The sequence below is a fragment of the Camelina sativa genome, chromosome 3 (genome assembly GCF_000633955.1).
Source record: "Camelina sativa cultivar DH55 chromosome 3, Cs, whole genome shotgun sequence".
NCBI lineage: Eukaryota > Viridiplantae > Streptophyta > Magnoliopsida > Brassicales > Brassicaceae > Camelina > Camelina sativa.
Window position 1 is genome coordinate 18,489,700 of NC_025687.1, and position 68,050 is coordinate 18,557,749.

A 68,050-nucleotide genomic window follows, 5' to 3' on the forward strand; every position below is an offset into this window, starting at 1 on the left:
TCTTCTTATTCTTAAGACATATAAGCATTTTGCTAGACTTCTCTTTTCTTTCTTTCTTTTCTTTAACTAGAACCATCTTTAAACAACCTTATTCTTCCCATTCTTTCACTAGACTTTAAATTTTCTTAAACACATTCCCCTCCTAAAGACTCTAACCTTTTCTTTCTCTTTTTCCTCTTTTCTTTTCATAACAGCCAAGTCCCAAACCCAACAAGTGAACCACCTAGTCCTATCTAGTTTGAAAAATGCAAACTAGAACTACACAAGGTCTTACTCTTGTCAGTTCAAACCTAACACTTTCTACCAAGCTCAATCCCAAAAATAGGCCTCACACACACAAGAATAAACATGGCTTGAAAGAAGGTTTGGTTTAGGGGTAGGGGAACTGATTCTTAATGAGGAAATCAGCTACTTGGATCAACAAGAGTGGTAAAAAGGAAAAAGATGATCCAAATATGTATATGGTATCCATGAGTTTAAAGCAATGCACACATTGATAATTAAAAGTCAATATTAGGTTCTTATAAGTAGGAAATGGTTTCAAATCACAACATGCTTCAATTTAGACCAAATGCAATGTAGGAATTCAAGGCTTGGTTCAATCTTATGCTTCTAACCACTCAACTAGCATCAAAGTACTATTAACTTGGGCATTGATCCTAGTCTAGTGAATTAAACAAGCTAACAAGGCAAAACTCATCATAGATCCCTAATGCAAATATTATACAATCCTACATGAAACATGCTAAACACGATCCTAATATGCAATGCAAACTACATGAACACTTTTTTTTTTTTATAAAGATTTTTGCAAAAAATTTCAAATTTTTAGGGTTTTTCTATGCCTTAGATGCTATGCAAATACTAACATGATGATGCTAAAAATTTGAAATAAGAACACAAAACACAATATCAAATGCTATCTCAAACCCTCCCCCAAACTTAAATCACACAGTCCTCTGTGTGAAAGAAATTTGTAAGAGGATTCAAGATCAAAAACAAAACACAATATGAAATGCAATGGTATTTACAAGGGAAGGTGATAGTGGTACCTCAAGTATTGGAGAAGAAACTGTCCACATCCTCTTGCATGCTGTCAAAAGTGTAGTTGGGGTCTTGTTGATTTGGAGGAGGAGACTGGGGCAACTCGACTATGGCCATCGACTGGTACTCGGTCGAGTGCCTGGTCGAGTGGGGGGGTCGAGCTGGCTGCCGAGTCTTCTTTTCCTCTTCTATCTGGTCTCCCTTGCTTCCCTGATCATGAAAATACCAAAACAAAAATCAAAATACCAAAAACCTTAAACAATATGTACATGGATACCTTAGGGACTTCCTCCCTAGTGAGCTTGTTTAGAGTCACTAAGCTTGACTTTTGATGCCTGTTCAGGCTTGGTTTGGATTCCAAGGAGGTGATGAAATCCCCCCTGGTTCTATTTGATAACCTTGGTGCTGTTTCTTGATCACTACCTCCTTAACATTTGAGCTTTGCTTCTTCTTAAACTTGAGTCTTGGTCTTGCCTTCTTCAAAGACCTCTTGTTGAGCTGAACTTGAAGATCCTTCACCAGATCAGTCAGCTCTTGAACTGAACCCTTAAGATGTTGAACTGATTCCTCATGAGATGTGACCTTAGCTGTTGAAGTCTCTTCTTCTCTCAAAACCCCAAAATCAGCCTTATCTTCAATCTTAAATGGTTGACCTCCAATGGTTGGTAGGTTAGATGGATTTCTAATATCAAAGTCCATAGTCAAACCTTCAGATGTGTTCAACCTTATCAGCCCCTCCTTAACATCAATGATTGCTCCTGCTGTGGCAAGGAATGGTCTCCCAAGCAAGATTGGATCCTCTACCTCCTTATCCATCTTTATTATGATGAAATCAGTGGGAATTCTTGCCTTGCCTATCTTGACTAGGAGGCTCTCCAATTTACCAACTACATCTTTGTGTGAACCATCAGCTAGACTTATGTAGAGATTGCTTGGCTTGAATTCAGTGTGTCCAAGCTTTTCTGCTATAGAGTAGGGCATGACACTAACAGATGCTCCAAGATCACACAAGCATTTGTTGAAGTGAAGGTAGCTGATGGAGCAAGGTAGATTGAATGGACCTGGATCTTCAAGTTTTGTTGGTACAATAGCTGTCCCAATCTCTTCTTGATCTCTCCTGTTTTGATTCTGAGCTTTCTGCTTGGATATGTCAAGTGACATGCCTTTGTAGAGAGAAAATGGGGCATATTGTTCCAAAGCTGGTCCTCTCTCTGCTTCCTTCTCTTCAATGACAACCTCCTGTTGAATGGCCCTCACTTCCTTCTTTTCAATCACAACCTCTTCCTTCAAAGCCATGACTTCTTCCTTCTCAATGACTTCCCCTTGTTGTAAAGCTAACTCCTTCTCTTGTTGCAAAGCCAACTGTTCCCTTTTCTCAATAATTTCTCTGAGTTCTTTCAGCTTTTGTGCTTTGAAACGTCCTGGGAATGGTAGTGGAGGCTTGTAAGCAGGAGGAATGTACTTAACAGGTTTGACAGCTTCGGAGTCTCCAGCTCGAACGACCACTCGAGCTTGCACGCGGTCGAGTGGCTGTTCGAGTTCCTGGTCGAGTGCAATGTCGACCTCCTTTTGCTTTGCACAAATGTCACTTGGGGCTTTAGTAACTGATGAATTCCCCCAAACTTGGACTTCACTGTCCTCAGTGACAACTGCCTCATTGAGATGAATGGCCTTAGCAGTGCATTCCCTTGGGTGTTGAAGTTGGTTTGGTGTAGGAGAGGAAGTAGAAGCCATGCAACTCTCCATGTTCGTGATTGTAGAGCTCAGTCTCTCCAACTGGTTATTCAATCCAGTAGAATAAGAATTCAACGTTTGGTGCAGCTCGGCAAACTGCCTTGCTTCCTCAATCTGCTTAGTAGCTTGCCCAAGCAACAGTTGTTGCATCATAGCTCTTAAGTCAGGTTCTTGATCTTGTGAGGTCTGGAACCATGGAGAGGGATACAATTCAGTCTGTTAGACTGGTTGATGTTGCATGGGTATGTAATTGAACATACTGTTGTGGTACATCATTACTGACTCGGACAGGTACTCGGTCGAGCGTAGGCTCGAGTGGGTGGTCGAGTCGACTAGGAAGTAATGGCTATTTGGATCCGGCTTCTGGCTTGATCAAGTGCTCGATCACAGCTCGGTCGAGTGGGTGGTCGAGTGGGTACCTGAAACTCAAGACAGCCAAGCAAAGGAAGATTCGAGTTCAGTAACTTCACAAGTGTTTAAACGAACTTAATCTTAGACTAATAATGATCCTAAATGTCACAAAACACACTCAAATGGGCAACGGCGCCAAATTTGAAACTGACTTTCTTTGTGGTGTGGTGAATGAATGATGTATGGAATGATGATGTATGGAATGAATAGAAGTCAGGGTGTTTCAATTCCCCTTATGCAGTTGCAGTATAAGAGGTGTCAATCCTATCTGAGTGATTGTGAACAATTAAGATGTGCATATGAGTCTAAGTCAAGCCAATTGTAAAGATTGTTTGTCACTAACAATCCTAAAATGAGATATGAAATGCAGAAAGTAAAAACAACTAGAACAAGATACTAAATGCAAACAGAACAGACAAATTAAAGCTATAATGAAACTAGAACAGAGATAGAAACTATGCTAATGAACTAATGCAAGACAAGTAATGAACAGGAAACTACGTGAATGCAATGGAAATGAAACAGGAATGAAACAAGACAATCACAAATCAAAAACACAAGTTCTGGGGATGAACTCGAGCAGCACTCGACCGAGTGTAGGTCGAGTACGTGGTCGAGCTAGACTTAAACGTGAAAACAGAGCAACACAAGAAAAATAGAGCAATGCTAAAACTAATCAAACAACAAGCAAGCAATGATATTTAGACTAAGATTTCAATAAACAAAGAAGGCCTTGAGGAGGGATTCATGGGCTGAGCTAATCATTGTGGTTATCTAACTTGGTCAACAAATCTCAAGCAAACTTTGAGCTGATCTCTAGACATACTATTCTAAGACATGTTTAATCCACTCTCATGGCAAGAAACAATCAAACCTATGCATTTCTAGACTTGTTCTCACAAAGTAAAGAATCTACACAAGCAGGCATTAAGCAATACATCTCAAACCAAACAAGACTTCTAATCTCTTAGCAAGCCTAATGGTAAGCTCTAGATCTAGCCTTATCTATGCTCCTTAGACATTGGTGTGATGCTAAGATGCTTGAAATCAAACCCTACCTTCTCAGATATAGGATCAGCATTAAGATCATCTATCCTAGAAGAGATCTACAACAATCAAGCTTGACCAAATCAAATAAACCACAAGATCAACCCAGCCTAACCCATCCTCAAGGTCCTAAGCAAACTACTCACAAGAACACATGGTGAAATATGTCAAAAACCCAGAAAATATTGAAACTTGCATCATTAGAAAGATGAAACAGAGATCTACAATATTGATGAAGAAATAAAACTCGAAATCTTAATATTTTGAAAGTTATGAAACAAACAAAATACAAGAATCTAGTCTTTCTTTCTTAAACAAGTACAAAATCTAAAATAAAAGAAAGTGCAAAAGGAATAAAATCTAAAAAAGGTAAAAACTAGGTTTTAGACTCTCTAAAAAGCTGGACTCTTTGGTGGCTGCAGGTACAAGGGCCTTATATAGGAGATGAGGTGGAAGCCCTAAAAATACAAAAAGTCAAAGCAGTCAACGGCTCGGTCAACTCGACCAGTGCTCGGTCGAGTGGCTGGTCGAGCTGGCTTCTCTCGTGCATTCTCCACTCGGTCGAGTCCTCCTCAGCACACGGTCGAGTGGTGGTCGAGTGGTGCGGTCGAGTTGGACTCCGGACCTTGATTCTTCAACCTTAACTCTCTTGTTTTCTCCTCAGGATTGCTTCACTTCTCCTCAGCATTGCTTCCATGCTCCTTAAGCTCCAAAATCACCTGTTTATGCATGAAAAGATGCAAATGCAATGCAACTATACTCTAATGCATGATTACTCCTAAAGCTACACAATAATGGCCTAAATGGATAGCAAAAGATGCAAAAGTTGTGAATAAACTAAGGGAAAACAAGGTAAAATATATGAACATCAAAACACAAAAAAACAACATAGAACAAACCAAACAAAGGACATCTTAGGTTTAGATCAGCCATGTTCAAGCACCCACCTCTTTTGCAGGAAGATCTGGCTCAAAAATGATGGAATCAACACCTTAAGAAGATTCTCCTTCGTTCCTAGCAACATCACTCTTTTCCATAGCAACAGATCTCACCAAATACCACCAAGAACAAGCCTAAAACCTCTCCACTCACAAACTCTCTCTTTTCTCTCTGTTTCTTCTGCAAGTGGCAAAAAAAACACCAAAAACCCTCGACTTGGGTCGCTTCTCCGCTTATATACGTGGTTTGGGCAACCCAATTAAATCAAACCAACTTGAAAGCGCGAATTAAAACAATCTGGTCGAATCAGAGATTGCTGGTGTCGATCGACACTCCCCCTAGTGTCGATCGACACCCACCCCAAAAACGCACATCTTCGTTTGCGGATGTTACACTGGTCCATCAAAACTTGTCCACCAGGGGGTGCATCATATAAACAACAGAGCTCCAAACGACATCGTTTCTCAAATGGCCTAGAAGAATTCAAGTCCAGCTCAAGCCCATCAGTTTTCAATAGTGTTCAGGCTCTCCTCACGGTTCTACTAAAACAGAGTTACCAATCTGTCAGATCTGCAGTAAATGAAAACACAATGCTCTGGACTGTTGGTATCGTTTTGATGTAGAGTATCAAAAACTAGAAGTTGCAGCTGCAGCCTTCTCTACTCTACATATAACTGATGTCACCGAAGACAGTGGTTGGTATCCAGGTTCAGTGCAACAACTGACATTACCAATAACACTCAACGTCTACAGAAAGCTCACCCTTACACTGGTAATGATACAGTCATGGTAGCCGATGGTAACTTCCTTTCCATTACACACATTGGTTCAGCAAATCTACCTTCTATATCAGGTAATCTCCCTTTAAAAGATGTTGTGGTTTGTCCTCAAATAGTGAAATCTCCGTTGTCATTTTCAAAGGTGACTAAGGATTACCCCTTTGCTGTTACGTTTGATTATAATGATATTATTATTAAAGACAAGCAAACAAGCAAAGTTTTGACAAGGGGAAAGGAAAATGATGGTCTCTACAAACTGTAGGATCCAAAGACTAAGACGTTCTACTCTACTAGACAAATCAAAACCTCTGATGAAGTTTGGCATTGAAGATTGGGACATCCTAATGCTCAAGTCCTCCAGCTTCTTTCTGCAAATAAGGCAATTCAAGTTAATAAAAGTACCAGCAACATGTGTGAATGATAGTTGGGTTTTCACCAAGGGTATCAATTCCCTATGCAGTTGTAGTACAAATGGTTGTTTATTGCTAGCAGGAAGGATATGATCAGGACAATACAAGTCAAGCCAAGTAGATAGGGTTTTTGTTCTAATAGTCCTAAAATAAATAAAAGAAAGGAATATAAACAAAGAAACCACACGACCTAAGCACTCGATGCAAGCAGTCGAGTACAGGATCGAGTGGGGTGATCGAGTAAGCAAATGAGATATGAACAGCTCGAGGTATTACTCGATGCAAGTTATCGTGTAACTGATCGGGTAAGTGGTCGAGTAAGTAAAGAAAATGTAAACAAATAAAATACGAAAGCCCCTAAGGATGGGGTAATCGAATCCTAAGTATTCTAGACCAGTTAACTGTCTTACAAGCCTCAAGCAATTATTTCCTAGACAATGAATCTCTAAAACCTTGTCACCACACTCTCGCACTAGCAACAATCAACCTTGATCACTTACCACACTCTCGCACTAGCAATATGAACAAGCAGGCATTAAGAACGATTCATTATTGTCAGTAAACTCAAACTCATCTAATCCCTTACTCAGAGTCAAGTAAACCTCTAGCATTGGCTAATTCACGCATCTCATCTACACCTCTCGGTCGCTGAAACGCCCTAGATCTAATCGCAACCTCTCGATCTGTTGACAGCATTAAGAACACCAACCTAGAAGGAAATCTATCAATCATTTACAATCAAACTAAGACATCCTAACCGATCAAGAACACAAAATCATCTATCCCATCCCTAGACACTTTACTACACTACTCAGACATGATAACAAGGAACAAAATAACGAAAATTAATGAAACTTGCATTGTATTAAAAGATAGAGTAGAGTAGAAAGAGTACAAGATAGAAATCTAAGAAAACTATAAAAACTATGAAAAAAAAATGCAAAACGAAAAGGAAAATGTTTGAGTCGCTCAGTTCTCTCACAGAAGCTCTCGCTCTCTGGTTTGAGGGTCTGCGGCGTGCTCCCTTGCGAGCTAGGAGAGGAGGGGATTTATATATGGAAACCCTTTGACCTAGCTTCCCAGACCTGCCCGATGGTCTACTCGATGGAGTACACGAGGTGAAGTCGGGTTACTCCTCAGGTGGATCTTTGGGTTGTTCTTCATGCTCTCGGATCCTCCTCGATCGTGTTGGGGTTCGGACTTGTTCTTGCAGCTTGATGGCTCCTTCGGGTACATGCTCGGATTGTCCTTGTTTTCCCCATTTTTGGCTCTTTAGTACCTGTTTTTATCCAAAATATGCAAATGCATAAATGCAACACCCTAAATGGTCTAAAAGTGAATTCCTACAGTTAATGACCTAAAAATGCTAAGTTAGAGGTATGAGCAATGCAAAATATAGACAAAAAATGATGCTAAGAACATATAAATTAGAGAGTTATCAGTGAATCATGTTGGCTAGGGAAGAGTTCGAAATTGCCATTTGTTTCTTTTGATTTTCATGCTTCTAGACCCTTAGAGAGAGTTCATTGTGATCTATGGGGTCCTTCTTCTGTTTCTTCCATCAAGGATTCAGGTTTGATGTAGTCTTTATTGAAAACTTTTCACGATATTGATGGTTTTATCCTCTTAAGAAAAAGTCAGCTTTTTGCTCCATATTCATCAAGTAACAGCTCCTTGTTGAAAATCTTCTATAAAAAAAAATTAGAATTTTTCAGACTAATAGTGGAGGTGAATTCATAAGTCAAATATTTTTGACTCATTTGCAGGAGTCTGGTATACAACACTACATTTCTTCTCCACACACACCACAACAAAATGGGTTGGCGGAAAGAAAACATAGACAATTTACAGAAAAGGGTCTTACTCTTATGTTTCAGAGCAAGACACCTCAAAGCTATTGGGTAGAGGCTTTCTTCACTGCAAATTTTCTCTGTAGTCTCTTACCGACCACCTCTCTTGACAGTGATCGCAGCCCCTTTGAAGTTTTGCATGGTAAAGCTCAAGAATACTAAGCTCTACGCACCTTTGGATGTGCTTGTTATCCCACACTTCGACCATATGCTCAAAATAAGTTTGATCCACAGTCTCTCAAGTGCATTTATCTTGGTTACACAGAAAAGTACAAGGGATATCGCTGCTATCACCCTCTAACTGGTCGTGTATACTTTAGTCGACATGTTCTATTTGATACGATCATTCCCGTTTGTAGACACAAGGATCATAAGGAACAAAGTGTTGTAGAGAGGCATATGTTATAAAAACAGAATATGGTACGTCACAACTGATGAAATGATTTTAAGAAAACATACTTTTCGCTGAGGCAATGGACGCATCAACTATGAGGAGCCATGCTCGACGCCAAGGACAATCAAGGCACATAAGCGCAAGAACTCCTATCAGTGCGGTTACATACGTTGAAGCAGTACTATAATAGAACACCACCATGTCAAAAGCAGCTTCATCGTCTTCATCTTCTCTTCCATTGCCTTCTTCCTCTGAGCTCTTCTTAGCATCACAAGTGGTCCACAAAGAAAAGGATTGTCTAAGTAGCTTCTCTCGTCGAAAGTGTCAAAATGCCTTCCTTGGGGAATGATCCCTGATAAATTGTTGTAAGATACATCCAAGACACCAAGGAAATCAAGGCTGGTAAGTTGTTGAGGAATGCTTCCTTGTAACATGTTATGAGAAAGATCAAGGCTCTCAATATCTTTCAGTTTGGAGAAGCTTGAAGGTATAGAACTCGACAAGAAATTGTGAGATAGGTTCAACGCATGTAGTTCTGAGAGATCTCCAAGTTCTGTTGGGATAACACCACTTAATTTGTTGCTTGAAAAATCCATCCCATTCAAATAATCAAGTATTTCTTTAGCGAACCCAGAACCGCCAAAATAAGAATCATACCTTTGCTTCATAGCAAATTTGAATGGGATGGATTTGTCAAGCAACGAATTAAGTGGTCCACAAAGAAAAGGATTGCCTAAGTAGCTGCTCTCGTCGAAAGTGTCAAAATGCCTTCCTTGGGGAATCATCCAATGATCACAACGATCATTCCCGTTTGTTCCCACACCTCTGTACACAGCATGGCTTAAGAGCTCGTCTAGTGGTTCTCCTCCTTCTCAGGATTCTGAAAATATCTCTTCAAGTCCAGCGCCAATATCTGTCGACTCTGAAAATATTTCTTCAAATCCAGATCAAGTATTTGTAGACTCCACACATTTCTTACCAGATTCAATGTCACCTCCTACAACATCGATGGCTCTTGTTGATCCTCCTGTACCTGATGAAATATTACCTTATCGCACAGCTGAAAGTGATGAGGAATGTACTGAGTGTTCGGCAAGCCATTATCATGTTCCTATATATGCAACAGCGTTCTCGCATCACCACCTCAGCTGGCTATATCCGGTGCTACAAATCCACCTGAAACGACAATAGGGGAGCTCTAACTGACATCAAATCATCCAATGATCACAAGATTAAAATCAGGTATTAGTAAGTCAAATCAGAGGTATGCTCTTCTCGCCCACAAAGTGTCTCATCCAATGCCTAAAACGGTAGCTGAGGCCTTATAGTATGAACGATGGACTGCTGCTATGGGTGAAGAAATGGGCAATTCTAAAGCAACAATAACATGGTCCATTGCTCCTCCCTCACCAGATATGCATGTGCTCGGTTCCATATGGGTCTTTCTAGTTAAACTTCATACAGATAGATCCTTAGACAAATACAAAGCCAGACTAGTAACTCAAGTTTTTAAACAAGAATAAGGAATGGACTATCTTGAAACGTATAGTCCGGTTGTTCGCACTCCTACAGTTCGACCAGTTCTTCATATTGCTACTCTCCTAAACTGGGAACTCAAACAAATGGATGTACGAAATGCTTTCCTCCATAGGGATCTTACAGAAACTGTTACATGAAGCAACCTACAGGTTTTGTGGATGAAGAGCATCCTGATCATGTATGCTTATTGCACAAATCAATATATGGGCTTAAACAAGCTCTAAGAGCCTGGTTTGATGAGTTCAGCAAATTTTGCTTGAATTTGGCTTCTTTTGCAGCATTCCAGTCCCTTCTCTCTTCATTTGTGCTAAAAATGGTGATGTTATCTTCTTGCTGCTTTACGTTGATGACATGGTGATTTTTGGAAACTCCTCTAGCCTCCTCAACAGTCTACTTGAAGAGCTCAACAAACGTTTTTGAATGAAGGATCTGGGTCAAATGCACCATTTTCTGGGGATTCAGGCTCAATTTCATCTTGTTGGCTTGTTTCTCTCTCAATAAAGTATGCCGAGAACCTTCTCATTGTTGCAGCTATGTCGAATTGCTCTACAATTGCTATACCACTACCACAACAGCTCAACAAAGCTCCAAACCAGAATAAAATCTTTGAGAATCCTAAATACTTCAGAAGTCTAGCTGGAAAACTGCAATATCTGACTCTTACATGACCAGATATTCAATTCTTTGTCAACTATGTGTGTCAGAAAATGCATGCTCCTACTGTTTCTGATTTCCAGCTACTCAAACGTGTACTCAGATATATAAAAAGAACTACTACGATGGGGATCTCTTTTAGCAACACCACAAATTGTAAACTTAGAGTTTTTAGTGACAGCGACTACAGTGGCTGGAATACTACCAGTCATTCCACCGGTGGTTTCTGCACCTTCCTAGGAGATAACATTATTTCCTCGTCTTCCCAAAAGCAACCAACGCTTTCCAAAAGCTCTATAGAAGCAGAGTATCGAGCCATGTCCGAAGACACTTATAAGATAACTTGGCTTGTGGACTTACTTTGTAGCCTTGGTGTTCTTCAATTTGAAAAACTAGAGTTGTTCTGTGACAATCTCTCTCTTGTGTACCTAACTGCAAATCCATGCTCGCAATAAGCACTTCGTTATTCACTACCATTATGCTCGCAATAAGCACTTCGATATCTGTTGCCTTTGGAAACCTTATTGTAAAGCACATCTCAGCAGATTATCATATTGCAGATATCTTCACCAAATCGCTTCCGCAAAGTGCCTTTGAATCTCTAAGACTCAAACTTGGTGTCATTGTTCCACCTACTCCAAGTTTGCGAGGGAGTATAAGCAACAGATCTCCAAACGGCATCGTTTCTCAATAAGGCCAAGAAGAATTCAAGTCCAGCTCAAGCCCATCAGCCCCTGAATCCAATCCACACCAACGACTACCTGTGACAACAGAAAAAAAAAAAAGGATTAGCAGAAGCTGTAGGTGGTACGAAAATGATATTGCATAACAGGTTTGAGCTTCTGGGATCATGTGATAACAATGACACTATGTGCCAAATCCTCACTGCTGGCCAAGAGTAAAAGGATCTAGACTCTAGGGTTAAATATTGTGTAGCACTATAAAAGCACATTGTCTTTGTAACATAAAACTAAAGTTGAAGAAATAAGAAAACAATAGATACTTCTATTTCTATCTTCTTCACATCACACAACCTCAACATAAGAATGTGCAGAACAGATCTATACCTCTTTGCCAGACCAGGCGGGGGTGTGTCGCTTTGGACGATCACCATCACCATCATTGGAATAGTCTCTTTCGTACCTAGGCATCGAACCAAGTCTTATTTAGTAATCTCATCTCATTGTCTATATCCCATTTGCAATCTTCCTCTTTCCCGAAGTTTTTGTTTTCGGTGAATTTTTACGGATGGGGTCAGATCTGAATGATGTACTACCGCGATAATGTTGAGATTGCATCTCTTCAATGCCGCCGCCGTTGGTTTTGCGATTCACTCTAAGGAGACAAAAAAGGGTAAATATTAAAGGTTGTCAAAACCATGAAAAACATGCAGCAATTGAAGATGAAGTGGGTTAAACGTACAAGGAGAAGAGATGAAGAGGTTTTCTGTGTTAGGAGAGATGAAGAGATAGTTAATTTAAAAAAAAAAGACTTTGTTTCATCGTTTAATTTGAAATAGGAGAGAGTACATGAAAAGACAGCACAATAAATAATACATGAAAACAAAAAAATAAACGGAATAAGAATTACTCATTCTATTTATGTTTTTAAAAAAGAAACAACTTTGCTAAGAAATAAATAAAGAAACAATTATGAGCAGGGTTACATTTGTTTTTCTACTCATTGTTTTTCTACTCATTGCTTGAAAGGAGTAAACAGAAGTGGTAGAAGACACAAGATAGGTTTTGGAATGTGGTAATTTTGTTAAAAAAAACTCAGTTAAAAACAATAACGATTACTATTTTCAAATATATTTTTTTACTAAAACCATTATTTAACTGTGGCCCTATGATATTTCATAAATTCAAAAATTCTCAATGATTATTTTCTGAAATTTGCAAATATTAACATTATTTAACTAAAAATGTTTAGAATTAATCTTTATGAAACAATAAAATATCAAAGAAAATCAATTCTTTTAAGAACATAAAGAAATAGTACTTTGTCGTACATCCAGACGTAAATCGCACCAAACTTGGTGCTTTAGGCAATATATATATATATTGGTTCTGATTTGTAATCACGTTTACACCAAACGGTTAGAATATTATGAGCGGTTGTAGAGAATGCCAAAGACAGTGGTTAAAGATAGCAAAAGGAAAAGATGGTGTGGTTTAAAAGAGCGGTTGAGTAATTAGTTTGATTGGTAACATTGTAGCGGTTGAATATTATAAATTATAACAATTATTAAAAAATTAAATTAGTTTCGTTGAATAAAAAACAATTAGAGTAATAAACTATTATTTAATTCATAATATGAAATATAAACATAATTAAATAAAAAAATGTTAAAATGCTAAATATTAGTTTTGTCATTATGATAATAGATTATAATATGAAAATATCATAAATTATTTTAAAACATTGTAATAAATTAGAAAAATGTAACTTATACTTTAAATTCTAAAAACTATAAATTAAAATCATTATCTAATTCATAATAAGAGATATTAATATAGTTAAATGAGAATTTTTATAATAGAAAAAACTACTTTTATCATTAGCGCTGAAATTTACATATTTATCTCCGATTAGTCCATAACATATCAGCAATTTGTAAGAAGCACACATATATAAGATAAATAGAGAAAAATTTTGTTGATGTTTCTTCTCAATAATGTTTTTTTATTAAATAAAAAAGATTAAAAAAATCCTGAAAAGTATGAGTAAAATCAGATTATATTCACTATTTTTTTTTTCAAATAAAAAGAATCCAACGCCAAAAACAAAAAATAAAATACCAAAATAAAACTTTTGTAACTTTTAAACCCTACCAAAAGTTAGTTTTATCGAGTGACTTAAGTTAGTGTTTGCAATCACTAAAAATAAGGTTTAACCACCTTTTTCAACCAAGATGTCTAATCACTATATCCATACGATCTGTTCATTGGTGATCACAGGGACAGTTCGTTTGCAAACTACCTTAATTAGATTAAGTGATACCAATCAGACCCTTTAAGTTTAAGGGGCATCAAAACTTAGAAAAGTCTTATGGACCTGTGTTATGGCTCATTTATAAGTTAGAGGGAGGTGAGTTTGAATCTTACCTGAATTTTTAACGATATATATACACAATTGGGCAACCAAATTTTTCTTTTGGGCTTTCGACATCCAAATACTTTGGACCGGCTATATACATGCGTTACGAAGACACATATGAGTTGGCAATTCTTTTTTGAGTTATTTGTATTTTTAGTACGTTTTGGAAACTAAATTAAAGAAATAGTACGTTTACTTTTTGAAATTATAGAAATAGGTGTATGTTCCATTTGTGAGATAGAGTTTATGAGGGAGGGATGTGAGAGAGGAAGTGGGGTATAGATATGGTGTATGAGAGAGAAAGTGGGGGTATGGTATATTATTTTTTTATAAAGAAACTTATTTATAATCATATTTCTTTAGTTATAATGCTCTGAATCCAATTTTTGGATGGATATCGATCAACACAATGATAATAACGACCGACACCATTATTTTGGGTGGTTATCGATTTGGTTTAGATTATTGGTTTAGTTCAGTTTGGTTTTGGGAAAAAACCATGTCTTTTTAAAAGCTCGACACAACCTCTTTCCTTGCCTTAGGTGTGTGATTTTCGTTCCTTGGTAAAGGAGAAAGAGAGAGTTGGTTCTTATCGTTCCAGAGGACAAAGGAGAGGCTTGTGTGAGACTTGAGGTGCAAGAGAGCGGATTTTTGGTGCTTTCAAGGGGAGGAGAAAGAGATCAATAGCGTGGGTGTGAGAAGGAGCCACTATTTTCGTGGGATTGCTTGTTCTTGTCCAGAGATCAATCTAAATCAAGGTGAGTGCATGACCATGGCTTATCTGAACAATTAGGGTTTTGTGTGATTTGATTTGGTGATTATGTGGTTGATTCCTTGTTGTTTGTGTACTTTTAAGGTGTTTGTGTGACCTTGTCTGGCTGTTCTTGGATGTGTGGTCGTGAGAGATATTATGGTTGAGATTCAAGGTTGATTAATGGAGGAGATCGTCAACGGAGGTGTTGCAGAGTTGTGGTGTCGATCGAAACCATCTTAAGTTGCGAAGGGAGATCGCGTTAGTGGTTGTGGCGACCGACACTAGGTGTTTGTAGATGCAGTTTTGTCCTGATTGTCGATTTTGGTTGTTTTGTGATGTTTCTTGTGTATGATCTTAATTGCTTTTGTGTATAGCCTAATAGATGGAAGGATTGTATCACTAAGTATTTGTGATAATACTTACGCATCTCAATTGTTTTTTGTAGTTGTAACATCCGTTAGGGGATGCATCGGTCGATGCAAAATGTGCATCGGTCGATGCAAGGTTGGTTCTTGCGGACGAGTTTAAGTTAAATGTTGCGTTTTGGGGTTAGAAAAACCTTGGAACCGCTTATAAAATCAGAAACTCGGGGGTTTAGCCAAGTTTGGCCGTTTCTGGGAAAAAGAAAAGAGAGAAAGTGTTCTTGAGCGTTTTTGGTGAGATTTTTGGAGTTTGAGGCTGTTCCTGTAGAGATCTGTAGCTGGGATTATTGTAGGAGCTTCCTATGAGAGTAGATCTTCCTGTTTGCGGTTCAGAATCTTCTTGGCAAAGGTGAGTGCATGACCATAGCTTATCTAAGACCATCTCAAATGGTTTTCCCTATTATTTTCTCTATAATAGAGGATCTCTATAATAGAGGTGAGTTTTACTCTAATTCATCTCTATTCTCACCTCTAAAATAGAGATTGCTATTTTTTCCTCTATTTATAGAGGAGCCTTTGTAGAAAAAAATAAAGTACCTCTATTAATAGGGGAAAAAAATAGCAAACTCTATTTTAGAGGTGAGAATATAGATGATTTCGAGTAAAACTCACCTTTATTATAAAGTTTCTCTATTATAGAGAAAAAAATAGAGATGGATTGGAGATCCCCTAAGCTTGAGATTTCTCTGATCTGCTTGTTTATGTGTTATATGACTTGTTTAGAACGTTGTTGAGTCGTATGAGACTTTGGAAAGCTTTTTGTGGCATTGGTTTTGTGTTCTTGGTGGTTTAGGGACGGAGTTCTGGCGAGCAGCTTCGGGGAAAAACGACGCTCGACATGTGTATCGGTCAATGCACTTTGTGCATCGGTCGATGCAATGCGAGGACAGCGCGGTTGCCCTAGTAGCATCGGTCGATGCCATGTGGAGGCATTGGTTGACACAATTAGGGATTTTGTGTAATATCGAGCATGCGTTGGTTGATGCATGGTGAGTGTCGGTCGATGCAAAAAGAGAGTTCTTGAGTTTTTGAGAGAGATTGGTGAGATTTATTGGCTGTTCTTGAGAGATTTAGAGCTAGAAAGGATCTAGAGGCTTGCTAGGAGGGTTGGATTCGTTGCTCTTGGTCTGAATCTTCCAGCAAAGAGGTGACTGCATGACCATGGCTAATCTAAGCCCTTGATTTCCTTGTACTTGCTTGTTTGTTGTTGTTTTGTGTGTTTTCTTGCTGGGGATTGGATTATACAGGTTCCTAATGATGTTTCCGGCATGGGTTTTGAGTATTGGACGATTTGGAAGAGGTTGAAAAGCGAGATCTGACTCTCGGCTTGCAGCGGATCGTAGTTGCATGTGGAGTGTCGATTGACACTACTTGGTGTCGGTCGACACCAGCAAGACGACATCGATCGACATTGTGGGGTAGTGTCAGTCGACACCAATGCTAGTGTCGGTCGACACTAGGCTGGTGTCGGTCAACACCTCCCGTCCAGCGAGACGATGTTCGTTTTCCTTGTTTGTGTGTTTTGTTTGTTGGTTGTTTTGGAACATTGAATCATTGTTGCTTGTGTGTATAGCCCAGTAGATGGGAGGATTGCCTCACTGAGTATTTATCAAATACTCAAGCATCTCAATTTGTGTTTGTGGTGCAGGTAAAGGCAAAGTGTGATCGTGGAATCAAGGCAATGAAGAGGAAGATGTTCTAGGAACTCGATTGATTGTTGTCTAGCGTTGCTAGGTTGCTAGAGTTGGGTCTTTAGAACTTGCTAGGTTGCCGGTTTCTTGTTTCCTGTTGTATTGACATTCGAATGGTTAGGGTTGGTTATTGGTTATTCTACTATGGATTATTATTGGATATTGGTTTGTTGGTTATTTAATTGGTATTTGTTATTCCGCTGTTTTTTGCGATTGTGGTTAGGTGGCTAGTGGGTATGGGACCACTAGTCGTAATTTATTTATTATTATTATTATTACATTATTATTATTTATTATTTAAAAAAAATAAAAACGGGTCAGGTCGTTTCAGTTTGGTATAAGAGCCCTTACGGTTCTAGGTTTGGGTTCACTAGGTTTTTGTTGTTATGTTTGGGATTGCATGTCTTGATTGATTATGTGAATTAGTCAATTGTGTGTGGCATGGAGTCCTAGAACATCTTCTTCGAGCCTACAGTGAGTTTATGTTTCTGGGTTATGATAATTGTGTGCTTAGCCTTCTGTTCATGGTAGTGCAGATGGTTAGAGAGGATGCTGTTGCTGGTCATGGTCGTGGACGCGGACGTGGTCGTGGTAGGGGCAGAGTCCCAGTGGTTAGTGAGACTGCGGACTAGAGTGTGACAGCAGAGGGTGTGGGCGAGTCGCAGGGTGTCCAGGAGGATTCCATGAGTGTGGCCGGAGGGGGCAGTGTTGATGCTCCAGTAGCCGGTGATGTTAGGGCCCCGGGTGTGGGTGGAGTCCCGGGTGTCGACCTTGCGGGTTTGCTGGCACAGTTGTTGGAGCGGTTGCCACCAGTGGCACCGGCTCAGGCTCAGGTAGTTTCACCAGTGGTGGCGGAGGAGCGGCAGCCAGTGGCTGCGGATGTGGGGGTCCATTCTTGTTATATCAGCATGCTGACTGAGATGGGCCGTATTGGTACCAAGCGGTTTCCGGGAGGTACAGATCCTACCGCTGCGGATGCGAAAGGACGAGTGTGGAACGTAACTTCCATACTCTGAGGTGTCTTGAGGGGTTTTGGGTGGACATTGGGGTCCACTATTTGACTGGTGATGCTCAATTGTGGTGGAGTTCTGTGGCAGCGAGGAGAGTGCAGAGGGAGATGTCTTGGGCTGACTTCGTCTTGGAGTTCAACCGCAAGTATTTCCCTAGGGAGGCACTGGATAGGTTGGAAGTGCAGTTCCTTCAGCTAGCTCAGGGGACTCGGTCAGTGCGGGAGCTTGACTTGGAGTTCAACCGACTTCTGAGGTATGGGGGTCGGGATATGGAGTCTGAGGAGGCTCTGATCAGGAGGTTTTTGAGAGCCCTATGTGATGACTTGAGGGTTCACTGTAGGGGCGGAGTTATGCTTCGCGTGCAGAGCTGGTTGAGACTGCAGCAGGGATTGAGGAGGATATCCGGGCATAGTCAGTGGCGGCTAACCCAGTAGTTCAGCCTAGTAAGGCTCAACACCAGGGAGGTTCTAGCAAGGGTGGCAATCCTGTGCAGGGAATCAAGAGGAGGTGGGAGGCTAGGCTGACATGAGTGGTGCGGGTTGCTTCAAGTGTGGGAGCAAGGATCACAAGTTTGCTAGCTGTCCCAAGAGGAGTGCCCCGTCGACAGCAGATCGTGTATGCTACTATTGCTGGGAACCAGGGCACATCAAGCCCTATTGTCCCAAGTTGCAGCCGGTAGCAGTGGCAGCGTAGCAGCAGGTGCAGCCGGGAGGGCAGCATGTGGTGCGGATTGAGCAGGCGTAACGGGTTTACACGACTGCAGAGACTGGTGGGACCAGCGTCGGGGCGATCACAGGTATAATTTCTGGTACTGTATCATTGTGAATTCTTAGTAAGTTCAGATTTTATGTTGTCCTGTGATAAAGTGTTAGGTTCTCAACACATGAGGTTTGTGTAGTGACCTTGTTGGTGGGAGGGTTTAAGTCCCATGTTATGTTTGATTCTGGAGCTACTCATAGCTTCATTACGCCGGAGTGTGCAGAGAGTGCGGGTATCGTGGGAGATCCCGGAGAGCGTACAGGAGTTGTCAGAGTTGCTGGAGGCAAGTTCCTGAGGGTCATTGGTCGAGCGAGGGGTATCGATATTCAGATCGCGGGAGAGTCTTGGCATGCGGATTTGCTTATCAGCCCAGTGGAGTTGTATGACGTTATCTTGGGGATGGACTTGTTGCATCGGCATATGGTCCATCTAGATTGTCATCGGGGTAGAGTGGAGGTTGAGCGTTCAGGAGGGAAGTTGGTTTATTAGGGGATTAGACCGACTTCGGGGAGTCTCGTGATCTCGGCCATTCAGGCTGGGAAGATGACCGAGAAGGGCCGTGGGGCTTATTTGGTTATTATATCTATGCCAGAGTCAGTGGGGAAGTCTACGGTTAGCGGTATTCAGGTTGTAGAGGAGTTTGAGGACGTGTTCCAGTCATTGCAGGGGTTACCACCTTCTCGGTCTGATCCTTTTACGTTTGAACTGGAACCAGGGACGACACCGTTATCCAAGGCTCCTTACAGGATGGCTCCAACAGAGATGGCAGAGCTGAAGAAGCAGCTTGAGGATTTGTTGAGCAAGGGTTTCATCCGTCCTAGTGTATCACCGTGGGGAGCGCCGGGGTTATTCGTTAAGAAGAAGGATGGGAGTTTCCGCTTGTGTATCGAGTACAGGGGTCTCAACCGGGTCACTGTGAAGCACAAGTAACCTCTGCCGAGGATCGATGAGTTGTTGGATCAGTTGAGTGGTGCTACTTGGTTCTCCAAGATAGATCTGGCGTCGTGTTATCATCAGATCCTGATAGATGAGGCGGATATGAGGAAGACTATTTTCAGGACGAGGTATGGGCATTACGAGTTTGTGGTGATGCCGTTTGGGTTGACTAACACACCAGCTGCGTTTATGAGATTGATGAACAACGTGTTTCAGGAGTTTCTGGACGTGTCTGTCATCATTTTCATCGACGACATCCTGATTTATTCTAAGAGTCCTGAAGAGCATGCAGTGCATTTGAGGGCAGTCCTGGAGAAGCTGCGGGAGCAGAAGTTGTTTGCTAAGCTGAGCAAGTGTAGTTTCTGGCAGCGTGAGATTGGTTTTCTTGGTCACATTGTGTCTGCGGATGGGGTTTATGTAGATTCAGAGAAGATTCAGGCTATCAGGGATAGGCCTAGACCGCAGAATGCCACGGAGATCAGGAGTTTTCTCGGGTTGGCAGGGTATTACAGGAGATTTGTGTAGGGGTTTGCGAGCAGAAGACGTCCTATGACTAAATTGACGAGGAAGGAGTGTCACGTTCCTTTTGTCTGGTCACAGGAGTGTGAGGAGGGCTTTGCAAGCCTGAAGAAGATGTTGACTACTGCTCCGATGTTGGCTTTGCCTGAGCAGGGAGAACCTTATATGGTTTATACAGATGCATCTAGAGTGGGTTTGGGATGTGTGTTGATGCAGCATGGGAAGGTGATTGCCTATGCTTCGCGGCAATTGCGGAAGCATGAGGACGACTATCCTACTCATGACTTGGAGATGGGTGTTGTGGTTTTTGTCCTGAAAATTTGGAGATTTTATCTTTATGGTGCAAAAGTACAGGTGTTTACAGATCATAAGAGCCTGAAGTATATATTGACTCAGTCCGAGCTGAACTTGAGGCAGAGGCGGTGGATGGAGCTGGTGGCGGATTATGATCTGGAGATAGCCTACCACCCTGGTAAGACTAACTTGGTTGCAGATGCATTGAGTCGGAAGCGGGCGGCTTTGGCTCAGGAGCAGGATATGGATTCTCTGGTAGGAGAGATCAATGCGTTGAGTTTGTGTGGGGTTTCTCAGGAGCCGTTGGGTTTGGTTGCAGCTGATAGAGCCGATCTGTTGAGCTGAGTGCGGTTGGCTCAGGAGTCGGATTTGGGGCTGGTGAATGCCTCAAAGAATGTTGACTCAGAGTATCAGGTTTCGGCTAATGGTACTATTCTGGTGCATGGGCGGATCTGTGTGCCTAAGGATGAGGAGTTGAGGCAGGAGATTCTTAGAGAAGCTCATGCTAGCATGTTCTCTATTCATCCAAGAGCGACTAAGATGTTCCGAGATCTCAAGAGGTACTATCACGTGGTCGGGATGAAGAAGGATGTTGCTAGTTAGGTTGCGAGGTGCGATGTGTGTCAGCTAGTGAAGGCTGAGCATCAAGTACCAGGTGGCTTGCTGAAGAGTCGTCTCATTCCGGAGTGGAAGTGGAATATGATTACTATGGACTTCGTGGTAGGTGTGCCATTGTCCATGACGTTTGATGCTATTTGGGTCATTCTGGATCGGTTGACTAAGTCGGCACATTTTCTGGCCATTAAGAAGACTGATGGAGCAGCGGTCTTGGCTAAGAAGTATGTGAAGGAGATAGTCAGGTTGCATGGGGTGCCAGCGAGCATAGTGTTTGATAGGGATTCCAAGTTCACTTCGGTGTTCTGGAAAGCATTTCAGGCAGAGATGGGCACTAAGGTGCATATGAGTACAGCTTATCATCCCCAGACAGATGGACAGTCAGAGAGGACGATCTAGACGTTGGAGGATTTGTTGAGGATGTGTGTGTTGGATTGGGGTGGCCATTGGGCAGATCACCTGAACCTGGTAGAGTTTGCTTACAACAACAGTTATCAGGCGAGTATTAAGATGGCTCCTTATGAGGCTTTGTATGGGAGACCATGTCGTACACCATTATGCTGGACTCAGGTGGGGGAGAGGAGCATGTTTGGTGCTAGTTTTGTTCAGGAGACCTCAGAGAAGATTCGGGTTCTCAAGCTGAACATGAAGGAGGCTCAGGATAGGCAGAGGAGTTATGCTGATAAGAGGAGGAGAGATCTTGAGTTTCAGGTAGGAGACAGAGTGTACCTCAAGATGGCCATGTTGCGGGGTCCGAATAGGTCATTGACTGAGACTAAGTTGAGTCCGAGGTATCTGGGTCCGTTCAGAGTGATTGAGCGAGTTGGACCAGTGGCATATAGACTGGAGTTACCTGAGGTTATGCGAGCATTCCATACGGTTTTCCATGTGTCTATGTTGCGGAAGTGTCTCCGTGAGGATAATCAGTTGTTGCTAAGATTCCTGAGGATCTTCAGTCTAACATGACTTTGGAGGAGAGACCAGTGAGGTTCTCGAGAGGAGGATCAAGGAACTTCGGAAGAAGAAGATTCCTTTGATGATAGTCCTTTGGGATTGTGATGGTGTGGAGGAGCAGACTTGGGAGCTTGAGGCGGGGATGAAGGCAAGGTTTAAGAAGTGGTATGAGAAGTAAACCACGACTTGAGCATGCCTAGCCTGGTTCCATCTGTAGTCCGTGGCTGGAGCGGGAATGGAGTATTCCAGCCCATCTCTCTTGTTTACTTGGTCGCTAGGGATGGTTGGTTATGCGACTAAGTAACAAGATGAGGTGGTGTTTGGGGTACAAAATTTCCGCAAGGCAGTGTTTTAGAGGAAAGTTTCCCGAATTAGAAGTCTCTATAAATAGAAAGTTTCGGAAGTGGAAGGTCTAAAAATGGAAGGTTTTATGTGAGTTAGAATTCATCCATTTTTAGCGGTGGAGAGCCTTGGAGGGGCTTGTGTGGCCTTTGTGACGGGCTGTTTAGCCATTGTGTGGCCTTTGTGGCGGGCTGTTTAACCATTTTGTGGCCTTTGTGGCGGGATGTTTAGCCATTGTGTGGCCTTTGTGGCGCACTGTTTAGCCATTGTGTGGCCTTCATGGCGGGCTGTTTAGCCATTGTGTGGCCTTCGTGGCGGGCTGTTTAGCCATTGTGTGGCTTTTGTGGTGGGTTGTTTAGCCAGAGTGCCTGCTGAGGCGGTCCTTCGGGACAGATGGTCTTCGTGACGGTCCTTCGGGACGAGTGGCATTGGTGGCGGTCATGTTTAGGACATTTGTTTGGCTTTTGTGGCGATCCTGTTTAGGAAATTTGTTTGGCTTTTGTGGCGGTCTTGTTTAGGACATTTGTTTGGCCTTGGTGGCGGTCCTGTTTAGGACATTTTTTTGGCCTTGGTGGCAGTCCTGTTTAGGACATTTGTTTGGCCTTTGTGGCGGCCCGTGGGGCAGTGAGATGATCCTTGTGTGGTCATGAGGTATCCCAGTGAGGGGATATGTGGTTGGTAGGACATTGTGTTGTCTTACGCGAGCCACGGGAAGGAAACCTGGGTAGGGATAGGACTCAGACGTGTTCAGAATTGTTTGCTCGCGACTCTTGGGGGACTTCGGTTCTCCTAGTACCGCCATATTCTAAGACTTTGTGGCTTGGGAGTGTGGTTGGTATATCGACTTCGGATGACTATCCGAAGGCGCGTTGTAGGGTGATGACCTGAGAGACAAATATTGGATTTCTCCTTATACATTATGGCATGCGGGTTTAGGCCCGATGAGGAGCCAACATTATGGCATGCAGACTTAGGTCTGATGAAGAGCCAATAAAAACTCAAGGTTTAGGCCTATGAGTAAAGGAAATTCCAAAAGTTGATAGCAAATAACGCCTGGAGCGCGAGTCTATCACCTAGAGTGCGGGCCGTGGAGTCGGTAGCACATGAGTCCTTGGCTGAGTGTTGATCAAGATTCGAGAACAAATCTATTTTGGTGGAGGAGAATTGTAACGTCCGCAAACCAAAACTCTGCGTTTTGGGGGTGGGTGTCGATCGACAACCATGTTGGTGTCGGTCGACACCACTTATTCTGGTTCGACCAGATTGATTTAATTATCGATTTGAACCGGTTTTGTTTAGAAAAAACCATTGGACCAGGTTATATAAGTGAATTGTCGACCAGAAGGCTTTTGGAGGTTTATTTTGTTTGCCGCATTGTGGTTTTTGAGAGAAAAGGGAGAAAAGAGAGTTCTTGAGAGATTTGGAGCTAGGAAGGATCTACAGGCTTGCTAGGAGGGTTGGATTTGTTGCTCTTGGTCTGAATCTTCCTGCAAAGAGGTGAGTGCATGACCATGGCTAATCTAAGCCCTTGATTTCCTTGTTCTTGCTTGTTTGTTGTTGTTTTGTGTGTTTTCTTGCTGGGAATTGGATTATACAGGTTCCTAATGCCAGTGTTTTAAGTTTTGAGTATTGGACGATTTGGAAGAGGTTGAGAAACGAGATCCGACTCTCGGCTTCGAACGGATCGCAGTTGCAAGTGGAGTGTCGATTGACACCACTTGGTGTCGATCGACACCACTTGGTGTCGGTTGACACCAACAAGACGGCATCGATTGACACTGTGGGGTAGTGTCGGTCGACACTAATGCCAGTGTCGGTCGACACTATGCTGGTGTCGGTCGACACCTCCCTTCCAGTGAGACGATGTTCGTTTTCCTGGTTTGTGTGTTTTGTGTGTTGGTTGTTTTGGAACATTGGATCATTGTTGATTGTGTGTATAGCCCAGTAGATGGGAGGATTGCCTCACTGAGTATTTATCAAATACTCATGCATCTTAATTTGTGTTTGTGATGCACGTAAAGGCAAAGTGTGATCGTGGAATCATGGTAATGAAGAGGAAGATGTTCTAGGGACTCGATTGATTGTTTTCTGGCGTTGCTAGGTTGCTAGTGTTGGGTCTTTAGAACTTGCTAGGTTGCCGGTTTCTTGTTTCATGTCGTATTGACATTGGAATGGTTAGGGTTGGTTATTGGTTATTCTACTATGGATTATTATTGGATATTGGTTTGTTGGTTATTTAATTGGTATTTGTTGTTCAGCTGTTTTTTGCGATTGTGGTTAGGTGGCTAGTGGGTATGAGACCACTAGTCGTAGTTTATTTATTATTATTATTATTATATTATTATTATTATTTCTTATTTAAAAAAAACGGGTCAGATCGTTTCAATTATTCATATTGGTTTATTATTTATTAGTTATTGGTATCGTTTTATGTTATCCGCAGTTATGTGTTTGTGGTTAGGTGGCTAGTGGGTATGCGACTACTAACTTAGATTATTATTATTATTATTATTTTATTATTACAAAAGCGGGTCGGATTGTTTCAGTAGTATAGATAATAAGCGATGTGGAATCATGCAATGAGGAGGAGGATGATCAATGGTCTCGGTTATATATTTTGCTCTTTTTATATTTATAATATTGAAACCTTATATAGAAGTATATTAGGTTGCTGGATAGAATGGTTCGGAATGTTATTGTGTCGATAAATATATTGGAGATGGTTAAGTTGTATATGCTTCCATTGTGCATGTTGTTTGCTCGCTGTTGGTTTATTGTCAGTTGGATTATACTGTTTGGTATATTTGTTAATTAAATATTATGTGATGTTTGAATTTATATATTATTAAAAAATAAAATAAAAGTCGGTAGATTGTTTCAAGTTTATAAAACAAATTACTATATTCTAAGGTTACATAATGGTTTGTTTGGTTTTATAAATATACGTTAAATAAATATTTTTAACATATTTTAAAGTTAAAAAAAATGATATTGTTTACATAGATGTTTAGATGGCAGAATAAAAAAGAGAAAAACTAATTTTATAAAATAGATACCAGTCGGAGCGGATCACCAATCTGTCGTCTTCCTTATCGACTGCTCCGACTTAGTGAAGATGTTGTCTTTGCCTTCCGAGTGGCCAGCTTTTACGCCTTATCTGGAGGACATAATGGCGGATAGAGAGGAGTTTGCTTCTTTTTCATTGTTTCACATCCCTCGCTCTTAGAATGGTAAAGCGGATAATTTGGCGCGACATGTTCACACTGTTCTACACTTAGTTACATATGTAAACAATGTTCCTTCCTATTAGCTTGTTTGAGTCAATCTTGTCCTTTATTATCAAAAAAAATAGATTCCAATATATATATTTAATATAAAAAATATGCCGTGAGTTTAAAATAGAAAATAGAAACAGTTCTTTTCTTTATTCAAAAGTTTTTGTTCGTATAAAAAATATTATTAGGTAATTATATGTTCTGTACCAAATCTGAAATAAAAAAATTAGACACAATCGACGAAAGCTCCGATGTGGGAGGAGGAGGGGACCGTTTTCGAGACTGACACGTGTATATTCTTTCTAAGTGATCTCCAAAGACACAACTTTGGAACGTCTGATTAGTTCCACTAATCTCCATATAACAAAGGATTAAGAATCCCAACCACACTTGAGTTTATTGGAATCAACTCCAAACCATTTTAAAAGAAAGATATTATACACATATGACACATGAATTATTTCGTATAAGTCTCAATTTTATTGGTTGGTGATTCAACTATCACTAGTTAATTATGCAACTTATGTTTAATGTCCATAGCTTCGAGGTCGTGGAGCTTACTAGATATCGATATGTCCAATTTATACTTTCTAGATTAAATGTAAACTATTCGGCTTGTTAGCACTTAGCACCAAAATCATGAACTATATATTCAAAATATATATTATAGACGAGTGTTAAACACAATATAACCATATAATAAAATGATATTTTGGAAACAAACAACATCTAAATACGTAGTTTGGATGTTGCATGTCGATGTGGCATTTGAATGCTGAATCTTGATGCATCATCTAAATACATAATCGACGAGAGTTAAGCATCACAAAACATATCTATAAATTTGTTACATGAATTTTCATAAATCTTTCAATAAAATCTTAAGTATTATAACTTTACTTACGTGTTAACTCGTGGCGTTATGCAAATGATAAGTGCACCAGCAAGTTAATTATTAATGATTAAAATCAGAAGAAACTATGCAGTCATATGTATAATGATTCCTGAGAACCTAGCTAATGTTTAATGTTAGCATTTAGAATGTGAGGCCAAGAAACAACATGAAATAATCTCGAAATGGCTAATAGATTTGGGAAAGATCATGAAAATAAGAATAAATCTACTTAACTTTTCCAATATATTTATTGTTAGATTACGATCCTTTGATTAGTGTAGGTACTTTAATAAGATGCTGGTAACTTGGATACATGTTTCTCGAATGAATGATTTGTGAAATTAGTGCATAGCCTTAGGAATTAGAATCAACTTTTTCGTACATGTGATTAATTGATGGACCACCAATATAATATAACAAAGCAGACTTAGGACCATCATCCAATCAAGATCAACTAAACTGTAAGTACATATCAACAACAATATCTATATTTATGTGTGTATTTGCAACTACTCAATAACATGTGCATTCCTAGAGAACCTATATATGTTTTATATATATATAGTGTCAAGGCAGATTTTTGTAGGGTTTAGTGAGAGAATGGAACAAAGTGAACACATGAAATGACTTGGAAAGGTAAAGATAGTGAAGAAAATAGTGATTAGCGTGGGAAAGAGTTGTATGATTGTGTAGGTACCCCCGTGAACTTCTTCGAAAACTCGTGCCAAAAGTCTATATCTTCAATCAATAATTGGAGTTTATGGCACATAGTTTATTTCAAGTAAAGAAATCAACTATGTGGGTTTCAAAGTGGTTGCAGTTTCTTCTTCTTCTTCTTCTTTTTTGGTGTTATCTTTACACATGTGGTAAAAGTATCTTAACCTTTTGTTATGTATAAATTCCTTTTTTTTTTTTTTCTTGTCTCTATGCATTATAAAACCTCTTGGGTACCCTTCTTTTAGTTTGTTTATCCACTAACTTTAGGAAGTGGATTTCGCCTCCTCATCAATCACAATTTTTAGTTAATTTTTGATCTCTCACATAAAATTAGGGTTTTATAAAAAAATTACGACTTGATGATAACAGAATTTGATAAAAACTTATATATCCGTAAAAATATTATTACGAAAATAGATGAATGACGATAACTGAAACAACGAAATGTAAGTAGTTCCCTTTGAGAAAATTAAGTGGGGCTCTCACATTAGCTACAGAGAGTGAAACAGATTGAGAGGGAAAAGTGACAAGGAGAAAAATTTACTCAACTATAAAGTGGTCAATCATATTGAACTGTATAGGAAATATTATAGAAAAAGTACAGATGAGCTCACATGGTCTCTACTCTACTTGTAATTTTCTTACATTCAAATGGGAGCATCCCCAAATCCCAACTGTTCAAATTTCGATAGCTTCACTATCTTTTGTTTTTGTTATCATCATTCCAAATTGTCAAATTTTCTTGAGACCTCCATACATTTGAATAGATATTGCCTTGTACTTTCATGGCTTTACATAGGGATTTTCATCACACATTGGCTACCTAATTCAATAGTTTAGATAATTAGAGATCGAGTTATATATGGCTTATAACTCTTTATTTGTTTTCTCTATTAAATTCCACTTGTTGATGCATGCCACCTGAAGCAAAGCATACCATTTGATCTCACTATAATAATTCCAGTGATAATATATGTATATATATATATATATATATTTATCTAAAGAGAGAGGTAATTCAAGTTTAAAAAGTTGGTGACATGGATGCTTGCAAGCTAAGGCTTGGGCAAGAGTCCAAGCTTTTTTGACAAAGACCCTATTTTTCACGGCCTGCAAAATTCATTTTTAAAAAGTATGTGTCAGTTTTATATCAAAAAGCAATTTAGATACAATGCAAGTTGTTTTATCTTATTCATTTGCCATGTTGGTTGAAATAAAATATTTCTTAAGAAAGCTGCGTTCCTTTAGTTTCGAAAGTGTACCTCCACATGATAATGTGTATTTGGTAGGGTACATTTTCATCAATTTTCAGTAGGACTATTTTAGTGTTGTCAAGTCCAAATTCGAATAAAATGTTAGTTCAAGTATAGATGATTTACTTTATGATGAATTACCATTGAATTGTTGACATAGAAGGAAGAATCACCTTTGAATTAATCTGGATAACCAATTATTATTTATTTTTTTCTAATGATAATAAATTTGCTAACGTACATCCACGATACTAAAATTACAAAGTAACAATAGGAGAAATCATTAGTATACATTTATTTTGGTTATCCGTTATCTATTTAAAGTAAACAATAAACTATATACGTCATTCAATATTTGATCTAGTTGAGAAAAATATATCACGATTATTTTGCTTTTCGAATAGATAATATATGTATATGTATAGTTCGAATGGATACATCATAGAATAGAACAATTATGGAAAACATTTTTTTTTACATAGGGGATTCTTGTCAATGTGATGGAGAGAAGCATCGTGTAGTTTTACGTCATTTTTTTTTTGTTTTCTCGTTTATTTCAAATATATTATTGATGATGGTGTTGTATTGTGATTGCTTCATGTATTTTCTACGTACTCTTGGTTTTAAAATTAATAAAGATAGACGGTTAAAAAGAGAATGATGGAAATAATATAGCAAACTTACACTTTTTTTTTTTGGGTTAAGAAAGTTCCTATAAACTTACAGTTCTTCATAAAGCGTAAAATCATGAAAACATACATAAAATGAAAAAACAAAAAAAAAGGAACAAAAAAACATCGATCCTACAACAATTTTTGTTGCAGGTGAAAGCTAATTAATTTATTATAGTCAGGAAACTGGCTATCTTCCTCTTAGTGACATTTGTTTCCATTCCACGAGTCGTCTCAAAAATTCTCCTACCTATTCAGAAAACATTATTTAAAAGAATAAAAGTTGTTATTCCTCAGGAAAAAATAAGAGAATAATGTAAATTAAAACTCATAGAACAAATAACTAATATTATACCTCGGAAGGTTCTTGTAGAGAATACGTAGCAGTCGTTTCCTTAGGAACTTTGGAAACAAGTATACCAAAGCCTTCTCCTCTCTTTCTCAGTACCTGAACCAAACAAATATTTTAATTAATTTATCTGTAAAATTAAGAAAATATTTTAAATAGTGTCGAAGATTGGTAAATATATATTACCTGAAAAGCATCCTCGTCCGTACGATCATCGCCGATGTAGATGGGCAAAACATTCTTAGAGTTGGCAAATCCTAAAGATTCGAGCAAGAACTCGAGAGCTTTGCCTTTATCCCATTTGATGGTTGGTCGAATCTCTAAAACTTTTCTTCCTTGGGTTAACCTCAGTTTTGGATACTCACTCAATATCGACGTCACGTGTTCCGCTACTAATCCCCAATCCTTTTGATCGACACAACGGTAATGTACGGATACGCAGAACTTGTTGTTCTCGACGCTTGCTCCTTCTACGTCTCTCATTTTCTCAACTAGACACTTTGAGACCTGTTCAAACAGAGTTTGTAAATTATTTTCTTAGTTAGGACTTAGAAGAGACCAAATATGTCGTTATATTAAGTAGCTTAAATTTGACGGATATATAAAATAGAAAAACTAGGAAAAAGGTAGTAGACCTGGTCAATCATAGGCAAGAACTCATTCGCCGCTTGGAAAAGAACACCTTTGTTGTTCTGTATTGTTCCAAAAAACATCAAGCCCTTGTTAGTCTCTTTATCAATCTACATATATGTTACATATATAATATACGAGTGTTTATGTAAAGTACCTTGTTATGTTTGGTTTTCTTGGAAGGTCCTTTGATGTCCATTCCATGGCTACCGGCATAGTAAAGTCCAGGAAGTTTCACAAATCTACGAACCTACCAAATATAGAAACGAAGAAACGCGTGAGTTAATTTTTTTTCTAAAATAACCAAAGGACCCTAAACCAAAACTACACTAATCAAAACATGTTAACTTTTTTCCTATGCTAGTTTGAGAAACAAATTTTAAAACGTACGTACCTTATCACGGCATCTTCCAGTGACGATTGCGGTCGGGAAATATTTAGCCACGCCTTTTACCGCATTTCTCATCTGAGAATCAAAAGTTGTTAAGAAATATGGTAAAAACTTTAAAAGCAGAGGAATAACAAGTAAAAAGAGGGCAAACCTCGTCAGACATGTAAGCTCGTTCCGGGTCTTCTACAATGGGAGATAATGTACCGTCATAATCAAGAAACATGATAATTTGTTTCCCTTTCGAAGCTTCAGCGATTTCTTCAAACATGCTTAAAGCTGACGGGTGTTGAGCCATCCAAGAAGAGTGTTCATCCTCCTTGGACTCCGGTAGGGAAGATATGTTCCCTGGTCGGGTCCTGGTAGGGGAAGAAGCCCTCATGGCTTCGATCCAAGTATTGATCCTTGTTTGACTTGGGTCGGCCTCAAGTTTTTGCACAAGTTTCTTACGGGGAATGCTGATGTAACGGCCACCGCCGGGAGAAAAGAGAGATTGGTTTGGAACTCTAACCGCTACACCGATGCTGGCTTTTGCATCGGGAATTAAGGCATTATGGTTAGTCATTAGGGGCTTAGGGAGAAGAGAAAACACAGAAGAAGTTAAAAAACAGAGGAGAGGGGGTTTGGTGTGAGAAAGACAAGTTGTCAATGTCTTAATACATGTAATGAGAATAGACTTAATGTGTGGTCAATTTATAAACTTTCTCTCAAAGAGTGAAAGAGCTTCCTTCTTGTACTTCTCCTGCCACATCATTCCTATATGCTAGTTATTATTATTATTTTATTCCTTAGGAAAAAAAAAACTATATCCCTATTTTTTTTCTTTGTCGCATATTCCTAGTTTTTACGTTGATGTTGATACAAATTTGATAAAATAGGAGCTAATACCTAATTATTTTTGGAATTTATTTCATGACTAGAAAATTAGAGGATTTTGGTCCACAAGTTTGGATCATTTTGCAAACAACATATTGTATTTAAATTCAAATTCGACAGCACTTAAAACATCGTTTTAGCATATAATATCTCAAAATGTTACATATAATATCAATAATTCATCACTTGTTTATAGTTATATACAGAGAAATTTTATGAAAATAGATTTCAAGGTAATGAAAAATATCATTTTAGTCTAACAAATTATGGGTGTCCCTAAACCGGTAGTTTTTGTGTTCTTTAGTTTTTTTTGTTGTTGTTTGTGTAATATATTAATGTGTTGTTTTGAGGTTTCGACGTAAATGAGGAGTTATATATATAAAATAAATGAGTGTTACTAAAGTGGTAGCTTTTGGTGCAAGTTGCGTTCTCTTTGTATTCTCTCCTTTTCTTTGCTAAAGTATTTTTTCAATTGTTATGGTTAGAAGAACTTAAAGAGAATAATACTTTAAAACCCCGAGCTTGGTCCGATATAGTGCATAAAAAATTACTAAACCAAATACAATACAGTAATACACATGAAAGTGGAGGTTTTCTAGATCTCTGTATTTATCTTTAATTAAAGAAATCTCATTATACGTATGCCACAACGTTGGTAGTTATAAGTCGAACCTTAATCTTGGATAGTAAGTTGAAAATTAGATTTAGAATCCCAAAGATACATATGCCACAACATTTCTCCTGAACCAATGTATGGCAGGCTACGTCTTCTCCAGTTAGCCATATATCCATTATCCATACATTGTTGCGTTCATTAATTTATGAAAATTAGGTCGGTTGATCTGGTTAATTATTCAGAAATAAGATATTTGATCAACCGTTATACCATGTTAAAAAATATCAAAGAAGCGAAGAACACTCAAGACTGTGAGTAATATTTATGCTATATTCTTCACAAACTTGATACAATGTTATATATAATCAAAGAGATACAACAACCTTTTTATAAACGAGGGGATCACAAAAAGATATTGACAAAGTACGGAGGAAATATCAATGTTGAAAGATTTGTTTGTTGTTAGAACAGTAAGTTATGAATTGTAACATACCAACAAGAACAAAAATATACGACTAATTGTCAAAAATGAGTTGGTCTATTTTAACGTATTAAGTGTAACTAAAAGCTGAAAAGAAGTATACTCTCTAGCGTTGAAGTAAAAAAGTACTCTAGCTAAAGCGTTCAGTTCCAACGAAACGAAACTGTTGGAATCACCTACGCGGCTACGCCTATGATTTTATAGATTATAACGTCTCTTGGAACTGTATTAGTGCTGTCATATCGTTATGCAACTGTTTTTATACAGTATTGTTCTGCGGCGATCTATATGCACTAAATCAAATTTTCTCTTTTCGTATCCACAAAGGGCACTACAAGTTATAAACAGCTTATACTTTATTTAAACTTTCTTTAGTTTGTGGACCATCTAGTTATTGGTTTATAACTCTCTTTTTTTTTTGTCATTATTTATAACTTTTTGTATGAGAAATTAAAGAGGAAACTAAGTGTAAATGAGTCAGCACGTTTTGGCTTACTATGAAATATCACGAAAACTATTCAAGAAAATTAAGATCTCCGTCCACGAAAAGGACATACGAATGCGACATGATAATTCGTTTATCAATCACATTTTAAAACTATATAATAAATTTTTATTTATTTCTCTTTCGGCCAAACATTAAATTTTCTTTCTGATAGAAAGCACACGGTTACAGTTTGTCGTCAACGAAATATTTAAGGATATTAATTTAAATGCAATACATTTCTTGTATGCTTATTTATAATAATTTTTTTTGTTAAAGTGCTTATTTTTAATAATGTTTTCGTGGAAACTTCGACTTGCTTTTTAATTATCATTGAAATAGTAAAATCTAGGTTGAATGTAAAAACATTGACATATAAGGTAAAAGAAGAATAACAAAAAGGTGTCACGCACGCGGCACGCGTTAGTGTGAAAGTGAAACAACAAAAAGACTCATAGTCAAACTATGAGGCTTGCGTGTACATATACGCATATGGTGAGATAGATCAAGTCTTTAGTCTATACGCATATGATATATCAAATCCGGGTTCTATGTACAATTTTGTCAAAAGCGTGAGAAAGGCGTTAGGCAAAGATTTTATATAAAGTAACTATTTCGTTATTAAGAGGCATTGTTGCCGTATGTATTTGTATATACATATATGTACATGTGCACAAATGTAGTTTCCTAGTAACTTCATAAAAGAAGACTTTTGAGTTTTGACGTCGGTCACGGTACACGAATTTTAGTTTCTCTTATTGGTCGCATTAGTTTCGTAAACGGTCAAAATATTCTTAGAACTTACGGTCTAAGATTCTTTTCTTAGACAAGGGAATAATGTTCGTACAATAATCATGGGAAAAACTGTCGTCTAAATACAAAGAATGGGAAGAAATGCCTCCGTGAAAGTATATATATTTGTTACGTCATATCGTATTGCGTGCATGGAGCCACGTTAGCATCGCCTTGATTTGAATTTGTATGACAAATGAACTGATTCTAACTATGTACATATACCTAAACTATTTAGAAAACTAAAATAGGAATCAACCTAAAAGAGAGACTTTATTGGAAAAAAAGATGCCAAATGAGACGGTATATAATTGGCCTTCTTCGGCTACTTGTCGGAAAGCAAATTCTAAACTGTAGAATCCACGTGCGTTTAATTTACTATATAGTACTGTAATATAAGGTTTTTTTTTGTATTTCTTGTGTCTTGAGTATGACCATAAAAAAAATAAAAAAAAAATTGACCATTAATAGTTTCTTTTACGTGTAGAATCATTAATTGACTTCTCTAGGAAGTAATGCTCGACGGTCTTGAGTTTGCTATTTGTAGTAGGTAACAAAGGAGCACAAGTGTCGTTTGCGAGACGTGCTCGTCTCGGGTTACGTACCTAAACCTCTCTAGTCTCTTTCGCGACTTTCTTTCTCCAAACACTTTTTCTCACACATCCCTAACTTTTAAACGAATGGGACAAGTATTCTAGTTAAAGACCGTTTAAGGTCGTTTAATATGTAAGAGAAAATGGTTCATTGCAAATTTCATTTTGAGTTTTTTTTTTCCTTTTGAGAGAGTTAAAACAAATAGTGAAATTATTGTGATGCTGCTTAACGATGGACCAATTTGTATGGACAATCCAAAAGGACCAAAACTCCAGCCGTATAACATTATCTGCCTATGCATGATGAGTCACAGCTTCTATGTTAACTATGCGAGGTTGTTCACGGGCTCTATAATTTCCATCATCTTAATTAATGTCACAACGTTAAAGACAATAGACTTGGTTATCTCTGTTATGTTGGGTTTAATTGGTAACCATGTACCGTTTTGGTATGTAATGTACCGCTTTCACAATTTCTAAACACAAAAGCGATATCAAAAACGTTACCAAATACATTATTTTCAGCTTTTTATACAGCTTTCATGTATCATTATTTCTTATCGTTTGTATTATTTTGTAACAGATTACTATTTTAACTTACAGTTGTTTTTATAGCTTTGATGCGTTATCAGTTGAACTAGTTATCGATTATTCTTCCACGTTTTGTCATCTAGTGTAGTTAATCTTTTTAAAAAAAATTTGCCATTAGCAATGTCTTTTTAATTTATCGTTCCTCCTTTATATACTTTTATACTAGCTTATATTAGTGAATTGTGAGATTTTGTTGGCATGTGATGTGATGTTACATATCGTGCTAGTTTATGATTGGGCCCACGAAATTATGTTCCAGAAGTGCTAAGCCTACTTTTCTTGAACATCCAAATTCGCACCTTTCATGTTATACTTCGCATATCCACCAGTTTGTTTTTTCATTTCATCCTCCTGTTTCGTACAATATATTAATATCAACGATTGCAATTAATTGGAGTTATAATATGTTTCCTACGTTAACCTTAAACTAGTGAAAGAGTTCGATGTTTAGAAAAAAAAAAAAAAAGCGAAAACATTACAAGAGTTTGCTGAATAAATCTTTCGCACAACGGCCACAATTTTTTTTTTTTCTTGTTAATATATATTACTGTACAAAACGTACTCTCGTTAATAAAACTGTTTAGAATTTTTTGTCCAAAGGACTTATACAAAGCTAAGTTTCTAAATGATATACACAAAACTTGATGACAAACAAAAAAATGATACACACAAATTACGCTAAAACTTTTTTCAAATTTTTTTTTTATATCATGCCACAAGCGATGATATATATAGTATTATTATCCAAAATATGGTTCTTCTAATATCGAGCATTGCCCTCGGACCATAAGTAATTCATCATCCTTTGGTGAAGAGGCAGATGACCATAAAATTTTGGTAAAGTCGACAAAATATAACATTATTTCAAACTTCAAATAAATCGTGACCAAACAACGCTGTTGAATGGACGTAGTAGAAATGACTCTGCGTTTTAGTATATGCGACGGTAATTAGGTATCCGAAGTTGATGGATTTGATATGTAATTTATACTTTGTTAAAAGTGTAAATCATTTTTAAGTTATACCGCATTCTTGATTTATCCATATTGACACGAAAGTTAAGGTTCCAATTAACACAAAATTTTGCGAAATATCCATATGTGAAGCTTTAGATCTTATTTACGTAATTTTTAATGCAAAATTAGCATGCTTTATTTGATGGATAGAAATTTTGTCGGTTATAAAGTGGAGGTTGAGATCTTAGGCCAGATAGGGACATTATTTGTTATGCTCTAAGATCTTTTCATTATTTTTAATTTCTTTTCGAAGCAGATTTTTGTGGCTCTTGAAATTAGAAAACCTTTGATGATCACCAAATTCCATAGCTCTTTTTTTTTTTCGGCATAAATGTATTTAATTAAGAAGAAAAGCCTTTTAGTTTGTCTTTGTCGCTTGTTAAGTGTTTCATAATTTTAATATATATGTTACTGGAAAACTCTCTTATATACTTTACAAAATTAGAGAAATATTTATTGTAGAGGAATTTCAAAAATTTGGTGTGGACGGTTAATTATGAGCCAGTCGTGTATATAGAAAAACTGTTAGATTGAATTACTAAAAAAATTAATACAAATTTTTAAAATGGATTATTTCTATATTACTTATGTTTATCTTATTAATTTTTAATATAAAACAGAAAAAAATCTGGTAAAATTTTCTGTTTTATAACGTTTAATGGATATATATATATACATGATTTTATTTTATTTATTTAGTGTTATATGAAATCTAAATTAAACTTAATTATATATCGTATTTATTAAAATAAACCTATAAAACAGAGCTCGTGTTCATGAATAGTCGAATTGAGCTAAGCAAAAAACGTATATTTTACTGAATATTGCACTGAGTACTCTACCTTATCTCCTGATGGCCAGACATATCCTATATTACTGGATTATTTCCAAGCACACGATCTTCATGACTAACAAAGTTAACCGTCCCAAAGATCTTGATAATCTTGGCTGAAGAGTTTTATGTTCAAATATGAAATTAAATTATTGTTAATAAGTAATGATACATATTGACATATTGTAAGCTAGATATATAATTTTATGTAAGCTAGAGTATGATTCACAAATATGTAATAGTTTTCTAAAGTACACCATATGACCATAATGCATACAAAGAGACTGATTAGTTTAGCTTAACATGTGACTGCAGATTGTTAATTTAAAACGTTGGATGAAGATACAATTATTTTACACATTTTTTTTGATAATTTTCTTTCATCAAAAATAAACTTCAAATTATTATTGACTTTAACAAAATGTAAGATTAACAAGGTGTCAAGANAAAAAAAAAAAAAAAAAAAAAAAAAAAAAAAAAAAAAAAAAAAAAAAAAAAAAGATATGTCAAACTGTAATAAAGTTTTTATAAATTTTAAAGTAGTAAAGTGTGACTAAGAAAAATTAGGCTTTAGAGACTTTACCAAAACAAAAAAGAGAGAATATTTTTATTGTTCTCAAGTTTGTGACCAATGTTTTTGTAACGAAGTATAAGTTTGTGACCAATGTTTTCATTGATTGTTTTCTTAATGAAATAGAATATATTCAAATCTTACGTATTGTTCTTGTGCATGATATATATGCAAAAAGCAAACAAGAGTGGACAGGAATCTTTGGTTCATATTGTAACAGTATATTTTATTGTTAAGCTTAAAATTAACATGGGTACATTTATTCTAGAGAAAAAATAATTAGGAATAATTCTATTTTGATTTAGCAAAATGCGTATATATATTAACGTTATGACAAATTAAATTAACCTGAATATTAGGTTTACGAAAATGGACCCAACAAAGATTATTTAAATTGAAAACAAATTAAACCTTGCTGCCAACAAATGAAATAATATCAAATAAACCGATCAAAACCCTAATTTAGCAATTAAACTAGAATGAATGAAATAAACAGGAATTTACTAAAACTAAAATTACATATATATATACTTTCTCCGATTTTGTTTACATGTCGTTTAAGGTTTTTTTTTTTAATTGCTTGTCATTCCCACTTATTAAGATAAGTTTTCTCAAATTAGCCTTATTCAAAACTAACACAATTTGTAAATATATTGACGAGTCACGTAGCTTAGTCACGTTGGATAATACGAAGAGTCATTTTTTTTTTCAACTTGTAAACATAAACATACTCACTTTTCTTCACTTTCAAACATCTAGATAAAAATGGCAAATTCATTCAACAATTTTTTGAAGGTGGAAGAAAATCATGATGTTGGTGTAATGGTGCATAGTTTTGATCTCAACAAAATCCCATTTGAGAAAGAACTTCACTTGAACGAAGAGAATGCTGATGTTGATCCCATTGTGGTGCATGATTTTGATCTCAACAAAGTCCCTTTGGAGGAAAAAGAAGAAGAACTTCATTTAGGCGTAGAGGTTGCTCATGTCAATCCCAACGTAGTGCATGATTTTGATTTCAATAAACGCTATTACGACGATGGAGAACTTCATCCTAAAAAAGAGATTCAACATTTGATACTGCAGATTCTGAAGATTAATTGCCCAATAGCTTTCTAGATTTGAGATCCATTATAAAATAATTTTATTGATGTTCAGTTTCTTCTATGTCCTCCAATTATTCATGGCGTAATAATAATTTTCTACTATTACTAGAGTGACTTGGTCCATCACGATGTATCTAACAAAAATATAAATCTATAGATGAATAGAAATCTGAAATACCTCAGATACTACGTAGATACCTCAATCACTAGTTTGCCAATATCCAGCAAGACAAAGTCCGTTAACCTCAGATAAACCTGAGGAGAAGCCAAAAAGAAAATGGAGAAGGGAACAAAGAAGCCTGAGCTTCAGACACAACAATCAAACAACAAGAATTCAGCTGGACAAGAAATTCCCTTTACTCATTCCACAGAACAATAACATGATTACATGACCTTTTTTGAAAATGTTATCTAGTAAGATGGTATACTACACAACCAGTACACAAAAATATTTACCTAAACAAAAGTAAGACCGGACCATCTCCATTTGTCATTTCTAGTAGTCATAGAAATCTACAACCGGTAGTTAAATAAGAAGCAGAGAGATATATAATGATAGCTAGTTTCATCAGCATACACTTTGATGTTTGGCTTCTTGCATAAAGGCATCCTCTTGAGGAAGAAACTCATACCAGAATCATTGTCAGCTCCAAGACCTCCACATTGTTAGAAATGTTTGCTATAAAACCCAACTCCATAAGCTCCTCTCTGGACAATATATATTCCAAATTAGCAACCTGCTTTTAAATACATCAATCAAAAAAAAACAAAAGAAACAAGGTGAAGGAAAACAAACCTGAGATTTTAAATTAGAAGGAGAAGAGAGATCTTTGTCAAAGACACGGTCAAGGTCGAGAACAGCACAAAGAAAAAGCTAAACAACAAGTAAAACATGAAACTTAACCTAAAACTAATAACTGAAAATAAATCATGCAAATAAAAAGTTAAGTAGAACCTGAAACTAAAACCGTACCAAAATTATTCATAAACTCTTTTTATTAAGGAAATCTGAATAATTCTTATGATAAAGAAGAATGAGATAGACTAAGCAAACCTCACATTTCTAGCTGGTTTATTACATTTTCTACTATAGTAGAATTATATATTATTTGTGAAGGAAGAAGACCCTCTCGCTCCAACGCTTCTTTCTTTATATGTGGGATTTTATAGTTATTAGATTTTCCAATTCTCATTGTTTCTTGCATGCACAGTTGCAGAGTTAAGAAACTGTGGTTTATCTTTCTCGGCGGATATGCTTCGAAAGTCGTATTCACCGCGTGAATAAGCTCTTCAATGTTCTACGGACATACCTTATGTTGTAATGCTTGGATAGCACTAAAAATCCAAGATCAAGAACATTTAGATCTGGAGAATTTGGCGGTTGACACATCAATCGAATGTCAAAACCATTTTGTGAAGCCGCATCTTGAAATTCTACATCGCCATGAGCCACATGCGTTCTTGAGTTATCTTGTTGAATAAAGATAACTTTTCTCACATCCTCACTAGGCCATTTCTCACGAATCTGGGAAAGAAATTCTTCAAGCAAACATCTTCTTATGTCGTCTCTTTAACTGATGTAATGGGTTTTATTTCCATAGTCCCAACTTCTCTGTTTCTACTCCGTCTTTATGCAGCTTGAAAAGTGGCAAAAGGAAAAACCCCAATCTTTCCAGAAAAAGTTTTGATTCCTTCATCATCAAATCTCGGACGAGCCATTGCAACTAACATCATAACTTTTCCAATGAAGTTCTTTACTTTGAATGTCCGTATGGGGTCTTCTTCTTCAAGAAACAAATAGTAGTTCTCTTTTCTTTTGGTCATATAGAACAACTTTTCATCAATATGCACAATGTTGTAGATATCAATAAATTTTAGTTCATGATTCAAACGGTTAGGATCCAACATTGATAGACAAAATCGTAACCTAGCTACCTTGTTTGAATCTTTCAGATGTGGTTTCAGAGCATTAGAATGACGTTGTATAAGACCTTCTTTCACACGTTTATATAATGTTGAGTGACTTATCCCAAGGGCTTCAGCCAACGTCCTCAAAGTCGTCTGTCGATGTAGAGGTGTATCAATGATTCATTGTATGTCAATAGGAATTTTCTTGCGCCCACATCTATTTTTCCTTCTTTGGGACACATCAACCAATACACCAGCGTGAGTGCCTTTAGCTTGTTTCAATATTCTTTGAACCGTTCGAATATGCATCCTCAGTAAATTTGATACCTCTCTTTTGGTACTTTTACCCATTTTTCCACTCACACTCCTTTCAAGTAAAGCGTTATAGACTGCCCACGTATGAGCGTTATTGTAATCCCTTTTCTTTCTAGTCGTGATGTCACCGTTTGCGTTAAGACCTGCTCCAAACCGTTAATTTTTTATAAATCAGCACAAAGACCATCAAATATCAATGCATACATACGTCATACTTGAAATATAAATACAAGTTGTATTTCAAGATAACAAGTAAACTTACCTTGGTCTCCAACTAAGTGATCTTGATTCGGTTCATTTTTGTTTGGTCTTAGTCCAAATGGAGAAACACGAATCGACATCAATAATACTATATGTTTCCCAAAAAAAACAAAGACAGATAATGATTCAATTTACCTCGTATAGCTGCTCGACATCTAACTCTATTATTTCAGAATCCTCTTCCGTCGTACTCACGTTGAGATCGATTACAATGGTACTTTCAGAAGATGCTATAATCCTTACAGTAGGATCCCAACTTTCAATATCTGTTTCCTCAGCCACAGGAACAGTGTCACCTTCCTCTCTAAAATCTCCATTTTCAGAATCATGATCGTCACTATTCGCTGGAATGGTATTCAAATCAAAGGAATGATTTTTATTGTTTGAAGGTGAAAAGTTTAGATCAAAGTTAGCAATAGAGAATGATTAGTAACATGACATGTTACAAGTACTATATAGACACGTCAACAAATTTAAATTGTAGTAGTGGGAGTATATTTTTGCCTCCATTATTTTCCTTCTTCTAAGTGAAAATTCTTGTTTCAATCTATTTATATTCTCATACTCTTAGTCAAAACGTGTTTACCTACCTATCTCGTTAAATTGTAAAGAATACTAAAAGGTCAGTATTCCAATCATTAAACCCATAAAAATCAACAAACAAATGCTAGTACTAGAATTACCTATAGACTTTAGATAAAATCAACAAACAGATGCTAAAAAATCAGCTACTTGATCCCATAAGAGAGCACTTGATCTGAATTACTGAGATTTGAACCTCTGCTAGAAGAGGTATCCTCTGAGGAGTCCACTCTGCTGTTTCAAAAATCTCTTATCTCCCTATTAAATCTACATATCCCTTATCAATTCAACATATTGTGAACTGACAAAATTACATTTCCTTCTTATTTTCCCATTTTTTTTTATTTTTAATAATTAAATTTGAAGAAAAACAAAAAAACAAAATCGAGCTTGAGCTCGAGCTCCCCCTCTCCACTGCTGTCAAGCTCCCCTTCTCCATCGGCGTTGTGCCTTACAGAATCTACATTGAAGTTGCCTTCAAGTAAGTTCTTCTCTTCATTTGTGGATTCGTAGTGAATTGCAGAAATATAAATTGATGAGAAGGAAAGATATTAATTCCAGAATCTGCATTGAGCTCGACTCCATTATTAGGGTATGTACATTTGGTGTTATTTCATTGTTTTTAGTTCGATTAAGAGTTTGAATTACCAAGAAATAGATTTCATTTGTAGAATCATAGTGAATTGTAGATTAGAGAACTCTAAATGATTCAGTTTGTTTCTGTTTCGCGATAGTTGAACTTGGTAAAACTGGTATCACTGTTTTATGTAGTATAACTAGTTAGAAAGTAAAACTGGTATTACTGTTCAATGTAGTACAACGAGGAAAACTGGTAATAACTAGTATAACTTGGTAATACTGAACAGAGTTTTATATTCTTGTGGCAGGATACAATGAACGTCAGCATACATTTTAAATGTCAAGGTCGCATGTATAGTTTAATGATGAAGACATCGGTTGAGAAGATAACTTTGTCGATGGTAGAAGCTAGGATATACAAGAAGCTTGCATTAGATGAAAGTGAAGTTACACTTCGGTTGACTTACAATGCACTGCTGGTGGAATTGGGGATCCATGGACTATTATTGACGATGAGGATATGCAAGTTTATCTATCGTCCATTGATAAGGAGAGTCATAGATGTGTATTGTATGTGGAGGTCATCACTAATCCGGAAGAGTCCATGCAAGTGACGAAAGTGGTGAAAAGTTCTACTGGTATGAACTATGATGAAGTAGGATGTAATGTCATCACTTTGTATGTAGAAAAAGAACAAGTTGAGCCGATAAAGGAGGTTGATGGTAGTAAAAGTAAAACTGATGGAATCGTATCTTGTGATGAAGGTGTGGATAACAACATAGGTAGATCGGATATGGGTGATGAATATGTAGAGCCTCCACCTGTTGAAGAAGCTAGTCGGTTTGTAGAGCCAAGGGAAGATGGTTTGGGTTTGAGTCTCCATCAAGAATTTCCTAATAATAAGGCACTGCAAGATGTGGTGAATAAAGCCGTATTTGTTCTTAGTTATGGTTTTGTTATTAAGAAGTCTGATCCTGTATGTTTAGTGCTTAAATGTACTAAAGATGTTTGCAACTAGGGTTTACGAGCCGCAAGGGTTAGAAATACAGATATTTTCTCGATTAGAAGATACACCAAGATGGATACATGCTCTCTAGGCAAGTCAAAGTAGAACCAACATCAACGTGAGAAGGCATGGAACACCATAATTAGTTCCAGATCTTTTGCATGATCATTTTTCAGGAAAAATGGAAACTCCAACTCCTAAAATGATCATGGATCTTGTGAAGACCAAATTAGGTGTGAATATATCATACTCGACAGCGTTGAGAGGAAAAAATCAAGCTATTACAAATTTGCGTGGTAGCTCTGAAGAAAGCTACAAGATGTTGTATTGCTATTTGCACATGTTAGAGAAGGTGAATGAGGGCACAATAACACGTGTGGAATTGGATGAGATGGAAAGATTCAAGTATTTATTCATAGCTTTGGAAGCTAGCATTGAAGGGTTTCAAGTAATGAGAAAAGTGATAATTGTGGATGCAACTTTTCTCAAGAACGGATATGATGGTGTACCATTGGGTGGTATACTCGATGGTAAGAATGATGCAAGTTAAACTTGGTTTTTGGAGATGCTGAAAACTGTTATACCAGACACTTTTGAATTAATATTTATTAGTGATAGAAATGCAAGACTTATCGGTGTTGTAGCTAATGTGTATCCCCAGGCTCATCATGGATATTGTATATGGCATTTGTCTCAAAATATCAAAAGTCATGTTTCAAACATCAACAAAGACGTAGTCGCATGGAGATTCATGGAGGTGAGTAGGCATTACACAGTGGCTAATTTCAACAGTGCATATATTGCGTTTAAGACATGATATCCTTCTACTGCGGATTATCTTGAGGAGAGTACCGTGAAAGAAAAATGGGCAACGTGTTGTTTTCCTGAAGAAAGATACAACTTATATACAAGCAACTGTGTAGAATCTATGAACAATTTCTTCAAGGATGCAAGAAAGTACTTTGTAGTACCTCTGCTTGATATAATCATAGCGACATTTTCTATATGGTTTATTGACCATCGGAAGGATTTTGTGGCTGGATCGATTGAAAACAAAATGGTGCCTTTAGTGGAGAACATATACTCCACAAATTATGGCCCGTTGCTGAGAAATTGATTGTGACAGAGCTAAACAGTTTCGAAATTGAATACAATGTCGTCGATTGTGATGGAAAGCCTTATAAAATTTGCAGTTGCAAGGTATTCGACATTGAAAGGTATCCTTGCTAACACGTTGTAGTCGCTTTTATTGTATTCTTAAGGCATGAAGATAAAACTCGTGAGATCAAACTACATGATTTGTGTTCAAAATATTATTGGACACAACTGTGGGCAATGGCGTATTATAGGACAAGATATTTAGTGCCAGACAGGTCGCAATGGGATGTTCCAGATGAGATCAAAAACAAAAAAATCATACCTCCGCCTCGGAAAAACAAGCAGGGAAGAAAGAAAATGAAAAGGAATCCACCGGTTGGGGAAAGGCGGCCAAGGACACAAAATAAGAGGAGGCCGAGACAAAGAATCCAATGGTTGATATTTGGGAATGGTAGTAGTAGTACTGTTTGATAAGATGTTGACCTATGTAATACTATATTTTGGTTCTGTTGCAACTTGGTAATACTCGGTAATACAATATTTTAGTTCTATTGCAACTTGGTAATACTCGGTAAAACAATATTTTTGCTTGTGTTATACTCTGGTAAAACAGGTACAACTCTTACAAGTGGTACAACCGGTACAATTGGTAAAACTATGTTGATTAAAAATATAATTATTTTAAAAAAAATTGAAAAAATATTGGTTCGACGTATTTTTGGGTTTGAAAACATCATAAACATATGCTAAAAAAAATTAACCAAAATAAATTACAAACTATATCAATTTAGGTTGTTATCAACCAATCTAATCAATATGTTCCTTATACTTTTATGATCACTTTTTAAATAATATCCATAAGCGGATAACAAAGTTACAAAAATTAGTGTTTTACAAATATGAATGCATAAAACACTATAAATCATACCTTAAACACTAGAAATCAATTGTATAACTAGAAAAACAAATGTTAATGGTACGTAATGCTAAATAAATTGTAAAACATCAAAAGTACAACTATGTGGGACTTTGGTACAACTAAATATCTGGTATAACTATGTTGATGGAAATAACGGCGCACGTGGGGAAAACCGGCGCACGTGGGAATACAACTAAAAATTTCCCAAAATTTTGATTTCCCTCCCCTAATATTTCCCAATAATTTTAAAAAACCTTAAAATTCATAAAAAAACCCAGTAATTCAAAAATCTCCAAATACATTCTCTCGAGATCTTTTCAGTATCCAACATTATCCATCAATTCTTTCACATTCTCAGGTTCAGATTCTCTCATTCATCACTTGGGTAAGATTTTTTTCTTCCAATCTCAATCTCTTTTAAATATTGTCTAAATTTTCACGATCTCGGTATCTTATTATTCCATTTCTTATATGAATTTCATTAAGTTTGCTAACATGGAGGAGGATGAACCATACTACAGAGATATGAAAAGGAACAAAAAACTAATCGACGGATACTATGCCTACGCTGATGGTGATGGTGATGGTGACTACGACATTCCTAAATTTTGTCGTTGTGGTGCAAGCATCATCGAAGAGATTTCTCCAAACGAAGTGGAAGAAGGAAGGAGATATTTCAAATGCATTGTGTTTAAGGCGATTTTATTGTAATGGCATTGATTCATTTATTGTCGTCATAAATAAATTCTAGTGTATTTATCTTTATGTGCAGGACAATGGCTTCTATGTTCGTAAAAATGGGGATGATGCTGTCAAAAAGATGTGAGTAAATTAAGGAAGGAGGTTGATGAGCAGTCCGTCAAGCTCCGAACCCTCGGAATCCTTGAATCTCAGATGGAGCAAATGCGTATGCAGATTACAAACCTAAAAGAGTTTGTGATGAGTATTGCGGATGCCAATGCAGAAGTGATTGCAAAACTGAAGGAATTAGTATTGCGTAGGCCTTGATTCCCAGAACTTATCTTGTTTGTACTACTTATCTATGTGTTGTAAGACTTCCTTATCTTCCTTTATCTATGTGTTGTAAGATTTTCCTTAAGAATTCTCTGTTTTATCATGTTTTACCAACCAATTTTTATCAAGTTCTACCCGGTAAAACACCATAGTTTTCTGAAGTTTTACCAAGTTACTCAAAACACGAAAATAATTAAAGATATTAATACCAAGTTATACCAAGTATTTCAAATAAAATCAACACAACATAGTTTTACCAAGTTACACCAAGTTACTCGAAGACGAAAATAATTTCAGATATTAATACTAAGTTATACCAAGTATTTCAACTAAAAACAACACAACATAGTTTTCTTAAGATATTAATACCAAGTTGCTGAAAGACGAAAACGAGACAACATCCAATGATTACAAAAACCATACAAAACACGAAGATATAGTCTTCACTCTTGCATTCTCGTTGACCTTGTCATACGCTTCGGTGGTGGGTCTGAAGGACCAGCCGTATCTTTTGGGCAGGGTCTGAATGGTCTCCAGGGTCTAAAGGACCAGCCGTATCTTCACGCGTCTGCAATCAATAATCTAGTGTTAACAAGTATTACCAACTAACTATTGTACTCTAGTACTACAAAAAAAATCAAATCTTACCTTTGATTTCTCTTCCATTTTTGCAACTCTTTCTCTCAATGTTGCGACTTTTTCTTCCCACCCATCAAGCCTATCCACAATTACTTTCATCTTCTCTCTCATCTCTTTTTTAAAGGTGTTTACAAGATCCACCAAATCAGCTACACTACGGTTGACGGGTCCTTCAATCAAGGTTATTTCCTCGTTCACGTTCTCAGGCTCCCCTCCGACTCCTCCTACTACACCTCCTACTACACCTCCTACTCCTCGAGACTGAACATCTTCATTGAACATGTATTCAAACCTGACATGATATCCTTTATGCATACGTTTCATCCAACTGTTAAAAACAATATCATGTGCATCATCGACGTCATCTTCTTAAGTAATTCCAGCCAAAAGAGACTTCTCATTATCATATTCAAGTGCTAGGATACTATTTATGTCATGTAAACATATAAAGATTAAAAACCTATTAACCGAAACTCATTCAAATCCAAAGGATAAATAAGATAGTAAGAATAACTATAAAACCTAACATTAGTTGTACCAAGTTCATCAGTAATTTACTCAAGAGGAAACCCTCTCAGTTCGCTTTTCTTGAATTTTCTCCTGCACATCCTAGGACATTTAACGTCTGCACATGGTTTATCTTCTGTGAATTTATTCCTCAAATGTTGAATCGCCTCAAATGGTAAAAGCTAGACAAAAAACATATAGTTAAACTTAGCTTCAATTATAAAAACAATTAACAACATCCAATATCTCATTTACATTTTACTTACCTCCATAGGAATAGAGAAACCTGGAATCGGCCATAATACACCTTCTGTGACGGTCCAGTCAAAATGATCCATCGTGTGAGCTATTGATCCGAGCATGTAATCAAACGAATATCTCCCCCAAGGAAACGTCTTACAATAATTAAGATCATTAACCGCGTTTTGCAAAAAATCATCAATTTCGGGTGCATATTTTCCTGTCTTCATCAGTGCTCTAATAATGCTGGATAAGAAGTATAGGACAGCCATCTTCAACCTATCTTGAGACCGTTCCATAGGTACCATGTCCTTGAGCTTTTCTCTCACTTCTTCACGAGTAACCTACAACGACTCAAAAAATTATTCATGAAGTTCTTACTTCCAGCTTTGTTATAGTCAATTGGATAGTTACGACAATTGAATCCTGATATCATGGCGTGTTCCTTGATACCATAATGGATGGGAGCGCCATTTACAACGAACCAAACTTCCCTTTTCTTTTCAATGCATGTCGCTCGGAGAAGGAGCATCCACATGCCCATAACCTTGTGATTTTCGTCCCTTGGCAAGTGCCAAATGTGTTTGAACTGTGTATGGTTCTTAAACCAATTCCTCTCAAACGTAGTGAGCGGATGCTTCAATTTATCAAAGGTTGTCAAAACTTCCTTTATATAACACCTCGTAGATAACTTAATCTTCTTGTTATACTCCACCGCTGGGAAGTACACTTATATAAATTTAGTGCAATCGGTTCATCATCGGAATCCTGCAACAAACAGTTGTATAAAATTTTACCAAGTTATACCACACTAGTTTAACCAAGTAAAACCAAGTTTTCTAATACATATAGATTTTTTTTTTTGATAAACCCTATCGGTTGATCCGGTCAGCCTCGGTAGAAACGCACCGAAGTCCTTCAGAGTGGACTTCTCCTCGAAGAGCCACCACACTGTCTATCCCGAGTTTGGAATGCTTTCCGACTAATGCTAGGGGTAATCAGGCCGCTTGCATTTTTGATTACCAGGTAAACCAATTGGGCCAAGGACCAATTGAAAAACTTTCCACACAACTATGATTTTTGTTTCCAGGGTGGATCGAACTTGGGTTAGTTTCTTCCAACCTATCCCCAATAATACATATAGTTATACCTAGATATACTAGTTTTTCAAACCCAAACAGTTATACTATGTTATTCTAGTATTACAAACCCAGAAAATATGTATTACAAACCTAGAAAATATGTTTTCCCTACTTCTACATGGTCAATCAATCGATACTACATACCATTGTCGGTCTCTCCCAAGGATGCGTCTGAATCTACTTCTTCTTCACCATCGAGATCTAGTTCACTCTCTTCTTCTCCTTCTTCACTTCCGACATCCTCTTCGTCTCCCTTCTCATCATCTCCCGCAGTCTGTGACTCGACTCCCTCATCCTCTTTATCACTCCTTTCGACTTCGTCCTCACCAACTGCAAGGAGATCCACCGGCTGAGAACTCTCCGCCGGCTCCGAATCTTGTTCTTCCTCGGCAAGTTTTCTCTTCTTATTATTCCTCGTCTTCACCATCTTACTGCTAACAATCGATGAGTCTCCACAATCGATCGAACAACACAAAAATCAAAGAGAGCAAAGGATCTCTCGATTAGTATTACTTAGTTTTTCACGAAGAGAGAGAGAGATAACCTTTATTTGGAATCAAAAGAAATAGTGGGGTAGATAGATCCGAGAGAGATCCGATTTGGTTTGTGGGTGGGGGAAAAAAACCTAGGTATTTTTGGTAATTTTTGAGTTTTAGCTAGGGTAAGGTTGTAATTGTGTTTGTTTTCGATTTCAAAATAAATCAAAATAAAAAAGGTTTTATATGGGGGAGTTTTTAGATTTTTATTTGAAATTTAGGAACTCCTCAGACGATTCCTCCTTCTAGAAGAGCCTAGTCCAACACTTAGTAGGACTGCTGCCACGATCAATTTGATTGCTTATGCCTACAAAATGTCAATGGAGATGAAGAATTAAACACATTTGACTATTAAAATACAAACAGCACCATGTATGAATATGATCGAGCTATTATGAATTCATCATTATCCTTAAACCACTAAAGCTATCAGAACAATACAAGCAGCCATCTTGAGAAGCGTTTTCTCATATTTTGAAAATGAGGAAACACGAAAAGACAAATCCATCACTGCCATGGAGGAGATTTACATAAGCTTTGGGAAGCAAGCAAGCGAAAATGTTATTCAGGTAATCACATAACATGTCTCTAACATAAAAGTGATATACGCACTACCTTAAATACAAAGCTCTACATTGGGTCACAAAATCATGACCACAAGAACAGAGAAAAAGAAGGTTATTTGTGAGACAAATGTCGTTTAAGAATAAACCCAAATCAAATCTGAGAAACAAATTAAATAATTTTACAAACCTAGTGACTTAGATAGAGCTGTGTCAGGTTGAAGCATCACTTATAGGATTGTGTGGTTTATCATTACAAGGAAAAAAATTCTTAGCCATCTTGGCTCGTTACTCCATATATTGAATAGAAGAGGAAGTAGTAATAGAAAAAGAAACATAGGAAGATCGAGAAGAAGAAAAAGAATTGGAAGTGGTTGAATAAAACGAAGAACTGAGATCAACAAAGGATTGCAGTCTGCCGTCGGTGGAGTACACAGCATCCGCTCTGATCGGGTCCACCATCGGTGGAGTACATAGCAGCCGCTCCTATCGAGTCCGCTGCAGGTGGATTACACATCAGCCGCTCTGATCGAGTCCTTCACCGTCATAATCAGGCCGACGTAGTTGGCGGTATTTACTTTTCCATCTTGTTTTTCATACTCATTGTTTTTAGATTTAGATTGTAGAAAGGACAAATAATTATGTATTAAAAATAAAATGGTAAATTTATGTTCTTTGTGAGGTTAAACTTGTCAACTTACAACGTTTTTTAATCTACTCAAAAACCTCTAAAACGTCAAATAAAAAAAAAACGGACAGAGTATTTCTTAACAGTAAAGTAACCCCCTCTTAAACATTTGTTTAAATATAATATAAATTTATAAAAATTTAAGTTAATTGTAAAGAGAAACAGTGACTATGATCTTATATAAAAATTATATGTTCACTATATATATTATGACAAGAAAAGAAAAAAAAAACAAATCCTACATTTACAAACTTCTAATAGCTTAGAAGAGTCAAAATTATCTTTGAAGAAGAATTAATCTCAAGCTACCAAATAGATATTACACCTGATTGAAGAAGTCCGAGACTGGTCACTAGGCGTGTGACCGGTGTGAAGCTGTGCTTGGGGGAGGTCACAGCTCACGTGACCGGAATAAAGTATTCACCATAAATTATTCATGGCCTCCTCAAGCCTTTGTCCTCCACTTAATATAAAATAAAGATACAAATTTAGCCCTAAAATTGTAACTGATCCTGAACCTACAAATACAAGTGTAAACCTAGGTTTTTGATGTGTTTTCTTGCGCCCCAAAAAGAGAGACCTATACACCTAAAGGAGAACTCGAAAGAGTTGACCAGAAAAGCAGCCACAACAAAGTCCTCTTTCACTCACCCTCGAAGCTCTTGAAGATCACCTACGACAAAATATATGTAATAATATTTTGAATAAAAATATATCACATAAAAATAAATGATGACGTATTTGTTGGGACTAGAACTCCCTCCGGGTTTCTAGTTCTCGTCAAAGGCCAGGAATGTTGACATTGGGTCCCCTTCTAGGATGCATGTCACTAGCGGTCCGGGGAAGGGTCAATGAGTTCGGCGTCGAGGTGGCTCAGTTTAGGACTTTTCAGCTCAAAAAGTGAATGAGGAGCTTTAGGCTGGAGTGAGCAAGGGAGAGAATTCTGGGACTATGCGGAGAGATTCTCAAACAAGGAGAGGATTCGATCAACCCAAATATGCATCGATCGAAATGGACAAATTTATGGAGAGCACACTTAAATATGGAGTTCTCTCTGAACGTTTGACTGAAAAGATAAGTGCATTTTGGTGACATAAGTGGTCAAATCAATTCTTTTAAACCTCTCTATAAACTAGGATGTCACAAGTCATGAGAGAACTTCATACTTAAACGTGTTTATGCTGGAGTAGTTTGAGAATGGGTGACCTTCCGGAAAGAGATTGTTAGAACTGTGCGAGTGAGTACAAAACACAGAAAAATAGAACAATTCTTAGGTTCACTCCTAAGGTGAACCCCTTTGTTCACTTCTCCTTATTTTAGCCAATGAGAATTTGACATGTCATAATACATTTAAGAACTTATTCATTCACCTCCTTATAAAATAAAGAAACAAAATCTGTATATATTATTATAAAATTAAAAACTTAAACCGCTTATTTATAAACTCAAACCGATATATAATTTCATTATAATTTATAAAATCTAAACCCTAACCATCTCATTTGTAAACCCAAACCAACATACAATTTCATTTTAATTTTCAAATCTAAACTCTAACCATCTCATTTGTAAATCCAAACTGACATATAATTTTGTTTTAATTGTAAAATCTAAACCCTAACCACTTTATTTGTAAACCCAAACCGACATATAATTTCGTATTAATTGTAAAATCTAAACCCTAACCACTTTATTTGTAAACCCAAACCGACATATAATTTTGTTTGAATTGTAAAATCTAAATTCTAATCACCTTATTTGTAAACCCAAACTGATACATCATTTCATTCTAATTGTAAAATCTAAACTAAGCCAATATTTAACTTTCCTTCAAAATAAATATACAAAATTTGTTTCCTTAATCTGTTTTGCTTTGTAATTTAATCTATATTATTATTTTTGAAGTATATTTTGGTTTATGCCCTTTAAGTTTTGCTTATTTAATATGTTTTATTTACAACATTAACCACTAACAATTTTCCTAAAATAACATTTCGTAGAAACTCAATTAATGGAACTATTTAAATCTACCTAATTGGATATGTTTATTGCCATAAATAGCTGGACAACATCTATACATTTTGATTTTACCACAAACAACTCTACACATTAATTTTTTAATCCCATAAAAATCTTCAAACCTATTTTAATAGATCTTTAGAGAAAAAATCTGTTAGTTTCCCTAAATTATCTCGGCTTAATTAATAGTTTCCATTTAATATTTTATACATTTAATATTTTCTACATATATTGAAGGTGATAATATAGTTTCCCTAAATTATCTCGGCTAAATTAATTGTTATTCTCTTTTAAACACCATATATATATATAGATGCACTACATAGGAACATGATGTGTTTACTTTTATAACAATGAATTTTAATTGATAAATTAAAAATGAAAATAATTAATTTTTATATACATTAAACACATAAAATAACTATTACTTCTCACATATCTCTATATTATTCTACATAAAAAAACACAATCAAGCGGTGTATCGCGGGTCAAAACTTAGATAACATAGTAACATTTATATTAAAAACAAAAAAAATTAACCATTTTATTTAAAATCATATATAAACATTAAAATCATCCCATAAAGACAATAAATACTTATAGGTATATAATATAAAAATTAATAAAACAACAGCAAAATAACAAACAAATATAATATATGTATTTTAAATATTTAAAATTTTTAAAATATAGTCCCGCAGTGTACCGCGGATGAAATCCTAGTTTTGATTTATTTTTTTAACCAAAATAATGTATAGAAGATTTTGATTGGTTTATTCTAGAAGTGAATCTAATTATTTTTCAAAAAAAATATGATAGGGTAATTTGTATCTAAACAAGTCTTTAAAGATATGTGTAGGCCCACCAATAAAAGTGGTCGTCGAATTTAGACATTTAGAATTTTTATTATCTTCAGTTTTTTCTTATATCATGTATCAATTTTGGGCCTAGCCTGCTACTATCAAATAGTAATCAAGCAATTTATGTATGATCCAATTAAAAAGTCTCTTAAATTCTTCTTCAAAGTTGAATATGAGCCGACGTCGTTTACTCCAACAGAGAAAGACGGCAAACACAAACCGGATTACGCAGACCGTACGCGCTACTCCGTCCGACGGGGGAAGGAAGAAGAAGAAGAAGACGGAGTCAAATAACCAAAACCCAAACTTCTCTCACCGATCACTCTCTCCGAGATCTGCATCTTCGGACAATTTCGCTTCCGACGACGTTTCTCTCCTCTGACTTCGCTCCGGCCTTCATAATCCGGTGCTGAATTTTGGATCCGGGGAACTGAATCTGAGAGATTCTCCTCCCTCCTGGACTTGTTAATATGGCCGGGATCTTGAATAAATTGCGGAATCTAGATGCATATCCTAAGATCAATGAGGATTTTTACAGCCGGACATTGTCCGGCGGCGTAATCACTCTCCTCTCCTCCTTCGTTATGTTCCTTCTCTTCTTCTCCGAGCTCCGTACGTCTGAGACCTTTTAAGATTTCGCTTTCCGATTTTTGTATATATGATTTGCGTGATGTATGTATTGAATTTTGATTTTGGTTGTTTAGGTTTATATCTTCATACCGTCACCGAGACGAAGCTTATAGTGGATACTTCAAGGGGAGAGACGTTACGAATTAACGTAATGTGATTTTTGACTTGTTGATTGTTCTGTGTTTTTTTTGTTCTTCTAGTGTCTAGGAGATCTCTCTCATAAGTTTCATTGATGATGCAGTTTGATATTACTTTTCCTGCTCTAGCATGTTCGATTCTTAGTGTTGATGCCATGGATATTAGTGGAGAGCTTCATCTTGACGTGGTATGTTTTGAAATTGTTATTTGTATTAGTTTTTATGCTTTGAAACATGTTGTAAGGTTGTCAATTGTGTGAATTGGCAGAAACATGACATTATAAAGAGAAGGTTAGATTCTAATGGCAACACTATTGAGGCAAGACAGGACGGAATAGGCGCTACTAAGGTTTGTTCTTTGTCTTTCTGGACTGTATAATGTGTGATTTCGTAAATGGAAGACTGAAACTGTTTTGGTATACTTTTCATTATATTCTCTGGGATTTTTATAGTCATCACACTAGGATAGAGTTGCAGGAAAATGGCAATTTGACTATATAAAGGCAAGAACTAAAAGTGGTTTGTTTTTGGGCCCTTGTAAAGTCTCTCATACTTTTTTTGTGCTTGTGTAGATTGAAAAACCTCTGCAGAAACATGGCGGCAGGCTGGAACATAACGAGACGTACTGTGGTTCTTGCTATGGTGCTGAAGCGGTAATTGTGTTATCTTTCTCTGTCTTTCTGCTTAGTGCATTTGCATCATGGTTGTCCATATTAGGATTACCCTTGATTGTTTAGTGCTAGAATGGATTAAACAGAAAAGAGATGTCATTGTGTATCTTGTTTTCTGTACAATATATACTTTATCATGTCAGCAGGATAGGTGATGGTGCTTTTTCAGTCTGGCTTTCTTCAATCTGTTTGCTTTATTTGACCTATGTTGTTTATCCTAACAGGAAGAGCATGACTGCTGCAATACATGTGAAGATGTTCGTGAAGCATATAGAAAGAAAGGTTGGGGAGTTACAAATCCAGATTTGATTGACCAGGTTAGTTTCTGAGAAATATGTTCCTCACCTTTCGAATTCTTGGCATCTGTGTTTCATTGTGATAGTAGCAAGTGCATAGTTTCATTTTTTCTTTCATTGTTTTGTGATTTCGTCTTTTTCCTCTTTTCTGTTAGAGTCTTAACGCCTTGTGGGCGGTTTGTTTATTTGATATGCACTTGTAAGGCTCTAAACTGATATATGCATCCAACTGTTTTTTTCTCCCGACTGTAAGCTGAAACATGTTTCACGTGTCTGTTTGTGTTTCAGTGTAAACGAGAAGGTTTTCTACAAAGAGTAAAGGATGAAGAAGGGGAAGGGTGTAATATCTATGGGTTCTTGGAGGTAAATAAGGTGGCTGGGAACTTCCACTTTGCTCCTGGGAAAAGCTTTCATCAGTCGGGCGTGCACGTTCATGATCTTCTTGCTTTTCAAAAAGACAGTTTCAACGTAAGAAAGGACTTATCCTATCAGTGTCATTTCATTCGTAATGCTTATAATCCTATGTAATTCAATATGTTACGTCTCCCTGCAGATAAGTCACAAGATCAATAGACTGACTTATGGGGACTACTTTCCTGGCGTCGTTAACCCTCTTGACAAGTAATAACCATTCTGGGCCATTCCATTCACACTCTACTTAATTTGTCATGCTCTCTAACGTACATAAAATTGCAGAGTCCAGTGGAGTCAAGACACACCTAATGCTATGTACCAATACTTTATCAAGGTTTGTTCCCAAGATAAGCATGATATGCTAGTTACATTTATCATTAAAATTTCGTGTTTACTCCATTCTGTTTCGTCTGCTTTTATTAGGTTGTACCAACAGTATACACAGATATCAGAGGACACACAATTCAATCAAATCAGGTGAAGCGAGGCTTTTAATTGTTTGACCTTATGCTCTATTTATTTTGATTATCGTATGATCTGAACTTGAAGTAAAATGTGCAGTTCTCGGTGACTGAACATGTAAAGAGCTCAGAAGCAGGTCAACTGCAATCTTTGCCAGGTGTTTTCTTCTTCTATGATCTATCACCAATCAAGGTGACTGTGTTGTGTTCCAACTCCAATTCTATAAAGCGAAAAAGTATATATATTCATAATCCTCCTAATAGAAATGTGGTGTCTCGGCAGGTAACATTTACAGAGGAACATATATCGTTCTTGCACTTCTTGACGAATGTTTGTGCCATAGTCGGAGGTATGATTACCTATCTCTCTCTATAACATACACCATAGGTCCATTAGTCCATAACACAAGTTTTTGGTTAAATCAAAATCTGAAACGAAACATGTAAAAATGCCCAGGTGTTTTCACGGTATCTGGGATAATAGACGCGTTTATATACCATGGTCAAAAAGCTATCAAGAAGAAGATGGAAATCGGTAAATTTAGCTGATCTTTTTACATTTAGTTGAGAGCTTTTGTTTTTGGGGTTTGGTCTCTCTCTCTCTCTCTCTTTTCGTTTTGCGGATAATACGATTCCATACATACCCCCTCAAACGCGTCAAATGTAATATGATATCATTTATTTAATTCTTTTTGTCAGACTGATGACTATGCCCATAAATATAGATTGGTATACGTTACGCTCTTTAAATGAAAACTGAAGGGATAAGTCTCTAGGCCTGGGTTGTATCAATCCAGCTGTTTGACAGCCCCATGCGTGCGTTACAATTATCGTCTTTTGACTTTTTGTCTTTTGAAGTATTATGGGTTTCAATCTAAAGTTAAGTCCTCGAGTCAGTCTTTGAATTTTAGTGTATGGATTCAATGAATGGAGAAAAAAAAGAAAGCAAAATAGTAATGATGCGAATGTTTTCATTTTCAATTGGTAGACGGTTAGTGTATAATATACATTGTTTCTTCCTTTGGTCTTGGCCTGGGGTTTCTCAATTTGGATACTCTCTTACCATCTGAGTCTTTCCTCTCCATTGAAAGTATATTTGCTCGTTAAAAAATAAAAACTAACTTTTTCTCAATTCAACCATTTTTGGAAAAATAATATTACTAGTCTATATACAAGTGGATAAATCATGAAGTTTTCTTTTAAAAGTCTATTCTAAAGGAAAAAGCATGGGAATGTAATGGATGTAGGCTTGACTTTATATTTTGGTACATCATTTTGATACCACCTAAAGTTTCACTAAGAAGGGTCCTTTTCTTCCACTCTTGTATTCCTCTTTTGACTTCTTCGAAATTTGACTAAAATTAACAGTAATAAGCTAGAAATGTACGATTTAAATTTCAAATTTTCACTCTATATGGTTCTCCATTAGTCTAGTTTACTTTTTAATCATTTTTAAGCTGAGCACAATGGTCCTAATGCAGAACGGAACTTAAGGATCATGATATGTTACCAACTTGCAATATGTATTCATAATAACCTTTCTCACTTTTCTAAGTACTGCCTATACGGTATGTGTATATCTTAATGTGAAGCGATGTTAAATGAGACAATAGTACCCAAAAAAACTGGGACCTAACCAAATTCATTTCAAATGAGGTGTCCACAATCTACATGGTACGGCATGAACAAAAAAAAAGCTTGAGCAGTCTTATAATTTACACACTTGCATTACATTCATACAAAATGCCAAATTACAAATTTTAAGCACAGCTACGAACCCCTATTTTTAAACAGAAAATACAACACATGTAGTTATAAAGAATAAAAATGAACAGAATCCTAATATTTTACGATAAAATTGAAGCCCAATCGATCTCGTAAGAGGGACACTTTCCAAGCATGAAATTTTCATTCCACGGCATCTCTGCCTCTTCGCACATCTCCGGCACCAAAACATCTGACGTCGGTGAACCTGAACCGTCACTTTCACCCGACCCGAAATGTTGCTGTGGTGCAGCCGGCTGCTCAGCCGAAGAAGCTGTGGCTTTAGCTCTTTTCCTTGATGACCTCTCCGTTTTGCCCGGTTGATTTTTGGGCTCAGCTAATATGGCNGAACCTGAACCGTCACTTTCACCCGACCCGGAATGTTGCTGTGGTGCAGCCGGCTGCTCAGCCGAAGAAGCTGTGGCTTTAGCTCTTTTCCTTGATGACCTCTCCGTTTTGCCCGGTTGATTTTTGGGCTCAGCTAATATGGCTTCAAGCTTAGCGTCTACGGCGGCTTGAATAGGACCGTATTCGCCCGAGTCAGACGGAGACGAGCCGGTTTGGTATCGAAGAGCTGGAAAGTTAAGCCGAGCCGAGTCGCCACGGAGCTTGAACGCGGCGCGATCATAAGCCAACGCGGCTTCTTCAGCCGTGTCGAATGTTCCGAGCCAGAGTCGGGTTCGGTTCCTGGGTAAACGGATCTCTGCGACCCATTTTCCCCAGTGCCTTTGCCTCACTCCACGATAGAGCTTGGCAGGCTTTGAAACCAAACCCGAACCTGAAACCGGACCCGGTTGGGTCATAAAACCCGGTTGGTTCGGGTCGATGAAGTTGAGCATGCAAGTGTTGTCTTCGTGAGGGTAAGTGATATTGTTTTGGTAATGGAACTGAGATTGGTAGTTTTGTTCTAGAGAATCGGGTTGTTGGAGATCTGACCCGAATGAAGATGGATAGGTCATGGAACCGGCATAAAGATCCGGGTAAGGGGTCGTGAAAGATGCATGAGGGTTATAGTACGAGGAAGAAGAATATGGGTCGTTTGGTGCAGACACAAACGCAGCGTTTGAAGATCCAAACGCAGAATCTGAGGCAGACGTGGAAGCACTTTTGTAAAAAGGTTGAAGTGCTTCCATGAGCTCGCCGCCATGGCCGCCGCTGCCGCCGAAGAAATCCGCCATCGGAGTTTCCTGAAATATAGAAAAAAAAATACTACAAAGAAAAAAGGATTATATAAAAGAATTAGATGAAAAACCTGTCTTTTTAGAAAAAAAAAATTCAAAGACTGGTTTTTTTTTTTTTTTACAGAAAATAAATTTGATCAACGAGGTTTGAAATAAGCAACCTCCATAGATCAAAACTAAAATAAAGATATGAACAAAAAATAAATATTAAGAGGATCAAAACTTGAAGGGAACTAAAAAATGCCCATGAAGTTTGATCAACTCTATAAAAGAATGAAAAAATTAACAGAATATACTAAGAGAAATTCATAATCTTATTTTTTTTTGGAAAACAAAGATGGATCTCGTTTTCTAGAAAACACCTAACTGTTTCAAATACAATTTTGTTACAAAAATTTGTCGTTTAGATGAGTTTTGACAAAATATAATAAACTCATAAAGCAACACTTCAAAAGAATTGTTTTGTGTGTTTTTTTTTCAAGAAAGACGAAAACAGGACAAGGAAGAGTTTTGATTGTTTGGTTTGGTTTGAAGATGAAACGAAGCAAAGAAAACAAGAAGAGGAGAAATAAACCCTATCTTTCACTCAAAATTTAACCTCTCAATCAATTTTTTTTCTTCTCTCACTCACACTCACCCTCTCTCTCTCACACACACCTCTCTCTCTCTTTCTTTGGGAAGATGCTCTCAAGCTCACCTTGGTGATACCCACCCAACTCTCAGCGTTTATATAGAGACTCCTCCAATGAAGAAAATATTAAAATATTTCATATATTAATCCTAAAATAATGTATCTGAATCACGCTATATAAGAAACATATAATCAATATATATGTTTGGGTAAAAGTAATCGATTCGTTTAGAGACTACGGAAATAAGAAATAGATGTTGAATAGTCGTTTTTATTGATTAAAGTTTCGAGTTCAAATACAAAAGTTTAAGGCATAACGAATCAATTTAGGAATCCTAGCAATGCTTCGGAATTGAGTCGTGTGGCTGTGTTTTGGGTCTCTTGTTTTGCTCTCGATTTCGTCTCGTATTGTGTCAATATCGCTTTCTTTTTATAGAGAAGTCTCTTTACCCTAATCTTCATGGGATTTGGGCTTGAGTCACCGCCTCTACATGAGATAAGGTCGTTTTGAATATTCTCCTCAAGAGATAGACTCGAATATTCTCTTAACAATATTGGTAGCCATATCTTGTTGTGGCCCGTATGGACTCATTACTTACCGTTACGGTCTGTTACCGTTACGGTCCATATTAACTCAATGTTCACCGTCTCAGTTGGTATTAACTCAATATTATAGAGAATGTATTAACCCTCTATTATTTGTAAAATATATCATAATTATAATAGAATTCATCTATTATAATTTACATGACTAAAATTATGCCCAACAATATATATTATGAAAAATACAACTTTAAAATGGTAACTGACACAATTGTCGATTGACGCATTAGATTTCTAAATTTTTGTTAATTTTGTATATTAATCCTTAATTTTCTGTGAATTGAACAGAAATACTCTCGTCTAGAAGTTAAAGATTTAATGCATCCATCGATATGTTGGCATATTTTTCAACTTTTTAAAAAAAGTTATGGTTTTAAAAATCAAATTTTCCTAATCATAATTGAAGGAGTATTAAAATAATTTGAAATAAACAAAACTGAATACTCATAAAATTCTTAAATAGTGATATGTTAAAAAGGACAGTTATGATGATCCTACAATTAAGTTGTAACTAGATATATTGAAGAATCCGTGATATTAACGTGATTAAGTTTTGTAATTTTTTTAAGATAATTACTCCCTTGGTTTCAAAATATAAGATGTTTTAGAGAATTTTTTTATTTCATAATATATGATGTTTTGAAGTTTTTATGCAACTTTTAGATTAGTTTAATATTTTATATTATGTATTATTATTTTTGATTGATTGAACTTGTTAAAAATAAAGATTTTTTAATTTAGATATTTTAGCGAAAACATCCTAAGAAGTATTATAGTGTGCTAAAAGGTTTTAACATTCTCACGGAACTTGGACTCTTGATATTGAAGATTCCATGCAGAACAGAAGTCGAAGCCAATAAAACGAGGTCACATCTCTTTAGTGCCGCCACTTGGCCTCATAATTCTCTTCTATTTGGCATCCATTCTCATTTCTCTGCCACTTTTGCGGTATTACGTTTTTGATCCTTCTTGCAACAATCTTTTGGAGGAACAAGTTTCTATAAAGTAAAGTATGTGGTAAGATTAATACTTTTTCACAGATACTGCCTTGTGGTAAGATTAGTACTTTTTCTATACGATTAAGTTATTTAGTGATTAATATATAGTTATATCCAATATTTAAGAAAGTGCAAAGTGTTAACTAGACGGTAATCCAATACCTAACGCCTAGAATGTCTAATCGAAATCTTAGACGATTTATACGTTTACACTATAAACTAATATATATGATATTATATTCATAATTATATAAATATGTATACGAATAATAAAAATATTCAATCAAAAATAAAACAATAGATAAAAACATTATTTCAATTTATTTTAAATAACATATTAAACATTCATAATTATATTTGTAGAAATAAACCTTATAAATTTTAAATTTGTGCTTCTAAAATTTCAAAAATACACTAAAATGATAATATTACAATTTTAAACGGTTAAAACGGTCGTTTAGGCGGTGTTATAGCATCTAGCGCCTAGACGGGGGAATACGGACGACTAGAATGCTTTTTTGAATACTGATTATATCAATAGAACTTTAAAACTGTTTTTGTCCAAAGTATTTTCAGATTAGCTAATAATAATAACACACAAAACTTTTCACGTACTTAATTTGTGAAGGTTTTTGTAGAATACTGTATACACTCTCTCCTTTGGTCATTTACTTAAATCTGTAAAACAATTTAGTAGACTCCAACCGTCAACAAATACCGTTGGAACAACAACGGTGATAATTAAGTGATCATTTAGGTTAATAATGGAATAAAAATAATATGTAAAAATACTGTAATGATTTAAGTGATAATTAAGTGGAGGAGTCACGTGGGAATGAAAGCATCACGTGATCTCAGGCGCAATTTGCTGCAAGTGGGAAAACTGTACTTTTTACGTTGGCGTCGTCACGAAATGAAGAAGACTCACGCGTCTTCTCCAGCGCGTGTATATATTTTCAGTTTTCCCAATCTCTCTCATTTTTTATTTTTTTTGTCATCTGAATTTTATTGTGAAACCAAAAAATTAATAACTAAAATGTCTCCAGAAATAAAGCCTAAAAGACGAAAGCAAAGCCTTGCCCAGTAACATAGTCGAAAAGAGGGAAATAAAGCTCTTAATTAAGTACATAAACTGACTAAAAAAAAAAAAAAGTGAGATAGACAAAAATCTCAAAAGAAACAAACGTTATGGAGAAAATACAAACTTATTTTTTTTGAAAAGAGGGAAAATACAAACTTAAAACACTATAAATAAACAAAGGCACGAGAGAAACTCCCACAAAAAAATTTCTATAGAACCTGTAAATGCCAGACACACCAATAAGTTCAATCATGTTAAAATGTATGTTGAGTAGATAACGTGAAACCGGAAGGTATTGAAATTCTTTCTCTTAATAAAAAGCATCTAATGCATGCATACCATACCACAAGCTTAACTAACAATGTCCATCATTATCCTTAGTTTGATATCGAAATTATTCTATAAAAATTAAACCTGTTTCGAGTAACCATAACCTTAACTCAAATTAAACTGTACAAAAATAAAGTAAAATAAAAACTCTTTTGTTCTTGAAAATAATCGCTGCCCTAAATTTTTGAGTAGAAAGTCTTTTGTAGTTTAAATTTCTACACAGAATCAATGAACCCTTTATAATATGAATTGGTTTTTATAAAGCTCAAGTGGTCTCATAATTCCAAATTCCCTTTTTATCTTGTACATATAATGATCTTCTAGAACTATTAGCCAGATAATTTCAGCTTCGAAAATTAGCTCACATCTTTCAGTTGCATTTCTAGGTTGGTTCAAAATTTCTTAATGAATGTTTTTGCTGAAAAACAAGCAAAAAGAAGATAAAGACGACCAAATGGCAATAAATTAACTGGTTAAGTATTTTACATAAAAACGTAGAAATAGCTGGTCCGAATGGTACTTGAGAAAAATTCATGTAAAATGTTTTGGCGTCTGATTCCGAACTTGTTATTTATTGTAAAAGAAAAAAAAAGTAGAAAAACAAGAAGAATTAGTGTTAATTTACGTTTATTTGACTTTGACTATTCGGGAGGCAAATCGATAATTTTCCTTCTACTATGAGTATAGCGTTGGTTTAGAATATGATAAGTTTTTTTTTTTTTTTTGAACTAAGAATATGATAAGTATAAGGGATAATTTAAATTAAGAAACGCGTCTGTATTTAGAACTTCAATGTCGACACTTCAGTCTGTCATCTTCTTTACTCTTTACTCTTTGTCTTTTATTTTTTTGTTTTTTCTTGGGCTGGGTGGTAAATTGTAGAAGACCAAAAACGCGTTATTTTGGGATGTACAAGTCAAATGTATTCACACAACTTTTACCACTCACAACATTTATATATTTTGTTCATGAACCTTTAGGTGTGGGCATTCAAGTATTCGGTCAGATTTGGGTTCAGATTTTTGAATGTTCGGATGTTCGGATGCACTTATATAAAATCCAATCTGATATTTTATAGAATTGGGTTAGATTCGGGTCGAATGTTTTTGGAGTTGAGTTTTTTTGAGAAATCCAAACTTGGCGTCAGATATCCGATGAGTTTCAAGTATTTTTATTTGAAATTGATAAAAATACCTGAAATTCACTGAAACTAATCGAAATTAAGAAAAAAACCCGAAATTAAAAGTCTATCTGAATTGAAATACTGTGACACCCAGGTTTTAGAAACTTGCAGAGAGGTTTAAAAAAATTGATTTGGTCACCTATGTCACAAAAATGCAATTATCTTTTCGGTCAAGGGTTCCGAGAAAACTCTACAGTTAAGCGTGCTTATGCTGGAGTAGTCTCAGGATGGGTGACCTTCCGGGAAGTGAATGTGAGAAATGTGTGAGTGAGGACAAAACACAGAGAAAGAACAAACCGACCGTCGGATATGGATGGACTCACGGGCCTAGTGAGAGGACGTGAGGCCCATTAAGGAAGGTGGGCCCATGGACTGAGATTGGACATGGGTCCACAAAGAGGTGGTGGTCGGGGCGTTACAAGTGGTATCAGAGTGGAACCCAGACGAGTGTGGAGTCGAGTGGGCTCACACCGTCGGGGGTGAGGGTCTTGGTGCGCAACGAGGACGTTGCGATTTGTTAGTGGGGGTGAATTGTGACACCCCGGTTTCAGAGACTTGCAGAGAGGTTTAAAAGAATTGATTTGGCCACCTATGTCACCAAAGTGCACTTATCTTTTCAGTCAAGGGTCCTAAGAGAACTCCATAGTTAAGCGTGCTTATGGTGGAGTAGTCTCAAGATGGGTGACCTTCCGGGAAGTGACTATTTGAACTGTGCGAGTGAGGACAAAGCACGAGAAAGATCATGTGATGATTTGTACAGACGGTAACAAGTCTTTAAAGCCTCCCAGACGTAGAAAACCGACCGTCGTATATGGGTGGCCTCACATGCCTAGTAAGAGGACGTGAGGCCCATTAAAGAAGGTGGACCCATGTACTGCGATTGGACATAGAGCCCAGGTGGCGGTCGGGGCGTTACAAATAATGAACTGAGAGTTGAAGTTTTAAAGAGATGAAAGAGTAAAACTAAATGTAAATTTAAAGAAATAAGCAATTAGAGAACAATGATAAAATCTCCTCTTCTTCATCCGACCAAATGTTGTCGATCTACTTCTGCTCCAAAGCATTGACACTCTTCTTTTTCCAAAACACGTCGAGACCAGAAACACTTCGTGTTAGGGTTTCAAACTCTGAAAAATAAAATGACAAAACAATCAACATCAAACAGATTGTACCTTGTAAATAATCAACATCAAACATATAGAGAAAAAAAGTTGTACCTCTTTCAAGCTCATCTTCAAACTCAACTTCTACAAGAATTTATGCATTTGTAAACACTTTTTATTCAAAATGAATATTTTGTTTTAACCATTGTTCAGTACACATCAAAACCTCCACCATATAGTGTATAAGACAACTTCTATATGGTTATATTATCCTTTCACTAGTGTTAAAAGAACTTTGAGAAGAAACATAAAACATTTGCATAGCAAATAAATCTCTAGCCATCTTAGATGAAATGAGATATCTTGCACTGTTGACTTTCCACCAAGAGAGTATATCATACTCAATTCTCATAATCAATTCAGGATTCTCAACTTCTTCTCTCAGATAAGTTTCCAATTCATTAGTATCCCTAACTTCAATCTTTCTAAGTAATGTATCGTACTTCTGCTTCATTGCGTTGTAACCATCAAGTTCATCATCCATTGAGTCAACTAATCCATCTGTTTGCCTCACTTGAGTATTTTGAGATGATGATTGAGACTGACCGGATGCCTGAGATGTTGATTTAACATATCTTTCACTATATTCCTTATACATATCACACATGATAATCAAAACTGATTCATTCAATTACCAACATAAATTTTATCTTCTTACTGCCATCCCAATACTTAACAAATTTCTTATATATTTTCTCGGTATTAATCTTCACATCGGCATCGCTATTAAGACAAAGTAACTAAAGCTTCACTACGATGTTAACTATCTCATTATAACACTTATGTTCATTCAAAGTAGTGGAAGCAGAAACTACCAATGTAGCCTGATAGAAAACATTAAGAAACTTCACGAACCTTTCTATTTTACGCCAATCATCCATCAAGGAAGTCATATCCTTTTCCCTCCATTCTCATACTCTAAGAAATTATCATTGTAAAGCTTATCTTCAAACTCCATCATATGAAAAGCTCCTCTGAACTTAATTGTTCTTGTCAACATCAAATATGTCGAATTCCATCTAGTGGTTACATCTAGCAGCAAACTACCCTTTGTGAGTCTACCAGTTTCCACTCGCATCTCAAAAGCCTTTCTCCTATTTGATCCTGATATGACATAAGAGATGACATTGCAGACTGAAGTCACACTACTATCCATTTCAGCCATTCTGTCCTTGACTATCAAGTTTATAATATGACCAACACATCTCATATGCATGAAATCTCATATGCTTGAAATCTCCATTGATCACTAGAGAATTCTTCCTAATTTGAGAGAAGGTATATTGAAACTCACTCAGAGCATTGCTATTAGCAGTTGCATTATCCACAGTCATAATAAACACCTTCTCTATCTCCCAGTCATCAAGACATTGTAGAAGAGTATTGGCGATTGTCTTACCTTTTTGATCTGTCACATACTTGAATCTAATGATTAACTTCTACAATTGCCAGTATTTATCAATGTAATGTGCTGTTATAACCATATAACTTGAACCTGTGGATAGAAAAAAAGAAGGTAAACAGATTATAGAAGAGAACCTAGTCGAGAATAAGAATGTAATGATCATAATATGGTGAAAAAAAATACATGTGACCGAGGATACCCAAGTATCAGTTGTGAGTGATACTCTTTGCTTATTCTAAAGAAACCATTGTCTAAGTATGGCCTTCCTCTCATGATACATTTTTACTATGACTCTTGTTGTTGTCATTCTTGATTGAGGCTTATACTAGTTTACCTAAAGAGTTTATACAAGAAAAAATGTGATTGTAAAAATATATCTAATTAAAAAAATTGCTTATCTGAATTTCAAGAAGGTTAACCATGTTAAGAGAAGACTAACCTTGTTGCAAAAGAGTCTTATTGATAACAGGATTTTCACCCAAGGTATCAATTCCCTATGCAGTTGTAGTACAAAGGGTTATCAATCCAAATGGTTGTTATGCTAGCAGATAAGATGCGATCAGAAACAAGCAAGTCAAGCCAAGCAATAAATGGGTTTGATCTAACAATCCTAAAATAAATAAAAGAAAGCAAATGAATAAGAACCACACGACCTAAGCACTCGATGCAAGCATTCGAGTACAGGATCGGGTGGGGTGGTCGAGTAAGCAAGACGAGTAAGAACAACACGAAGGTATACTCGAAGCAGGTGATTGTGTACCTGTTTGGGTTAGAGATCGAGTTATGAACAAAATGTAAACAATCTAAATACGAAAGCTCCTAAGGATGGGGTAATCGACTCCTAAGTGTTCCTGACCAATATGGATGTCCTACATGCCTCAAGCAAATATTCTCTAGACAATGAATCTCTTAAATCTTGTTAAAACACTCTCGTGATAGAAACAATCAACCTTAGTCACTTCCCTACCCAACTCTCGTTGGAGAAACATGACCAAGCAGACAATACAAACCGATTCATTATTGTCAATAAACCCCTTACTCATCTAATCTCTTAGCTAGGTGAGTAAATCTCTAGCATTGATTGATTCAAGCATTTTATCTACACTTCTCGATGGTAAAACACCCTAGATCTAATCTCAACCTCTCGGTCTGTTGATAGCATTAAGAACACCACTCTAGAAGGAAATTTATAAAACATAAACAACCAAGCTAAGACATCCTAACTGATCAAGAACACAAAATCGTCTATCCCCATCCCTAGAAACCTTACTTAACTACTCAGATCTCATTGCAGAAAACATAAAAACATAGATAAACGAAAATTGCATTGTATTATAAATAGAAGTAGAGTAGAAGAGTATATAATCGAAAATGCAAAAAGAAATGAAATTAAATCCTAACAAAGTAGAGAAAGTGTTTGAGTCGCTCAAGATCTCTCTCAGAAGCTCTCGCTCTCTGGTTTGAGGGTCTGCGGCATGCTAGTGCGAGAGGAAGAAGAGGTGGGATTTATATATGGAAACCCATTAACCCTAGCTTCCCAGTCCTGCCCGAGGGTCTGCTCGATGAGGTGCACGAGGATGAGTTTGGGTTGCCCTTCGGATAGGTCTTCGGATTGTTCTTCCTGCTCTTGGATCCTCTTCGATCGGGTTGGTGTTCAGACTGTTCTTCCTGCTCCATATCTCCTTCGGGTGCATGCTCGGATTTGACCTTGTTTCTCCCCATTTTAGGCTCTTAAACATCTAATTTTATCCAAAATATGCAAATGCAAGAATGCAACTCCCTAAATAGCCTAAATGTAGATTCCTACATTAAATGACCTAAAAATGCTAAGGTTAGGGTAAAAACAATGCAAAATATGGACAAAAAGGATGCTTAAAACATGTAAATTAGGGAG

The 68,050-nt window shown here is 36.7% G+C and overlaps 3 protein-coding genes and 1 pseudogene across 6 annotated transcripts; 1 reads left to right on the forward strand and 3 right to left on the reverse strand.

Annotated features, from left to right (window-relative positions):
- On the reverse strand, positions 8,624 to 9,276 carry LOC109131378 (annotated as a pseudogene).
- LOC104777489 (probable trehalose-phosphate phosphatase D) lies at positions 28,983 to 31,041 on the reverse strand. Its single transcript, XM_010501755.2, has 7 exons — positions 30,529 to 31,041; positions 30,381 to 30,452; positions 30,144 to 30,236; positions 29,992 to 30,048; positions 29,543 to 29,863; positions 29,363 to 29,455; positions 28,983 to 29,257 (listed from the first exon to the last, which is right to left on the reverse strand). The coding sequence occupies exons 1-7, from the start codon at positions 30,937 to 30,939 to the stop codon at positions 29,198 to 29,200; spliced, it is 1,107 nt and encodes a 368-aa protein (XP_010500057.1). The 5' UTR covers positions 30,940 to 31,041; the 3' UTR covers positions 28,983 to 29,197.
- On the forward strand, positions 53,370 to 56,561 carry LOC104777490 (endoplasmic reticulum-Golgi intermediate compartment protein 3). 3 transcript variants are annotated; one of them, XM_010501757.2, is made up of 13 exons: positions 53,370 to 53,820; positions 53,913 to 53,986; positions 54,080 to 54,163; positions 54,244 to 54,324; positions 54,548 to 54,628; positions 54,871 to 54,963; positions 55,231 to 55,410; positions 55,496 to 55,563; positions 55,639 to 55,690; positions 55,780 to 55,833; positions 55,918 to 55,975; positions 56,101 to 56,167; positions 56,275 to 56,561. In XM_010501757.2, the coding sequence occupies exons 1-13, from the start codon at positions 53,679 to 53,681 to the stop codon at positions 56,354 to 56,356; spliced, it is 1,116 nt and encodes a 371-aa protein (XP_010500059.1). In that variant the 5' UTR covers positions 53,370 to 53,678; the 3' UTR covers positions 56,357 to 56,561. The 3 variants fall into 3 exon arrangements, with proteins under 3 accessions (XP_010500059.1, XP_010500060.1, XP_010500058.1); XM_010501756.2 differs by having other exon boundaries at positions 53,371 to 53,820; positions 55,918 to 56,010; XM_010501758.2 differs by lacking the exon at positions 56,101 to 56,167 and having other exon boundaries at positions 55,918 to 56,010.
- LOC104777491 (ethylene-responsive transcription factor ERF055) lies at positions 57,500 to 59,465 on the reverse strand. Of its 2 annotated transcripts, none has more exons than XM_010501760.1 (2): positions 58,051 to 59,465; positions 57,500 to 57,906 (listed from the first exon to the last, which is right to left on the reverse strand). In XM_010501760.1, exons 1-2 carry the CDS (start codon positions 58,757 to 58,759, stop codon positions 57,665 to 57,667), a joined length of 951 nt encoding a protein of 316 aa, XP_010500062.1. In that variant the 5' UTR covers positions 58,760 to 59,465; the 3' UTR covers positions 57,500 to 57,664. The 2 variants fall into 2 exon arrangements, with proteins under 2 accessions (XP_010500062.1, XP_010500063.1); XM_010501761.1 differs by having other exon boundaries at positions 57,500 to 57,789; positions 57,934 to 59,465.

Coding starts and splice junctions, on each gene's coding strand:
- LOC104777489 (XM_010501755.2), bottom strand. CDS start 30,939: ATGACTAACCATAATGCCTTAATTCCCGATGCAAAAGCCAGCATCGGT. Junction 30,453..30,528: donor GAGCTTACATGTCTGACGAG/GTTTGCCCTCTT, acceptor TTTGATTCTCAG/ATGAGAAATGCGGTAAAAGG. Junction 30,237..30,380: donor CTGGAAGATGCCGTGATAAG/GTACGTACGTTT, acceptor TATATTTGGTAG/GTTCGTAGATTTGTGAAACT.
- LOC104777490 (XM_010501756.2), top strand. CDS start 53,679: ATGGCCGGGATCTTGAATAAATTGCGGAATCTAGATGCATATCCTAAG. Junction 55,564..55,638: donor GTCGTTAACCCTCTTGACAA/GTAATAACCATT, acceptor ATAAAATTGCAG/AGTCCAGTGGAGTCAAGACA. Junction 55,691..55,779: donor TGTACCAATACTTTATCAAG/GTTTGTTCCCAA, acceptor TGCTTTTATTAG/GTTGTACCAACAGTATACAC.
- LOC104777491 (XM_010501760.1), bottom strand. CDS start 58,759: ATGGCGGATTTCTTCGGCGGCAGCGGCGGCCATGGCGGCGAGCTCATG. Junction 57,907..58,050: donor CATATTAGCTGAGCCCAAAA/ATCAACCGGGCA, acceptor CTGAGCCCAAAA/ATCAACCGGGCAAAACGGAG.